The 71,483-nt window shown below is 43.6% G+C and overlaps 4 protein-coding genes across 7 annotated transcripts in view; 3 read left to right on the top strand and 1 right to left on the bottom strand.

Moving 5' to 3' along the window:
* LOC135528532 (differentially expressed in FDCP 6 homolog) overlaps positions 1 to 9,940 on the bottom strand; it is a 16,106-nt gene extending 6,166 nt beyond the window's left edge. Inside the window, exons 1-3 of the mRNA XM_064957683.1 lie at positions 9,775 to 9,940; positions 1,639 to 1,779; positions 1,280 to 1,465 (exon numbers count right to left, since the gene is read on the bottom strand). Coding sequence (XP_064813755.1) covers positions 1,280 to 1,465; positions 1,639 to 1,779; positions 9,775 to 9,870 — 423 coding nt within the window. The 5' untranslated portion in view covers positions 9,871 to 9,940. The remainder of the gene's footprint in view (positions 1 to 1,279; positions 1,466 to 1,638; positions 1,780 to 9,774) is intronic.
* Positions 9,941 to 12,014: 2,074 nt separating this feature from the next.
* On the top strand, positions 12,015 to 29,374 carry troap (trophinin associated protein). Its single transcript, XM_064957682.1, has 14 exons — positions 12,015 to 12,178; positions 12,514 to 12,621; positions 12,804 to 13,086; positions 13,365 to 14,013; positions 14,158 to 14,279; positions 22,639 to 22,690; positions 24,001 to 24,138; positions 24,350 to 24,498; positions 24,757 to 24,811; positions 27,521 to 27,588; positions 27,777 to 27,872; positions 27,993 to 28,473; positions 28,666 to 28,883; positions 29,144 to 29,374. Coding segments are annotated over exons 1-14 (2,496 nt in total). The 5' UTR covers positions 12,015 to 12,176; the 3' UTR covers positions 29,219 to 29,374.
* Positions 29,375 to 33,563: 4,189 nt separating this feature from the next.
* Positions 33,564 to 60,771, top strand: LOC135528530 (ATP-dependent 6-phosphofructokinase, muscle type-like). 3 transcript variants are annotated; one of them, XM_064957679.1, is made up of 21 exons: positions 33,564 to 33,735; positions 35,473 to 35,546; positions 39,748 to 39,825; positions 40,621 to 40,810; positions 44,233 to 44,398; positions 45,961 to 46,114; positions 51,882 to 51,974; positions 52,183 to 52,308; positions 52,521 to 52,585; positions 52,716 to 52,779; positions 52,898 to 53,044; positions 53,514 to 53,584; positions 53,767 to 53,854; positions 54,131 to 54,283; positions 56,950 to 57,114; positions 57,430 to 57,491; positions 57,653 to 57,764; positions 57,905 to 58,004; positions 58,529 to 58,634; positions 59,054 to 59,207; positions 60,171 to 60,771. In XM_064957679.1, exons 1-21 carry the CDS (start codon positions 33,654 to 33,656, stop codon positions 60,174 to 60,176), a joined length of 2,256 nt encoding a protein of 751 aa, XP_064813751.1. In that variant the 5' UTR covers positions 33,564 to 33,653; the 3' UTR covers positions 60,177 to 60,771. The 3 variants fall into 3 exon arrangements, with proteins under 3 accessions (XP_064813751.1, XP_064813752.1, XP_064813750.1); XM_064957680.1 differs by lacking the exon at positions 60,171 to 60,771 and adding an exon at positions 46,287 to 46,382 and having other exon boundaries at positions 59,054 to 59,882; XM_064957678.1 differs by lacking the exon at positions 60,171 to 60,771 and having other exon boundaries at positions 59,054 to 59,882.
* Positions 60,772 to 70,187: 9,416 nt separating this feature from the next.
* larp4aa (La ribonucleoprotein 4Aa) overlaps positions 70,188 to 71,483 on the top strand; it is a 20,942-nt gene continuing 19,646 nt past the window's right edge. The window contains exon 1 of one of the 2 annotated variants that reach the window (XM_064957676.1): positions 70,188 to 71,317. In XM_064957676.1, coding sequence (XP_064813748.1) covers positions 71,201 to 71,317 — 117 coding nt within the window. In that variant the 5' untranslated portion in view covers positions 70,188 to 71,200. The remainder of the gene's footprint in view (positions 71,318 to 71,483) is intronic. The other variant, XM_064957677.1, reaches the window with a different exon arrangement.

Below are 71,483 nucleotides of genomic sequence, written 5' to 3'. Positions count from 1 at the left end.
ATTGGTTTATAATCTGAGTCTCAATCTCGATCTTGTTTATTTTAATAGTCCGTCACGACTCAAGATAATATTTGGATGATAATGTAACCTATGCTTTTGTTTTCAGTGAAACCGCCCCGACTGCTGGTCTGAATACTCTGAGGCACTGTAGTGCCCTGCTCTGAAATCTGTGGCTTATCACAATCATACTGCCAACACCGGTTGTGAAAAACAGACTACAGGCTGAAACCAAAAGCCATGCTACAAGTGACATACAAGCCCATATTTAGGTATTGAAAGACACACAGCAATCAGTAGGAAGAAAAACATTCCTCACGGGTTTGCTATATTTAGCAACCCTCTCTCAGAGCATTCCGTATTATTCTATACGTAATTCTGACACTATTTAGTATGATACTGTATGTAACGTTTTGAATGTTATGTATTCATTTGTGGATATCCATCACCCATTACGCAAGTTGTTACAAATTACAATTCGTATTATATGTTACGAATTTCCAAAACATAATATGTTATAAATTCTAGCTGGATGGCTAGGTGGCTAACATTAGTAATCTGGCTAACATTAGCGAGACTAGGGGTTAGGGGTTAAGTTTAGGAGTTAGGTTAAAGGGTTAGAGGAAGGGTTAGCTAAAAGGGTTAAGGTTAGGGGAAGCGTTAGCTAACATGCTAAGTAGTTGCAAAGTAGCTCAGAAGTAATAAGTAGTTGAAAAGTTGCTAAAGTTGTCCATAATGAGATACGAATTCAAACTTTGGGTTGCTAGATGTTCGCGTTACATGCACGCCCAACCTCCCTACTTTTGTTTTTGCCTTAAGTAACCTTACCAAATGTAACATATCATACTGATTTACATTTACTATGTTACGTCTAGTCTATGAGAGCAGGCTGTATAGAGGTTTGGCAGATAAATACTACATTTTACATATAAGTAATTTAGCAGACGCTCTTATCCAGAGTGACTTACAGGATCAATTATGGTTAAATGCCTTGCTCAAGGGCACAGACAGATTTTTCACCGAACGTTAGTCTGCGATTTGAACCAGAGACCTTTCGGTTATTGGTCCAACGAGCTTAACCGCTAGGCTACCTGCTGCCCCTACAATTAAATACTACAATTAGAATGAGTGTTTGGATTTGGTTACAGCGGTTTTGAAAGTTAGTGATGGACCTTTTCCCTTTTTAAGTGACTAAATGTATTAGCATCCATCCACTGTATTCTAGGTGAATTTGTTGTATAATACGCTACAGAACCCAGCATGCTTTGTATACATAACTCACCTCATCAGGAACCATAACGAGAGGGTATTTATCCTCTGACAGAAAGTTAAACAGACTCCAGAGATGAAAGGCATCTTTCCCTGGCAACACGTTCTTATTGTCCTTCGCCGGTTTGTAGTTCTTCTTAGCAGTGAGAGTCCAGCACAGTTCATCAACCTGTTCTTTCACAAAACAGCCCTCTTCAACCTGTGAGGCATAATAAACAGCACTGAGTAAGGAAAATGTACCTAACATTTTTTTAGCTCTCTTTTCCTTCTGTATAAACCAAGTGGTGGCATCTGGGCACACAAACAAAATAAAAGAAACGACTGAGGCAAAAATGTAAGGTGACTTGGGTGTGTTTGTGTACATGACTTTACCTTGTCCAGTATGTATTTGTTGAGGTAAGGCATGTACCCCTGGCTGGAGACCGGTCCATCGTCATCATCCCTGAAATGTTCTTCCAGAGCCACCGGGTCGTGAGGGATGGACAGAACCGTACACAAGTTATGTGATAGGACCTAGAACACACAAACGACAGGGTTGTGAGGGCTGTTCACTCCCTTGTCGTCGGGCAAACAGTATCAAAGCATGAGGTCTGATACCCACAGGCACAGAGACAGACTGCTTCTCTGCACCTTAGCACACACACACACACACACACACACACACACACACACACACACACACACACACACACACACACACACACACACACACACACACACACACACACACACACACACACACACACACACACACACACATTCATGGTTCCTTCTATTAAGGCAAGTTGTCCAGGTCCTGAGGCAGCAAAGCATCACCATCACCATCGTACTACCACCACCATACTTGACTGTTGGTTAAAGGTTCTCACTGTGGAATGCAGTGTTTGGTTTTCGGCAGGCATAAAAGTTACGCTTTTGACTGATCTGTCTATAAAACATTCTTCAAAGAGTCTTGATGATCATCCAGGTGCTTTTTGGTCAACTTTTTGGATGAGATGGGTCCCACTATGGCAAAAACCAAACACTGCATTCCACAGTAAGAACTTCATACCAATCGTCAAGCATGGCGGTGGTACTGTAGTGTGATGGTTTGGGGAATGTCAGGCCATCCGTCTGTGAGCTGAAGTGGAAGCACAGCTGGGTCATGCAGCAAGACAATGCAAAACACACAATCATGAAACACACACTACATGAAAATGGTTAAAAATCAAAAAATGTGACGTTTTAGAATGGCGTAGTCAAAGTCCAGACAGTCCTGTGACAGGACTTGAAACGAGAAGTTCTCGCTTGAAAACCTACAGATGTTGCTGAGTTAAAGCAGTTCTGCATACAAGAGTGGGCAACAATTCCTCCACAGCGATGTGAGAAACTGATCAACTACAGTGAGGGAAAAAAGTATTGGATCCCCTACTGATCTTGTACGTTTGCCCACTGACAAAGAAATTATTAGTCTATAATTTTAATGGTAGGTTTATTTGAACAGTGAGAGACAGAATAACAAACAAAAAAATCTGAAAAATGCATATCAAAAATATTATAAATTGATTTGCATTTTAATGATGGAAATAAGTATTTGACCCCCTCTCAATCAGAAAGATTTCTGGCTCACAGGTGTCTTTTATATAGGTAACAAGCTGAGATTAGGAGCACACTCAAAGGGAGGGATCCTAATCTCAGTTTGTTACCTGTATAAAAGACACCTGTCCACAGAAGCAATCAATCAATCAGATTCCAAACTCTCCACCATGGCAAAGACCAAAGAGCTCTCCAAGGATGTCAGGCACAAGATTGTAGACCTACCCAAGGCTGGAATGGTCTACATGACCATCGCCAAGCAGCTTGGTGAGAAGGTGACAACAGTTGGTGCGATTATTCGCAAATGGAAGAAACACAAAAGAACTGTCAATCTCACACTTTTCCATGCAAGATCTTACCTCATGGAGTTGCAATGATCATGAGAACGGTGCGGAATCAGCCCAGAACTACAAGGGAGGATCTTGTCAATGATTTCAAGGCAGCTGGGACCATAGTCACCAAGAAAACAATTAGTAACACACTACTCCATGAAAGATTGAAATCCTGCAGCGCCTGCAAGGTCTCCCTGCTCAAGAAAGCACATAAACATGCCCGTCTGAAGTTTGCCAAGGACAACTGGGTGAAAGTGTTGTGGTCAGATGAGACCAAAATGGAGCTCTTTGGCATCAACTCAACTTGCCGTGTTTGGAGGAGGAGGAATGCTTGGAGGAGAAGGAACACCATCCCCACCGTCAAACATGGAGGTGGAAACATTATGCTTTGGGGGTGTTTTTCTGCAAAGGGGACAGGACAACTTCACCGCATCAAAGGGACGATGGACGGGGCCATGTACCGTCAAATCTTGGGTGAGAACCTCCTTTCTTTAGCCAGGGCATTGAAAATGGGTCGTGGATGGGTATTCCAGCATGACAATGATCCAAAACACACGGCCCAGGCAACAAAGGAGTGGCTCAAGAAGAAGCACATTAAGGTCCTGGAGTGGCCAAGCCAGTCTCCAGACCTTAATCCCATAGAAAATCTGTGGAGGAACCTGAATGTTTGAGTTGCCAAACATCAGCCTCAAAACCTTAATGACTTGGAGAAGATCTGCAAAGAGGAGTGGGACAAAATCCCTTCTGAGCTGTGTGCAAACCTGGTGGCCAACTACAAGAAACGTCTGGGTTTTGCCACCAAGCATTTCTTTGTCAGTGGGCAAACGTACAAAATCAGCAGGGGATCAAATAGTTTTCTCCCTCACTGTACAGGAAGCATTTGGTTGCAGTCATTGCAGCTACAGGTGGCACAACCCGTTATTGAGTGTAAGGGGGCAATTACTTTTAAACACTGGGAAATTGGGTGATGCATAACATTCATAATTAAATAAGTATCCTTTTTTTGTTATTTGTAAACTCAGGTTCCCTTTATCTAATATTAGGTTTTGGTTGAAGATCTGATAACAATCCGTATCAAGAGTTTTACGGCACTGTAGATGAGATACAGCAAAATGTATATTGAAAATAAGTTACATATCAAGTTTAAATCTTTGGTAGATCCTTTTAAAAACTGTGACTTGTCTCTGTCAGACAGATGTGGCGTACAGTAAAAAGAGAAATACTTTGCCGGTTTATGCAGGAACTGAAACATAAAATCTGAATCATGAAAGTATTTTGGTCTTCTATAAAAAGCAAAAAAGTTAGTTTACATATTCTAGGGAATTTGGGGGGTAGCCCCGACCAGAACTCAAACCCTGGTCCGGCGACTGGCAAGCCAACGCCTTAGCCGTTAGAACGAGATCTGAACCCTTTGACAAGATCGCTAAGTGTTGGGTTAGGGTTGCTACAATATCTATGATTTACCCATAAAAATGTAATTCAAGAGTGGTTCTCACACACACAACAATGTTTCAACTGCCATTTAGACCTCAGAGAAAATACAATGCTATTCCTGTGAAGTTTATAGTTTTTCAAGAGAGCATCATTAAATAACTGGAGGCTTATTGAAATAGAATTTGAGACAATCTTTTTTTTTTGAGAGGGGAGGGGGGTTAGAGTCAGTGCACCCAGCCCACATCTTTTGAAACATCACATCCTGTCTTCCTCTCCTTCTCCCTCCCTCCTCTTTTCACTATGAAACCAAGAGTATGTGACCTGTGTGGCCTGCTGGCTTCTAAGCCTCGATTATTCTTTCACAATATCATTCCAACCTGAACCATACTGTGCTGGCTGGCTCTTTTTTTTTTTCATTTTTCCAGCACGGTTCCATCACCTATGGTGGATGGTCGGTGTACAGTAGCCAACATGATACAGCTCAGCTCAGTTTGGCTAAGTAGATTTTAAAAAGGGTATATGACTCCCTGGTCTCTGGACTGACTGGGCCATACTCCAGACCAGAGTACTTAGCCTCGATAAACCTAACTGCATGGTTCTGGTCTGGACAATACTCTAGACTAGAGCCTGCCCCACCACCAGTATGACGGGATAGGCTTTGTCACGAGGTTCTAGTAGTTAAAGCCAGTAGCACATGGCTGAACGTAGGGCCGAATGGATAGATGGAGGGTAATGTAATGATTATATATCCAACTTTCTACAGCACTACTTTGTCAATAACAATAAGCACTGAAGATGTACATGACCATAGTATTGAAGACAATGTGTGACACATTCTATTCCATTCACCACCTCTTTGGTCATGTTCAGTGCCACAGTACCAATTGCACTGTATGTGGTGACATCATGGACCAGTCTGGGTACAACTTGGTGATAAGGGCTCTTATTCATAGAAACACTGAGAGCAAACTGTTACTTGTCAGCTCCACACTCGCATTGCCTCTAAAACACAAGCACACATTGTTCACTCTCACTATCATTACTGTTTTGCTCCCCATAGGAAACATCTTCATCACTGAGTCAGCCATCTACAGTACATTCCCAAAAGTATGTGGACACCTGCTTGTCGAGCATCTCAAACCACCCTTTACTGCTATAACAGCCTCCACTCGTCAGGGAAGGCTTTCCACTAGATGATGGAACATTTCTGCGGGGACTTGCTTCCATTCAGCCACAAGAGCATTTGTGAGGTTGGGCACGGATGTTGGGCGATTAGACCTGGCTCGCAGTTGGCGTTCCAATTCATCTCAAAAGGTGTTTGATGGGGTTGAGGACAGGACTCTATGCAGGCCAGTCAAGTTCTTCCACTCCGATCTCGACAAACCATTTCTATATGGACCTCGCTTTGTGCATGGGGGCAGTGGCAGATTTAGGTATAGGCGACATGGGCAGCCGCCCGGGGCTGCATCTTGCCTGGAACTTCACAGGGCGCCCGCACAAACAAAACATGTTTTTAATTTGCGTGATCGGTTTTCTATCGCTCATTTGCACGTCACGTCAATGATATCATGTCACGGTGTGGGACTGTGGGTCAATTAACCTTGTCGGAGTGAACGCCCTGATTCTAGTTTGTGAGCTAGGCAGGCTACTGCCTGGGAAGGTCATCCACTCAGAAGTACGAGATGGGGCGGGGGTAGGTTGACCTCAGGTCTCCCCACTGGAAGTCCGAGATAGGGGGAGCGGGGGAATCTATCAAATAGCACACCTCTAACTTTATACAGTACTAATGCAATTAGTAAAATCAGTCACACTATGAAATGCTACCAAATAAACCACAATTAATTTATAATTCTGTGAATATATAGTTTCACAGACATATTGTTGCATTTTTTTCTGGTTTGTGTGAAATCATTAAGAATAATATAAAACCAGTCTGCACACCAGCAGGGTGAATTGGTTTAGTCTTGACTTTTGGTTGACAGTGTTGGGGGATGGGTAATGTATTGATGCTCGAGTGCCAAATCAACACAAATTTGTTTCCATTTGTCTTTGTTACTTATTTTTGCATATATTTTTATATAGTTTTAAATGTTCTGATTATTTATTTGTGTTGTTCCAAATCTTAATAAAAATTACAGTTAATGCAGAATTGTGCTTTTTTTGTTGTTGGGGGGGGGGGTTCGCCTTGGGAGCCATACAAGCTAAAACTGCCACTGCACAGGGGCATTGTCATGCTGAAACAGGAAAGGGCCTTCTCCAAGCTGTTGCCACAAAGTTGGAAGCACATTATCGTCTAGAATGTCATTGTATGCTGTAGCGTTGAACCATGAAAAACAGCCCCAGACAATTATTACTCCTCCACCAAACTTTACAGTTGGCACTATGCATTCAGACAGGTAGTGTTTTTCTGGCATCCGCCAAACCCAAATTCGTCCATCGGATTACCAGATGGTGAAGCGTGATTCATTACTCCAGAGAACGCGTTTCCACTGCTCAAATGGCGCTGAGCTTTACACCACACCAGCTGACGCTTGGCATTGCTCATAGTGATTTTAGTTGTGTGAGGCTACTCGGCCATGGAAACCCATTTCATAATGCTCCCGACGAACAGTTCTTGTGTTGACATTGCTTCCAGAGGCACTTTGGAACTCGGTAGTGAGTGTTGCAACTGAGGACTGACAATTTTTACACACTTCAGCACTCGACAGTCCCGTTCTGTGAGCTTGTGTAGCCTACCACTTCGTGGTTGAGCCTAGATGTTTCCAATTCACAATAACAGCACTTACAGTTGACCACGGCAGAAATTTGATGAACTGACTTGTTGGAAAGGTGGCATCCTATGACGGTGCCACGTTGAATGTAACTGAGCTCTTCAATAAGGCCATTCTACTGCCTGTGTGCTTAATTTTATACACCTGTCAAAAATGGGTGATGCTGAAACAGCAGAATCAACTAATTTTAATGGGTGTTCACATTCTTTTATATACAGTGCCTTCGGAACTTATTCAGACCCCTTGACTTTTTCCACATTTGTTACGTTACAGCCTTATTCTTAAATTGATTAAATGTTTTTTTTCTATCAGCAATCTCCACACAATACCCCATAATGACAAAACGAAAACAGGTTTTTAGATATAAAGAATTACAAATAAAAACAGAAATACCTTATTTACATAAGTATTCAGACCCTTTGCTGTGAGACTCAAAATTTAGGTCAGGTGCATCCTGGTTTCCATTGATCATCCTTGAGATGTTTCTACACATTGATATGAGTCCGCCTGTGGTAAATTCAATTGACTGGATATGATTTGGAAAGGCACACACCTGTCTATATAAAGGTCCCACAGTTGACAGTGCATGTAAGAGCAAAAACCAAGCCATGAGGTCGAATGAATTGTCTGTAGAGCTCTGAGACAGGATTATGTCGAGGCACAAATCTGGAGAAGGGTACCAAAACATTTCTGCAGCATTGAAGGTCCCCAAGAACACAGTGGCCTCCATCATTCTTAAATGGAAGACGTTTGGAGCCACCAAGACTCTTCCTAGAGCTGTCCTCCCAGCCAAACTGAACAATCGAGGTAGAAGGGCCTTGGTCAGGGAGGTGACCAAGAAATTATGGTCACTTTGACAGAGCTCTAGAGTTCCTCTTTGGAGATTGGAGAACCTGCCAGAAGGACAACCATCTCCACCAATCAGGCCTTTATGGTAGTGGCCAGACGGAGCCACTCCTCAGTAGAAGGCACGTGACAGCCCACTTGGAATTAGCCAAAAGGCCCCTAAAGGACTCTCAGACCATGAGAAACAAGATTCTCTGGTCTGATAAATTAAGATTGACCTTTTTGGCCTGAATGCCAAGTGTCACGTCTGGAGGAAACCTGGCACCTTCCCTACAGTGAAGCATGGTGGTGACAGCATCATGCTGTGGGGATGTTTTTCAGCGGCAGGGACTGGGTGACTAGTCAGGATCGAGGGAAAGATGTAAAGGAGCCAAGTACAGAGAGATCCTTGATGAAAACCTGCTCCAGAGTGCTCAGGACCTCAGACTGGGGTGAAGGTTCACTTTCCAACAGGACAACGACCCTAAGCACAGAGCCAAGACAACACAGGCTTCCGGACTACTATCTGAATGTCCTTGAGTGACCCAGCCAGAGCCTGGATTTAACCTGATCGAACATCTCTGGAGAGACCTGAAAATAGCTGTGCAGCGACACTCCCCCTCCAACCTGACAGAGCTTGAGAGGATCTGCAGAGAAGAATAGAAGAAACTCCCCAAATACAGGTGTGCCAAGCTTCTAGCTGTCATACCCAAGAAGACTCAATGTTGTAATCGCTGCCAAAGGTGCATCAACAAAGTACTGCGTAAAGGGTCTGAATACTTATGGAAATGTGACATTTCCAGGGGGGGTTTATATATCCACATTTGCAAAAAATAATTGCTTTGTCATTATGGCGTATTATGTATAGATTGATGAGGTAAAAAAATATATATTTTAGAATAAGGCTGTAATATAACAAAATGTAGAAAACGTCAATGTTTCTGAATACTTTCTGAAGGCACTGAATATAGTATATAACAATGTGAGAACATGACTTTAAATAGAACCATGAGGAAAGATGTAGGAAACGCTATGCTGAAGCACTGAAATTCGCACAGAAGAACAATGTTTCTTAACACTCTCTGAACTAGTTGAGAATATTTCCAATGTCAAACCAGTTGGAGAATGTTCCGTGAAAATTAACTAAATTTAAATTAAATGTGACCATTTTAGGAAACGTTCTGTTAAATTAACGAAATAACAAGAAAATAACGCTTTTTTGTCAAGTTCCTTAAATGTGCTAACAATGTTCCAAAGCCAAGCAACTATCCAGCACCATTCCCAGAAAGTTGTGGGAAGGTAAACATATGGTTCCCAGAACGTTATGTGCTTGCTGGGTCAGGACCTGTTCTGCTCATCATCCAATGTCAATAAATTTATATTTCTGTGGATCCAGTTCACTTTATATATTGTTGGCTGACTCCAGCTACCTTAAGAAGAGAAGATTAATATGATGTTCCTGAGGTCGGACATTAGACAGCAAGGGTGCCTGGATAGATGAAAGAGCCCCAAAGCATTGGTCCAAAAAACCTCATAAAATCTACCTTTACCTAATGTAACCAGGTACTTACCTTAAGTTGAGACTTTGACACTTTCCCACTCTTCTCTAGATCCAAGGCTGTGAAACCATACCAAATGGACTTGAGGAGCTCTGAGCGTAGGTCCATGTCTACAGCAGCATAACTTTCTGTTTTTCTCCTTCTTTCACAGCTTTTTTTTCTCTCCTCTCCCCTCCTCTTGATACGTGGCCCTATGTATGACAGCCAACAGTCACTCGTGAGGACCTGTGCTGACAGCACTACAATCCAATCAGTCTCAGCTACCCCACCTGCTGGTGGGGCAGAACACTGCAGGTAAGGGTCCACTATCATATCAAATGAAATTGTATTTGTCACATGCGCCGAATACAACAGCTGTAGACCTTACAGTGAAATGCTTACTTACAAGCCCTTAACCAACAATGCAGTTCAAGAAATAGAGTTAATCGCACAGTTGCTTAGGAGCCTGTTAAACGGCAGCCTGCGCCATTATTATGCTTTGCAAAAAGTATTCAGACTCCTTGAATTTCTTCACGTTGTATTGTGTTACAAAGTGGGATTAAACACAAGTCATTGTACATTTTTTTGTCATCAAAATACTCTGGAGTGTCAAAGTGGAAGATTTTTTTTTTTGTAAGATAAATAAAGAATAACCAAAATATAATTGTTGCTTAAGTATTCCGCCCCTCTGTTTAGGCAAGCTTAAATTAGTTAATCTGTAAAATGTGGCTCAACAAATCGCATAATAAGATACATGGCCTCACTCTGTGTGAAAAAATAGGGGTTGACATTATTTTTGAATGACTAACCCTTCCTCTGTCCCCTATACATACAGCATCTGTAAGGTCCCTCAGTCAAGTATTGCACAGATTCAACTACAAAGACCAGGGAGCTTTTCAAAAGCCTCGTAAAAAAGGGTAGATTGGGTAACAATAACAAATCAGACATTGAACATCTCTTTAAGCATGTTCACGTTAATAATTATGCTGTGGATTATGTATTAAACCACCCAGACACATAAAACATATAGTTGTCCTTCTGATCTTAGCTGCAGGATAGGAATGCAACTGCTCAAGGAGGCCATTGGTAATGTTAAAACAGCTACAGAGTTCAATGGCTGTGATGGGAGAAAACTGAGGCGGGATCAACAACAAGACTAACTGTTATGGTCAAAACATATTGATGCAACAGTAGCTAAGATGGGGAGAGGTCTGTCCGTAATAAAGTGCCGCTTTGCCTTCTGAACAACAATATCAACAAGGCAGGTCCTACAGGCCCTAGTTTTGTCGCACCTGAACTATTGTCCAGTCGTGTGGTCAGGTGCCAAAAAGAGCAACTTGGGATCATTACAACTGGCCCAAAACAGGGCAGCATGGCTGGCTCTTTAATGTACACGTAGAGCTAACATTAATAATATGCATGTCAATCTCTCATGGCTCAAAGTAGAGGAGAGACTGACTTCATCACTACTTGTTTTTGTAAGTATTGACATGTTGAATGTACCAAGCTGTCTGTTTAAACTACTAGCACTCAGCTCGTACACTCATACCCCACACGACATGCCACCAGAGGTCCCTTCACAGTCCCCAAGTCCAGAACAGACTATGGGAGGCGCACAGTACTACATAGAGCCATGACTACATGGAGCTCTATTCCACATCAAGTAACTCACGCAAGTAATAAAATCAGATTTAAAAATCTTATAACAATATACCTTATGGAACAGCGAGGACTGTGAAGAGTCACACACACATGCACAAATACACACATACAACCATACATAACATGCACACTATACACACACGTACACAGTTATGTCCGGAGGGCACACACTTAGTGTATTGTGAAATCTGTTGTAAAATGAATTTTAATGTTTCAAATGTTTATTATAAGGTATTAAATGTATTAATTATAATGTATAAAAAAAATGTAATGCCTTAATTTTTGCTGAATAACAGGAAGAGTAGCTGCTGCCAAGGCATAATACATACAAATACAAATGACAGATTGAAAAGAAGAATACTAATATACAGAATACTAATATTTATATGTAACCAAGGGTGCTCCTTGAAGCTCAGAAGGGGGCACAGGGACAAAGACATTTCAGAGGGTGTGTGGAGAGGGACTCATTGGATCACATGGTGTAGCATCATGCGTCGTTTCCATGGAGTTGTTTTTGCACGCTTGATGCTGATTGGTCAAAGGAAAGACGGCTCTTGAAAACAACTAGCGCAACGATTGGCTTCTAACTTTTCTGTTTTAACCAATGCAAATACTTGCTTTTTACAAACTGGAGCATGTTCAGGAAGTTTTGAGCTTGTCTTCTTATCATGCCTCTTTTGTGTTGAAAACAGAGGAAAGTCTGGGATATATTCATTATTTTTTTCGTAAACATTTTGTGAAGCAAGTAAACAATTCTCTATTTTGAAGTGTGCATGTGAGTACAGTCAGATTTTCTCTCTTGTCACGGTCAGATACCCAGAGAGCAAGCTGCCCCTTCTCTCAGTAGCTCGCTTGAAGCTAGCAGCAACAGTACCGTTTAAATTGTTAAAAGTTTTGTGGTGTTTTCTAAGGGATTCGAATATTTCAGTGGGTTATTTGCTTTATACGACAGCTATAAAGCGAGTCATTAAACAATTCAACTAGCTAACTTGTAGCAAAGCAATTAAGCAATGTGACAATGTGGTTGCTGGTTTTTTTTCTAAAAAGTATATGCTCTTGCCAACTGTGTTAGCTAGCATGCTGAATTATGTTAACTAACATTTGGTTCAGGGTTTGTTATTTACAGAATTCTGTTGAACCTCTGACTGAGCCAATGATGGATTCCTCTCCGATTCTGCGTCAGCAAAGTCAGAACAAAATCCTGAAAAACCATTCAAGGTAAGCCTACAGAGTATGAACAACTAACGAGTCAATTGTGCTTTATTTTGGCGGTCGCCGCTCCCTAATGATGCATGGCCACTGTTTATCAAGTACTGTTGATAAGTTAACCTGAATTAAAAACACTGTATACACTGCCTGGAATGTATATATGCCTGTCTACATTGACTGTCAATCTCCAGTCCAAACAGAATGAAGATCAACAGGATGACAGCAGACCCCAAACCAGGTTCTAAACACCCGTCTGTACCCCACCCTTGCAAACACCCCTCTGTACCCCACGGACACCATTCCAAACGAGGGACTGAGAACAAGGTCCCAGCAGCAACCTCAGACAAAGACCCTAAGCCCCCTGTAAGACCACTGGGCATCAGCAGGCTGCCAGTGCTTGCTAAATCCCTGCCCCTTCAGACACCCTCTGACTTCAACCAGTCACACAGGAGATGGGAGGAGAACTCTCTAGCGGTAAGAACTATAGATAGATTCTAAATGCATAACCCAATTATATTTATATGGTAAACCCATTGCTTCAAATGAAATATATCACTGATTCTGGTCTGATATTAAGCCAAATTTCTGCATTAAAAAGTATGTGCGATGGGGAGTCTAGATTGAAAGTGTTTCTTAACCAGGAATAGCCCTAACTTTGTTGAGAAACCGGCCCTGAATGTGTATCTTACTAGCATTACTGTCAGTGCTAAGGGATGTCATTTATATTTTTGTCCTTATCTGTTTTCCTAAAGGGTAAAGCAAAGAGGAAGAAGCCAAACACCAAGCCTGTACCTTTCAACTTCACCCATCCTAGAGCCAACCGAATGGGGGCAACGAACCATAGGAGGCCGCTGGTTGCTCAAACCACCCAACCTGAAAATACTTTTAGCGCTGCTGCCAGCCAAAAAATAAGACTCGCAACGACAGTTAAACTACCCAGTTCCATCCCACAAACTCATAACAAGGCCCGAACAAATTCAACAGTAGATCTCGCTGCTCGACTCCTTACACCCGCACAACACTTGGCGGCCAGAAAAGAAGGTCCAGGGCGAGCAGGTATCTTGTCACATCACGATGGAGAAGAATGGAAGACTCATTGGCCCCAGGCTACCAGTGCTGCCACCTCCATGCCTTTGTCTCAACATCTGAAACCAAAGGCACAGTCTTCTTCAGACACTCCATTTCATGGATCTGGATCGGGACAGCTTGGTCTTTCCAGACCTCCCAGTTCATTTGGTCCTGGCTCAGGTCTTTCGTCCAATGCTTTCTCATTTAGCAGTGACTCCTCCACTACCTCAGCCAAGCCCACTGCCTTCAGTACGGAAGCCTGCAGGGGCCATTTGGACACGCTCAGCATCAAAGATCTTTCCGAGCCTGGCCAGTTATTAAGTAGCACCGCTGGTTAGTTCAGAGCTCATCATATAGCTGCAGTGTCATGGTGTTTGTTCTTTCTCTTGTCTCTAGATTTTCTATGTTTTTGTCATCTTTAGATTTATATTTAGTTTTTGAAATTGTGTTCCATTGTCCCTTGTGTGTGTGTTCCAGGGCGTGTGGAGGCCTTCTCTTCTGACCCCTTTGCCCTACGTAGTATCCTGCAGAATATCGGAGTCAATGGTGCTGGAGCTTCTATGTCTAGCCGTCCCTCTACAAAAGCCTATAACAACATGGTGAGTTGTCCTAGGGTTCCTTTACACAGCAGACCTGGTACTCTATTAGATTGAGAGACACAGGAGAGGAGTGCTTCTTTGGTTATATACTGAACAAAAATATAAACGCAACAAAATCAAACATTTTCTATATCCACAAAAACCTTGTCTCAAATTTTGTGCACAAATGTTTTACATCCCTGTTAGTGAACATTTCTCCCTTGCCATGATAGTTCATCCAACTGGCATTTCAAGAAGCTGATTAAACAGCATGATTATTACACAGGTGCACCTTGTGCTGGGGGACAATAAAAGGCAACTCTAAAAGGGAGAGTTTGGGCTACCATTACCTGTCTGTAATGTTTAGCATTAGGATACTTATCGTTCGCAGTCCTTATAGCGTAGGCATGTTCAGACAGCCTGTCCTTGAGTCTTCTCCGTACGTCCTATGTAAAAGCACCCACGTGGCCACTTCAGCTTGTACACCACATATGTAGTGTTGCAGTTGACAAATTATTGAACTTTATAGGTTCCAGGTCCACACGTGTCCCTGAATGTATTTGTTTTTTACAATGTGATTGCAGTTACCACATGGGAAGTTGCCTCTGGGCTTGGGGAGCCAACTTGGTTTAGTTACTGGGATGAGTTCGCTGTGCACCAACTTATCCTTGAGAGCCCGTCTGTAAGAGAATGCTGGGAGTTCAGTGAACACATGGCACAGAGTAGGATTACTTTCAGTGATGCTCCAATTGCGTTTAATGATGTCCTTAACCCTGGCTGCGTCGAGTCACAAAGTAGATTGGTTTGGGGTTTTGAGGCCTCTGTGTGTGTTTGAGAAGACTTTCTCTTTCCAGAGATTGAGCTTTGGTGAGAGACTGGTTTAACAGGCTAGGTTTGTATTCCAGGTGCTGAAACCTAAAATGCATTTCCACAGCCTTTTCCCCCAAAATCCTCCTCCCGATCACAAATATGGTGCAGCTTTTGAAATTGCTCGAACAGAATGTTCTTAATCAGACTAGCGGGGTGAAAATAGTCCACCCTGAGGATAGTATTGTGGTCCATACTTTTCCTGTAAATGGTGGTGTGGAGTGAGCCATCCTGAGTTAAGATTTTTAGAAGCAGAAATGTAAATTCCGTTTGCCTGTATTCTAAACTCAGTTTAAATTTCTCATTGCGGGAATTAACATAGTTGTGTAATTCTAACAATTCATTTTCTGATGCAGAGAACATTCAAGGGACATCATCAATGTATCTGTCATACCATACAATAAAAAAAGGGTTAGCAGACCAGACAATTAACTTCTCGTCCCCAAAAAACCTTCTGTTGTCTGAAGAGCTTGTCCTGGAAAAGAAACACCTTTTTCTTTATCTGGCCTAAGTTGGAGATAATGCTTTAAAACCTCCAGACCTTCATTGTGTACAATATTGGTGTAGGGATTCAACATCCATTGTTACCAAATAGGAAGATCCAACATCTTTAATCTTAGATAACACTCACACTCTTAACATGCTATCTTCAAGGAAAAGGGAGAGTTTGGACACAAGGTATATTGATTTCTACATGAATCCTTTTGTGTCCAAACTCTCCTCTTTCCTTTTAGTGTTCTCTGAATCAGAAAATGAATTGTAAGAAAACTATATAAGTGTCAAATTCTCATTGAGGGAATTGACAGAGTTTAGAATACAGTCAAACGGAAACTATCTTATAATCTCAATCCACACCACCATTTGCAGGAAAAGTATGGACCACAATACTATCCTTGGGGGGGTAAGTTTTCACCCCGCAAGTCAAATAACACTCCCTTTGGAACATTTCAAAGGCTCTCTGGAAAGAGAGTTTTCTCAAACACACTCACAGACCTCAACCCCAAACCAAACTACTTTGTGACCTGCCACAGCCAGGAGGCAGCCAGGGTTAAGGACATCATCAAACACAATTGGAGCATAACTGAAAGTGCGATGTGTTCACTGAACCCTCAGCATTCTCTTGCAGAAGGGCCCCTACCCTCAAGGATAAGTTGGTGTACAGCGACCTCACACCAGTAACTAAGCCAAGTTGGCTTCCCAAACCCAGAGGCAACTTCCCATGTGGTAACTACATTCACTGCCATCACATTGTAAAAACAAATACATTCAGGGACACTTGTGGACCTGGAACCTGTCAAGTTAAATCATTTGTCAACTGCAACACTACCTATGTAGTGTACAGGCTGGTGTGCCCACGTGAGAGCTTTTACATAGGACGTACTAAGAGAAGGCTCAAGGACAGGGTGTCTGAGCATGCCTATGCTATAAGGACTGCTAATGACAAGTATCCTATGGCTAAACATTACAGACAGGTTGGCCAAGGCAGCCCAAACTCTCTGAAAGCCACGGCTATTGAGGTAGTTCCCAGTTCAAATTAAATGTTATTTGTCACACCTTACAGTGAAATACTTACAAGCCCTTAACCAACAATACTTTTTAGGTATTTTCTTAAAACGGCAAGAAATATAAGTAACAAATAATTCATGAGCAGCAGTAAAATAACAATAGAGAGGCTATATACAGGGGGTGTCGGTACCGAGTCAATATGCGGGGGCACTGGTGTCGAAGTAATATGTACATGTCGGTAGAATTATTAAAGTGACTATGAAAAGATAATAACAGTAGGAGGTCGACCGATTTATGATTTTTCAATACCGATTATTGGAGGACCAAAAAAGCCGATACCGATTAATCGACTGATTTATTTAAAAAAAAATATATAAATATATCAAAACTGTATTTGTAATAATGACAATTACAACAATACTGAATTAACACTTATTTTAACTCAATATAATACATCAATAAAATCAAATAAGGTTTTAGGTTGTAGTTATTATAGGACTATTTCCCTCTATACCATTTGTATTTCATTAACCTTTGACTATTGGATGTTCTTATAGGCACTTTAATATTGCCAGTGTAACAGTATTGCTTCCGTCCCTCTCCTCGCTCCTCCCTGGGCTCGAACCAGCAACACAACGACCACAGCCACCACATCGAAGCAGCGTTACCCATGCAGAGCAAGGGAAACAACCACCCCAAGGCTCAGAGCGAGTGAAGTTTGAAACGCTATTAGCGCGCACTAACTAGCCAGCCATTTCACTTCGGTCACACCAGCCTCATCTCGGGAGTTGATAGGTTTGAAGTCATAAACAGCGCAATGCTTGACGCACAACGAAGAGCTGCTGGCAAAACGCACGAAAGTGCTGTTTGAATGAAAGTTTACGCGCCTGCTACCGCTCAGTCAGATACTTAGATGCTTGTATGCTCAGTCAGATTATATGCAACACAGGACACGCTAGATAATATCTAGTAATATCATCAACCATGTGTAGTTAACTAGTGATTATGATTGTTTTTTATAAGATAAGTTTAATGCTAGCTAGCAACTTACCTTGGCTTACTGCATTTGCGAGAGAGAGAGGCAGGTCGTTATTGCGTTGGACTAGTTAACTGTAAGGTTGCATGATTGGATCCCCCGACAAGGTGAAAATCTGTCTTTCTGCCCCTGAACGAGGCAGTTAACCCAACGTTCATATGTCGTCATTGAAAATAAAATTTGTTCTTAACTGACTTGCCTAGTTAAATAAAGATTAAATAAAGGTGTAAAAAAAAAAAACTGCGCCCAAAAATACCGATTTCCGATTGTTATGAAAACTTGAAATCGGCCCTAATTAATTGGCCATTCCGATTAATCGGTCGACCTCTAGTAGCAGCAGCGTAGAAGGGTCAGAGACCTGACCCTGTTGAAATGTAAATGGTCTGGGTAGGCATTTGATTAGATGTTCAGGAGTCTTATGGCTTTGGGGTAGAAGCTGTTTAGAAGCCTTTTGGACTTGGCGCTCCGGTACCGTTTGCTGTGCGGTAGCAGAGAGAACAGTCCATGACTCGGATGGCTGGAGGATTTGACCATTTTTAGGACCTTCTTCTGACACTGCCTGGTATAGAGGCAGGAAGCTTGGCCCCGGTGATGTTCTGGGCCGTACGCACTACCCTCTGTAGTGCCTTGTGGTTCGAGGTCGAGCAGGTGCCATATTAGGCATTGATGCAACCCGTCAGGATGCTCTCGAAGGTGCAGCTGTTAAACCTTTTGAGGATCGTACCCTCTTTACGACTGTCTTGGTGTGCTTGGACAATGTTAGTTTGTTGGTGATTTGGACACCAAGGAACTTTGAGCTCTCAACCTGCTCCACACAGCCCCGTCGATGAGAATGGGGGTGTGCTCGGTCCTCCTCCTTTTCATGTAGTCCACAATCAACTCCTTTGTCTTGATCATGTTGAGGGAGAGGTTGTTGTCCTTGTACCACACGGTCAGGTCTCTGACCTCAGGCTTTATCATGTTTGTCGTTGATCAGGCCTACCACTGTTGTGTCATCTGCAAACTTAATGATGGTGTTGGAGTCGTGCCTGGCCGTGGAGTTATGAGTGAACAGGGAGTACAGGAGGGGACTGAGCACGCAACCCTGATAGGCCCCCGTGTTGATGATCAGCGTGGCGGATATGTTGTTAACTAACTTTAACACCTGGGCGAGGCCGTCAGGAAGTCCAGGATCCAGTTGCAGAGGGAGGTGTTTGGTCCCAGGGTCCTTAGCTTAGTGATGAGCTTTGAGGTGGTGTTGAACGCTGAGCTGTAGTCAATGAATTGTCTCAAATATGAAATGTTCAGGATCTTTAAACTAAGGGCCACCGTATTGCCAGGTCTAAATGAGGAAATGTACAGTGCTTTGCAAAAGTATTCACCTCCTTGCCGTTTTTCCTATTTTGTTGCATTACAACCTGTAATTTAAATGGATTTTTATTTGGATTTTATGTAATGGACATATACAAAATAGTTCAAATTGCTGAAGTGAAATGAAAAAATGTACATGTTTCAAAAAATGCACAAACCACTTTTCAGTTTTTTTTTAATGTATTCACCCCCTTTGCTCTGAAGCCCCTAAATAGGATCTGGTGCAACCAATTACCTTCAGAAGTCATATAATTAGTTAGATTACACACAGGTGGACTTTTTTTTAAGTGTCACATGATCTGTCACATGATCTCAGTATATATACACTTGTTCTGGAAGGCCCCCGAGTCTGCAACACCACTAAGCAAGGGGCACCACCAAGCAAGCAGCACCATAAAGACCAATGAGCTCCCCAAAAAGGTCAGGGACAAAGTTGTGGAGAAGTACAGATCAGGGTTGGGTTATAAAAAAATAGCAGAAACTTTGAACATCCCACAGAGGACCATTTAAATCCATTATAAAAAATAAAAAAATGGAAAGAATATGGCACCACAACAAACCTGCCAAGAGTGGGCCGCACACAAAAACTCACAGACCAGGCATGGAGGGCATTAATCAGAGAGTCAACAAAGAGACCAAAGATAACCTTGAAGGAGAAGCAAAGCTTCACAGTGGAGATTGGAGTATCTGTCCATAGGACAACTTTAAGCCATACACTCCACAGAGCTGGGCTTTATGGAAGAGTGACCAGAAAAAAAGCCATTGCTTAAAGAAAGTAAAAAGCAAACATTTAGTGTTTGCCAAAAGGCATGTGGGAGACTCTCCAAAGATATAGAGGAAGGTATTCTGGTCAGATGAGACTAAAATATAGCTTTTTGCTCATCAAGGAGAACGCTATGTCTGGCACAAACCCAACACCTCTCATCACCCCGAGAATATCATCCCCACAGTGAAGCATGGTGGTGGCAGCATCATGGTGGTGGTGGCAGCATCATGCTGAGGAGATGTTTTTCATTGGCAGAGACTGGGAAACTGGTCAGGATTGATGGATGGTGCTAAATACAGGGAAATTCTTGAGGGAAACCTGTTTCAGTCTTTGAGATTTGAGACTGTGACGGTTCACCTTCCAGCAGGACAATGACCCTAAACATACTGCTAAAGCAACACTTGAGTGGTTTAAGGGGAAACATATATAAATGTCTTGGAATGGCCTAGACCTCAATCCAATTGAGAATATGTGGTATGACTTAAAGATTGCTGTGTACCAGCAGAAGCCATCCAACTTGAAGGAGCTGAAGCAGTTTTGCCTTAAAGAATGGCCAAAATCCCAGTGGCTAGATGTGCCAAGCTTATGGAGACATACCCCAAGAGACATGCAGCAGTAATTGCTGCAAAGGGTGGCTCTACAAAGTATTGCCAAGAAAATTATATTTTGCATTTTCAAAGCGGTAGGCATGTTGTGTAAATCAATTGATACAAAGTCCCCCAAAAAAGTCAATTTTGATTCCAGGTTGTAAGGCAGCAAAATAGGAAAATTGCCTAGGGGGTGAATACTTTCGCAAGCCACTATTATTCTCCCTTCCTGTAAGAGAGATGTGGTTTATACACTGCTCAAAAAATAAAGGGAACACTTAAACAACACAATGTAACTCCAAGTCAATCACACTTCTGTGAAATCAAACTGTCCATTTAGGAAGCAACACTGATTGACAATACATTTTGCATGCTGTTGTGCAAATGGAATAGACAACAGGTGGAAATTATAGGCAATTAGCAAGACACCCCCAATAAAGGAGTGGTTCTGCAGGTGGGAACAACAGACCACTTCTCAGTTCCTATGCTTCCTGGCTGATGTTTTGGTCACTTTTGAATGCTGGCGGTGCTTTCACTCTAGTGGTAGCATGAAACGGAGTCTACAACCCATACAAGTGGCTCAGGTAGTGCAGCTCATCCAGGATGGCACATCAATGCGAGCTGTGGCAAGAAGGTTTCCTGTGTCTGTCGGCGTAGTGTCCAGAGCATGGAGGCGCTACCAGGAGACAGGCCAGTACATCAGGAGGCCGTAGGAGGGCAACAACCCAGCAGCAGGACCGCTACCTTCGCCTTTGTGCAAGGAGGAGCAGGAGGAGCACTGCCAGAGCCCTGCAAAATGACCTCCAGCAGGCCACAAATGTGCATGTGTCTGCTCAAATGGTCAGAAACAGACTCCATGAGGGTGGTATGAGGGCCCGACGTCCACAGGTGGGGGTTGTGCTTACAGCCCAACACCGTGCAGGATGTTTGGCATTTGCCAGAGAACACCAAGATTGGCAAATTCACCACTGGCGCACTGTGCTCTTCACAGATGAAAGCAGGTTCACACTGAGAAGATGACAGACGTGACACAGTCTGGAGATGCCGTGGAGAACGTTCTGCGGCCTGCAACATCCTCCAGCATGATCAGTTTGGCGGTGGGTCAGTCATAGTGTGGGGTGGCATTTCTTTGGGGGGCCGCACAGCCCTCCATGTGCCCGCCAGAGGTAGCCTAACTGCAATTAGGTACCGAGATGAGATCCTCAGACCCCTTGTGAGACCATATGCTGGTGCGGTTGGCCCTGGGTTCCTCCTAATGCAAGACAATGCTAGACCTCATGTGGCTGGAGTGTGTCAGCAGTTCCTGCAAGAGGAAGGCATTGATGCTATGGACTGGCCCGCCCGTTCTCCAGACCTGAATCCAATTGAAGGATAGGGAGGTCATACAGGCACATGGAGGCCACACACACTACTGAGCCTCATTTTGACTTGTTTTAAGGACATTACATCAAAGTTGGATCAGCCTGTAGTGTGGTTTTCCACTGTCATTTTGAGTGTGACTCCAAATCCAGACCTCCATGGGTTGATAAATTTGATTTCCCTTGATAATTTTTGTGTGATTTTGTTGTCAGCACATTCAACTATGTAAAGAAAAAAGTATTTAGTAAGAATATTTCATTCATTGATCTAGGATGTGTTATTTTAGTGTTCCCTTTATTTTTTTGAGCAGTGTACATTTTTTTGTTCTCCAATCTTAAGTTTAGTAGCAAGAGCTCGTGTACATTATTATTATTTTTTTTTCCTTTTATGATATTGCATTTCTTTTGTGGTGTTCCATTCTCGTTATGCCATGTTTGTCTTTGTATCTTTAATGTTTTTTATCCTCAAGTCTTTTTTGCTTTATCAACTACATATGCTAATGAATTGAGTCACTTCCTGTGAGAGTTGGGTTATACAACAGTTTGTCCACCACTATTCTTTGTCACCCTGATGGAGGCTGCAAGGCATCGGTGGGTTTTATTCTTACCATACATGAGGCTTTTTTTATTTTTACACTACATGAGTTACTTGATTTTGTTTGCACAAAGGCTGTTCCGACATTGTTTACTATCCAGCATCAACTTATTTTTGTTCTATTAGATTGAGGTTGCCTGGTGCAATGGAACCAATAGAATAGTCAGTAATCAAACACTCAACGTATTTGAAAGAAAACAAATACCAATTGAAGTGAACCCAGGTCTGCAGGGTACTTACTGACTGATGATCTTTCTGAGTTTGTGTGTCCAAAATCAGTCTGTGAACTAACTTGAAGTGATCTTTCCTCTGCAGCCCCAGAGAGTGTCCATCATGAAGAGTCAAAAGAAGACTGCACCCTCTGCAGGTCAGTGGTAGTAGTACTGGACATTTCCAAGCTGCATATAACGGTTTATGTACTGCTGATATAAACTCAGCAAAAAAAAGAAATGTCCCCTTTTCAGGACCCTGTCTTTCAAAAGATAATTCGTAAAAATCCAAATAACTTCACAGATCTTCATTGTGAAGGGTTTAAACACTGTTTCCCATTCTTGTTCAATGAAACATAAACAATTAATTAACATGCACCTGTGGAACAGTTGTTAAGACACTAACAGCTTACAGACGGTGGGCAATTAAGGTCACAGTTATGATAACTTAGGACACTAATGAGGCCTTTCTACTGACTGAAAAACACCAAAAGAAACATGACCAGGGTTCCTGCTCATCTGCGTGAACGTGCATTAGGCATGCTGCAAAGAGGCATGAGGACTGCAGATGTGGCCAGGGCAATAAATTGCAATGTCCGTACTGTGAGACGCCTAAGACAGCGCTACAGGGAGACAGGATGGACAGCTGATCGTCCTCACAGTGGCAGGTCACGTGTAACAACACCTGCACAGGATCGGTACACCCGAACATCACACCTGCGGGACAAGTACAGGATGACAAAAACAGCTGCCCAAGTTACACCAGGAACGAATAATCCCTCCATCAGTGCCCAGACTGTCCACAATAGGCTGAGAGAGGCTGGGTTGAAGTGAAGGCTTTTGTAAGCCTGTTATAAATGCAGGTCCTCACCAGACATCAACCTCAACAGCGTTGCCTATGGGCACAAACCCATCGTTGCTGGACCAGACAGGACTGACAAAAATGTATCTTCACTGACGAGTCACGGTTTTGTCTTACCAGGAGCGATGGTCGGATTCGCGTTTATCGTCAAAGGAATGAGCGTTACACCGAGGCCTGTACTCTGGAGCGGGATCGAGGTGGAGGGTCCATCATGGTCTGGGGCGGTGTGTCACAGCATCATTGGATTTTGACCCCCCCTTTTTTCAGGGACACAATATTCCATTTCTGTTAGTCACATGTCTGTGGTACTTGTTCAGTTTGTCTCAATTGTAGAATCTTATGTTCTTACAAATATTTACACATGTTAAGTTTGCTGAAAATAAACACAGTTGACAGTGAGAGGATGTTTCTTTTTTTGCTGAGTTTAGCATTGACATTGAAGGCTATTTCCATGTAGAAATGTTGCATGTTGCACCCCTTTAAAAACACAATTTGCGCTGATCTGTTTAATTAGCCAGCCTATTCAAACTCCTACTCCAGCTCAATCTAAGGGCCTAGGATAGGCTACCAAGTCTGTACACTTGTATGTGCTTGAATTGTTTATAGGTCCTGTAAGATCTATTCAGTTCTCCCCTGAGCCTTCAGCCCTCAACAGCATCCTTCAGAATGAAGGGGTCACCTACCCACTGCAGCCCCAGAGAGTGTCTGTCATGAAGAGTCACCAGAAGATTACAGCCTCAGCAGGTCCGTGGTAGTACTACTTGGACATGTTCCATCTTTGAGCACGTTTTGAAGAGCAAAGTGTAGAAATGCCTGCAAACGAGCTTACTACTGCTTCATTATCATGATGCAAAAATATTCATTGTAAAGAAGCTTTCTAGCTTCAACCAGTGCTAAAAGAAAGAAAAAAAGTTAAACTAACAAGTCTGTAACCTTGTATGTGCTTGTGTTCCAGGTCCAGGACGGAGTGTCCCGTTCACCCCAGACCCCACGGCCCTGAGGAGCATCCTGCAGAATGAAGGGGTGACAGCTGGGGGAATGCTGGGGGCCACACCACAACGCACCTCTGTCTGCCCCTCTGGCAGGGGAACCTCCATCTACACTGTGAGTTAATATTTTGATCGATAAATGTATTTAAAATGTAGGATTTGATAATGCATATAAAGCCGCTCCAGCCAGGGTGAAAACAACTTTATATGCATAAGATTTAAAAGTCATTGCCATAGTACTGCCTCATGTCCTTATTTCTCATGTCATGTCTCCTTAGTGCTACATGAAACAGTCAGCCACAGTTTACTGATGAGTATAGAGAGGCTTTAGGAATATAAACGGAATTTTCACTGTGGTGCTTTACCTTTCCAGGCTCAGAGAGTACCTGTCACAAAGACTTGCACTGAAGCATCTGGAGGACTTCCGGGTAAGTTATACTGAACAAAAATATAAACGCAACATTTAACAATTTCAAAGATTTTACTCAGTTACAGTTCATAGACGGAAATCAGTCAATTGAGTAAAATTCAATCTATAGATTTCACATGACTGGGTCTGGGTGCAGCCATGGGTGGGCCTGGCATGGCATAGGCCCACCCACTTGATTGGATGTATCGCCAAATTCTTAAAAATGACGTCGGAGGCGGCTTTTGGTTAAGTTCTCTGGCAACAGCTCTGTTGGACATTCCTGAAGTCAGCATGCCAATTGCACGCTCCCTCAACTAGAGACATCTGTGGCATTGTCTTGTGTGACAAAACTGCACATTTTAGAGTGGCCTTTTATTGTCCCCAGGACAAGGTCCACCTGTGTAATGATCTTGCTGTTTAATCAGCTTCTTGATATGCCACACCTGTCAGGTGGATGGATTATCTTGGCAAATGAGAAATGCGAGAAATCCCAAGAACACATTGTCCTCCATCATTCTTAAATGGAAACATTTATGGTCACTCTGACAGAGCTCCCGATTTCCTCTGTGGAGATGGTTGTCCTTCTGGAAGGTTCTCCCATCTCAGCAGCGCTCTACCAATCAGGCCTTTATGGTAGAGTGGCCAGACGGAAGCCACTCCTCAGTAAAAGGCACATGACAGCACGCTTGGAGTTTGACAAAAGGCTCCTAAAGGACTCTGACCTTGAGAAAAAATATTATCTTTGGTCTGAATGCCAAGCGTTATGTTTGGAGGAAACCTGTCCCTATCCCCACGGTGAAGCATGGTGGTGGCAGCATCATGCTGTGGGAATGTTTTTCAGTGGAGTGGCAGGAACTGGGAGACTCGTCAGGATTGAGGGAAAGATGAACAGAGAAAAGTAGAGAGATCCTTGATGAAAACCTGCTCAGGACTTCAGACTGGGGCCAAGGTCCACCTTCCAACAGGACAACAACCCGAAGCACACAGCCAAGATAACGTAGGAGTGGCTTCAGGACAAGTCTCTGAATGTTCTAGAGTGGCCTGGACTTGAACCCGATCAAACATTTCTGGAGACTTGAAAATAGCTGTGCAGCATTACTCCCCATACAACCTAACAGAGTGTGAGATGATCTGCAGAGAAGAATTGGAGAAACTCTCCAAATACAGTTGTGCCAAGCCTGTTGCGGCATACACAAGAAGACTAATCGCTGGCAAAGGTGCTTCAACAAAGCACTGAGTAAATGGTCTAAATACTTTGTTTTCTACAAACTTGTTTCGCTTTGTCATTATGGGGAATTGTGTGTAGATTGATAAGGATTAAAAAATATATATATTTTAGAATAAGGCTGTAAAGTAATAAAACCTGGAAAAGGTGAAGGTCTGAATACTTCCCGAATGCACTGTATATGCTACCGTTTCTATCGCCAGATATTCACCGGTTTGTCCCTCTCCTCTTGGGTCTGTGTTATTCAGGGGCCTCGAGGGAAAAATGTATTTGCTACGACTAATATGGGGTTGTTTTACCCAGCTATCTTAAGAGGAATGCACCAAATTGTAAATCGCTCTGGATAAGAAGTTTTTTGCTAAATGACACAAATGTAAATGTTCAAATGTTATGTCTGTCTTTATAACTTGATCTTAGCCCAATACTACATACCTGGTTTGAGGAGTTAGCGAGGTATCTTTGGTCAACCGGTACCATCAAAGTGGCTCACCTTTTAGCCAGGTACATTTCTACGTCAACAAATCCTTCAGAACTAACTTGCTCCAGGGCAAGATAACTACATTTATCCTGAATGAAGTGTGAGCTGTGAGTTGAGGACCAATGAAATCCTATTCCCTCACTATCGCAAAGATTGCTTCATTATCCCCTTCATTTATGGTACACAACTTATTGAGTATTCTCTTTTTTTGTGTTAAATGTTAAAATTCCTATCACATTTAGTAATGACAGAATGCATTTGAATCTTCACGCACAGTAAAACTTTTATATGACAGTTAAGCCTGCTAGAGTTTGCGGTCCTCTGAGGAGTATCCTATGAAGCAAGCTGGATTTCCTGAGGGTTTTCTCAAGCTAACCAGCTTCAGTTAGTTTCACATTCCAGCTCAGGCTTCATCCTTACTACGATGAAGAATACTGCTTGAGAAGTAGGATTGTTCTTGTGCCATCTTCATTGTATTACTTATCGTTAATGCCGTCTTTGGCACCTCCCCCCTCCCACTTCTATCGATATTTGTATTGCGTGAAGTTTAAATTGGATTCTGTCATTAGTAAATGTGTAATGTGTAATATATTTTAACAACTTTTTTTCGCACAGGAAAAACATTTGAGTAATAAAATATTGAATAATTAATATTCCTCAAATGAAGGGGATGATGATGCAATCTTTGCAACAGGGAGTGAATCTGATTGGTCTTCAACTTGCGTTTGTCATTGTATTCAGGGTAAGTAGAGTTAGTTAGCCAGCCCCAGAGCAGGTTAGCTCTGAAGGATTAGTTTCCATAGACATGTACCTGGCTAAAACGTGAGCCACTTCCGCATGACCGTTTTTCTTTTAAATTGTATTTCTTTATTTAATCCTGATTTGAATTCTGAGTTGACCACAGTTACCTTGCTAACTCCTGAAACCTGCTTCGTAGGATACCCCTCTGCTCTGTCTCTGTGTTATGAAGTAGTCTGTTGTTGTCCGTCTGTCAATATGATCTATCTGTCCGTCCCTCCCATCAGTGATGCCAGTCGGCCAGAAGTGGACACCCCAGCGGGTCCCTGACACCAGGCATCAGCCCATGTCCATGGTAAGTATGTTACAGTACACTTTTCACTCGTATGTCCATGGTCTGTATGTAGAATTTTTTTTTATTTTGAACTGTCAACACTAAAGTGGCACCTTCTCAGCAAATGTTGCCCATGGTGGAATCAAACTGACAATCCTGATATTGCCAGCACCATAGATGCTCTAACTCACTGAGCCATCTTTTTTCAGGGGAGGCACCTGTCTGCCCACCGGACCCCCTATGCATGCTCTCCTAGACTCTGGGGCCTCCAGGGCCACAACCGAGATCTGGAGACACACAAGGAGGTGAGGACGAAGGCTTACTAATGGAATATATATATCCTACACCACATGACTGAATTAGGTTGCTAACGTCTATTTCATAATGTTGAGTCAGTTAAGTCATTGAGTGTGTGTTTGTGGCAGGAGGTTGTTCAGAGATTATTCAAGGAGACGGACCAAGAGGAAGATAGGATAGACAACAGGGAGCTGGACGAAGACCCTGCTGAGACCCGAGCTGACAAGGACCAAGAGGAGGAGGAGGAGGAAGAGCAAAATAACACGGGAAGAGGACTCCAAACCTTCTTTCAAGCCCCACACAGGGAATCTGTTATTTTCTTCTCAACGGGGAAGAAGCTGCTCAGAGCAGCTCCAGCACAAGAACAGGAAAGCCCTGTGGCTGGATTTCTGGAGCGAGGTGGGCCCCTGGAGCGAAGTGGGCCACTGGAGAAGTGTTGGCCTGGGGCCAGAGCTTCAGCACAGGGGACTGTCCTCGAGCTCCTGCTCCATCCAGTCAGACCCTCGTCTAGGCCAGAAGCTCTATCCACGGTTGCTACTGCAGCCGTAGCATCAGGCTTGACCAGGCTAGCCAACCCCTCAGCCTTTGTCCCCCTGAGTCATCCCAGAGGTAGGACTGCTGAGACAATTTACCTTTTGATACTCCTTGTAGCTGGGCTGACTCAGTAGAGTGGGCAGAATCCATTGATAGATAAACATTTGATGGTTCTTATCCCATTGATGCAAAAAGTGCTTAATAAATACATTTGATTGACTGACCTCGGTCCTCTGAATGTCTAACCAGAAGCCTGTGTCGTTGCAGGTAGTATCATCATCCCAAAGAGCGGCGCTCTGAGTTCTGCTGCAGCCTTGCTCCGCCGGCGCCTCCCCCCTCTGCAGGAGCTACGTCTGGATGAGGAGGTGGCTACCTACACCACCTCCCCAGCCCCTCCCTGCTCCTCCATTGCCACCTCCTCCGGGCCCATGCAGACCCGCTGTGGAAACCCTGTGGCAGCAGCCCTGTATCTGCAGGACTACACTGTGAGTTTGGTAGCATCTTTTAATTTACATATATTTGTCCTACAGGCATTTAGCCCATCTATAGCATCAGTTTCTAAGATTCCTCCAGTAGCCGAGTGATGAACAAGACTTGGAAGGGTGGCATCTTCAGACTTTCCTACCTATTGATGAGGATTCATGTTCATTGTCCAATAATCAGAAGAGCATCATTGATCATTTTGTGATAGTTCAAAGTAAATTGAAACTCTTTTCCTGTTATTCCCTTCCTTTCTCCCCTTCAGAGTTTTCGGTCAATCATCTTGGACCCCTCGTCTGCTCTTTCCTCTCCCTGCTCCTCTCCTCTACAGGAGAGATGATGGCTTTTGCACTGATAATGTTAATCTTATTTTTTTGTCTGGTCTTGTTTACTGATAATACACTGTAAAAATTACGGATTGTTAAGCAAAGACTTGAAGGAGTGTATGTATGTACAGGTAACTGCTAAAATAAAGGAAACACCAACATAATGTGTACATTGGCATACTGTAGATTCTACAAGTGTCTGGAACTCTGTTAGAAGATTGCAACACCATTCTTCCACGAGAAGTGATATCAATTTAGTATTTTGTTTTTGATGCTGGTGGAAAACGCAGTCTCAGATGCCACTCCAGAAGCTCCTATAAGTTTTCAGTTGTGCTGAGATCTGATGACTGAGATAGTGTATGGTTTTCAGGTTCAACAAATCATTCAGTCACCATTCATGCTCTGGATGGGGGCATAGCCATGGTAGCCAAATTGACCTGCCCAGAATTTTTTTTTAATGTGTATTCAGACCCCTTGACTTTTCCCACATTTTGTTACGTTACAGCCTTATTCTAAAATTGATTAAATCATTTTTTCCCTCACCAATCTACACACAATACCCCATAATGACAAAGCAAAAACTGTTTTTTGGAAAAATGTATTACAAATAAAAAATACACCTTTATTTACATAAGTATTCAGCCCCTATGCTATGAGACTTGAAATGAAGCTCAAGTGCATCCTGTTTCCATTGATCATCCATGGGATGTTTCTATAACAACGAGTCCACCTGGGGTAAATTCAATTGATTGGACATGATTTGGAAAGACACACAGGAATTGGCACACACAACTCTAAGGAATTGTCCTTAGAGCTCAGAGACAGCATTGTGTCCAGGCAGAGGTCTAAGGAAGGGTACTAAAAAAGTTATGCAGCATTGAAGGTCCCCAAGAACACAGTGGCCGCCATCATTCTTAAATGGAAGAAGTTTGGAACCACCAAGAGCTGGCTGCCCGGCCAAATTAAGCAGTCAGGTAGGTGACCAAGAACCCGGTGGTAACTCTGACAGTTCCTCTGTGGAGATGGGAAAAACTTCCAGAAGGACAACCATCTCTGCAGCACTCCACCAGTCAGGCTTTTATGGTACAGTGGCAAGATGGATGCCACCCCTCACTAAAAGGCTCTGACCATGAGAAACAAGATTCTCTGGTCTGATGAAACCAAGATTGAACTCTTTGGCCTGAATGCCAAGTGTCACGTCTGGAGGAAACATGGCACCATCCCTACAGTAGCATGGTTGTGAGACTTGTCCCGAAGCCACTCCTGTGTTGTCTGGGCTGTGTGCTTAGGGTCGTATTCCTGTTGGAGGGTGAACCTCTGCCCCAGTTTGGAGGCCTCCAACACAGGAGTGGCTTCGGGACAAGTCTTTGAATGGCCCAGCTAGAGCCCAGACTTGAACCCGGGGTAGCCTAGTGGTTAGAGTGTTGGACTAGTAACCGAAAGGTTGCAAGTTCAAATCCCCGAGCTGACAAGGTACAAATCTGTCGTTCTGCCCCTGAACAGGCAGTTAATCCACTGTTCCTAGGCCGTCATTGAAAATAATAATTTGTTCTTAACTGACTTGCCTAGTTAAATAAAGGTAAAATAAATAAAAAAAACATTTCTGGAAAGACCTGAAAATAGCTGTGCAGCAATGCTCCCCATCCAACCTGACAGAGTTTGAGAGGATCTGCAGATAATGGGAGAAACTCCCCAAATACAAGTGTGCCAACCTTGTGTTATACCCAAGAAGACTCAAGGCTGTAATCGCTGCCAAAGTTAAATAAATCCTTTTATTTTTGCCCGTATTTACAGTATCCAAGAATGTGACATTAGAAGTGTTTCATTCGAATCAAACAAAGAAAATGAATTGTCAAATCAATGTTGATATTTTCTAGACTACTGAACCCATTTGGACACTATTTGGAGTTTGTGGCTTGATCAATGTTACAAATATTTAAATTAAATGATCTTCTGGAAATGATGAGGGGAATATGTAGATTTGATTCGATTTTTGATTGTAATTGTTCATAAAACTGGGTCAATATCGATGTCAGCATTGTTTCGTGTTAAACACTGAAGAAATGTGGATGAAATCAGATTGTGTAGATTAACCAGTCTTATTTATTTATGACGACCAATGACGACCAAGAAGAGCCGCGTTAAAATGTAAAGGTAATTTCGGATTGAGCCGACGCTGCTTTTACCGTGAATGCAGTCCACGAAGGCGGGATCATTGCCTTTACATTTCAATCGAGCTATAACCTTAATTGAATTCAGCCCTGTGTGTCAACTGACACTAGCGCTGTGTATGAAATTGCCATCTGGAATCTGAATCCTTTAGCGGGGGAGTATGTATGACATTCCCTTTAACTGGGCTATACCGCATAACAGATGAATACCCTGGCCTGTGCTACCACTTCTGAAGAAGAGCAAGACTCGGGTCGCGTTCCAGACATCACACACCAGACATCTGTAAAGTTGTCACGCGACACACATTTACCAATTATTTAACGTTACGTCATCTACATTGCAGTCATATATTGATTCAGTTAATAGCATGTAAAACACAACAAACGTATTTGGGAGATTTAGTGTGCGACTGCGATGTAGAACGCGACCTGTAGCGCATACCATTGGTTTTGGCAACTGTTCCGCTTGGCATGTTAACTGCAAATTTATGAACCGAATGCAGGCTAGACTCAACTAAGGAAACAGACAATAGCTTAGTGTAAATATGTTTATTAAAAGCCTTACTCCCCATCCGTGGAGTGGGATAGTCTGGGATGTAGTTTACACTCCCCTCCACAGGCTTAAAAGATTTCGTGTGTCTTCATCTGAACTTTTCTGCCCCACAACCTCATAACAGATTACAATTTATAATGTGTCTACGGGTGATTGACAAATAACTTTAACATTCCCTGAATTTCTACTGGGTCATTACTAAAATTAAAGTATCTTGTCTAGTGAAAATCTCACTTTTAATAGTGTATATTATGTTAACTCATCCTCATAATGTTGTTGACTCGTCCCATACTTGTATTTGTGGCCAAAGCATAAATTGGAGAGAAAAAGGGTTCAAACAATTTAAAAAAACTTATGTCAAACTGGGCCCCGTTTCCCAAAAGCATCTTAAGGTTGCGTTCATTGTTAGAGGTATACTCTCATGAATATTTTTAATGGCTGGTATACCGCCCATACGTTATGTCGTTGGGGTACGCCCACACCATTCCAACACATAAAGGCTGCTTTTGAACATACTTAATTAAAACATTTTTGGAAGGAAAACAATTTCATGTATATTGTGATTAATTATAGGTCGTATTTAACAGAAATCTGGAAACCCTGGACAGTTACTTTAAAGACAGTGTTTTCAGGAAGCAAGACATCTCTTCCCACAGCCACTGTATCTCCGACACTGGGGGTGGTGGAGACCAGCAAGACTAGTATATGTAACACATACTGGATGAAGAACACATGATGATCACGTAAGCAATTCTCTACTGCTGGTTATCTGAAATGTACCCTGTCTGTTTCTGAAGCAGCAGGTTCATTAAAGGACACGTAGACAGGGGGTAGAGATTACCCACACACTGTCTGTGGCCCGTGTCTTTTGATTGCCACGTTCATGTAGGTGAGCTTGTCTATCCCGGGCCCTGATCTGTTTGTGTGTCTTGCGAACTCCTAGGCTATGGCCATTGTCGTCACTTTGATATGCATAAGCCTGGTCCCGATGTCAACTTTGACTTAATGGTAACTTACAGTTTCTATGTTATCATGGTTTTCTCATATCATCTGTGCTGGGTGTACCAAAACATAACAGACATGCAGTCTACTAGCAGTATACTGATGTGGGTAGAGTCGCATTTGTTATTTCTTTTTGAACACAGGGACCCTTCAAGGTCTCTGGTCTCAGAGATTAATGTATAATAATTTATTAGTTTTAAATGTTCACATTTTAATCCCTAGCATGTTTAAATGTAGCCTACATTCTATCATATGTTCTGTTACTGTGCCCTCTAGGAGGTGACAGTCACTGTGATGTATATTTAGTTCAGTCATGAGGTGTGTGTGTGTGTGTGGATGTGTTTAACTATACTTGTAGGGACCAGAATAGTAAACAAACAAAATTTGACCAACTGGAGACATTTTTCAGTCCTCGCAAGGTCAAATGTTATTTATAGAGGGTAAAAGGTTAGGGTTATAGGAGCTAGGGTTAGGAATAGGTTAGGTGTGAGGGAAAGTAGGATTTTGAATGGGACTGAATTGTGTGGTCAGTTATACAAGGCTGTGTGTGTGTGCGTGTTTGAGAGAGATTCGGGGGCAGGGCTATGGGGCAGTATCCTTATAAAGCCAGTGACCTTACCATTCTCTCTTGAGAAACAGGGTAGCCGCCATAGCAGCCAATCTATCCTTTTCCTTTCCTTCCTTAGTGCCATCACCTAGTTGGTGTGGAGCCCTGTGGACACCATGTCACATACAAGCATGGATCCAACCAAGATGGGCATCGGCCGGTCTATAGCTGTGCTGACGTCTGGTGGTGATGCCCAAGGTAAAAAGTGTGTGTGACGTCAGAGAGGCAGTGTGTGTGTGTGTGCCTGTAACTGTTTTGTGTGCCTGTAACTGTGTGTGGAGGTTTTTGTGTGTGTCAGTGTTAGTACTGCAATAGTGTGGGTTTGACTGTGAGGACCTCCAGCTCTGTAGGTGAAATCAAATCATCACCGTTTATATTAACTCAACACCCCGAGATTAATTATTGAGTTAGGGCTGGAGTTATCTCTGAAGAACATCCAAAGCAAGCTAAAAGCAGCCAAAGAAGATTTGGGCAACTGAGCGATCATGTGTCTTCATGGTCACTCAGTCCCAGAGGCCAGGCGTCAGGAGTTGATGAATGTCTTAAACCTAAAAGCTCATCTTTACTGTGGTTGGCAGGGCAGTGAGGACGACGTGATGAGTACAGCGTGATAGCTTTCCTGTACCCTTAGAGCCACGGGACTTTTTAGGCTGACACCCAATACAGATAACTTAACTTCCCAACTTGACCAGGATCTCAAATTGGCAATATCCACACAAACATTGTTGGCCTGCATCTTTCCCTAGCAGAGTACACTTCTTATCTTCAAGTTGCATAACTTATGCTTCAAATTTGTGTACTACTCCATGATTGTTGAGAGACAAATAAAAGTAGAGTAAAATGAGACTGTAGGTTACTGGCAATGTCATATAACTACATTTCAGTAGTGCTGACTGTGTTTATACTTTAAATTCACATAATACCTTAGCTGGCCCACCAGTAAATACCATTACATTATATTTATTTGGAGATATCTCTACTAAGTTGTTGCAAGAGACATTGCCAGTGCGGCTAGGTATAGGGTGTAGTGGCTATTAAACATTATTATTATGACTGATGTTTGTCTAGCTGTTGTTTCATCATTGTAAATAATAATTTGTTCTTTAACTGACTTGCCTAGTTAAATAAAGGTTAAATAAAAAATAAAAAAATGAAAACCATTTCTAGATATATGATTCCAAATGTGTCCCATAACCTTTTCTCTAAGCCACTTATCTCCCGCCTATTCCCCGTCCACCTCCCCCTCTAATTTGGTGTTAATTTTAGACCCTCTGACCTTTTTTTGTGGAACGTCACGGTATGGAGGATATGGCCACGCTCTTCTCTCAGCTGCTCTACTGTAACAAGAGATGGTCCCGTACCATGCTTGTCTATCAACCAACCAATCACAACACGCACCCACACATCTTGGCCTTTAGTGTTCTGAACATGGAGAGAAGATAGAGTACAGTCTACAGATCTGTTTACAGACATGACACCTCTCTATTCTAATTCTGAAAATAAGTTTACGAGCCATTTTGGATGTGTCAGCCGGATGTTGTAGCCAAAATACTCTTGAGCACAAAACACAAATGTCTAGTGACTTGATACCCATATGTCAATGCTTGATACACATTAAATATGTGTGTAAAGTGTCGATATATGGGTATCAAGCCACTTAGGGGCTATAAAAGTCATATTAATGTGTTTGATGATGACGATGCTGAAATCCAAATGTAAACTTGACTTAGTCTTAATGTTAGCATTTGTTAAACGGGTTGTTTTACGCCATAACTACTGTACTGCCACTGTGAGATGTGGCCCCGTGTATGTCACAGTTTGGCTTTGCCAAGCTGCTCGTTATTGTGCATTACACTTTATAACTTGTTATAAGCATGTATAAGCCTTCAGTCAATCCTGTAAACCCATGTTTGTCTGTCTATCTGTGACTATCAGGTATGAACGCGGCCGTGAGGGCCACAGTCAGAGTTGGTATCTACACCGGAGCCAAGGTCTACTTTGTTCATGAGGTAAAGTCATACAGTAGAATCACAGTTCTGTTATCCAAGTTTATTCACTCGATAATGTGTTGCCTATCATTGCTGATCACCCATAGAGGCCTCTACTATCCATTTGATCCTGATTACCATTGTGATTTATCTGACTGAAGTTTTAAGAAATACCCCCCCCAAATGGATTCTATCACAACCCACATTGAGAGAGAAGTTGTGTGGCTGCAGTAGCTGTCTCCCATTTACATTTACATTTACATTTAAGTCATTTAGCAGACGCTCTTATCCAGAGCGACTTACAAATTGGTGAATTCACCTTCTGACATCAGTGGAACAGCCACTTTACAATAGTGCATCTAAATCATTTAAGGGGGGGTGAGAAGGATTGCTTTATCCTATCCTAGGTATTCCTTGAAGAGGTGGGGTTTCAGGTGTCTCCGGAAGGTGGTGATTGACTCCGCTGTCCTGGCGTCGTGAGGGAGTTTGTTCCACCATTGGGGGGCCAGAGCAGCGAACAGTTTTGACTGGGCTGAGCGGGAACTGTACTTCCTCAGTGGTAGGGAGGCGAGCAGGCCAGAGGTGGATGAACGCAGTGCCCTTGTTTGGGTGTAGGGCCTGATCAGAGCCTGGAGGTACTGCGGTGCCGTTCCCCTCACAGCTCCGTAGGCAAGCACCATGGTCTTGTAGCGGATGCGAGCTTCAACTGGAAGCCAGTGGAGAGAGCGGAGGAGCGGGGTGACGTGAGAGAACTTGGGAAGGTTGAACACCAGACGGGCTGCGGCGTTCTGGATGAGTTGTAGGGGTTTAATGGCACAGGCAGGGAGCCCAGCCAACAGCGAGTTGCAGTAATCCAGACGGGAGATGACAAGTGCCTGGATTAGGACCTGCGCCGCTTCCTGTGTGAGGCAGGGGCGTACTCTGCGGATGTTGTAGAGCATGAACCTACAGGAACGGGCCACCGCCTTGATGTTAGTTGAGAACGACAGGGTGTTGTCCAGGATCACGCCAAGGTTCTTAGCGCTCTGGGAGGAGGAAACAATGGAGTTGTCAACCGTGATGGCGAGATCATGGAACGGGCAGTCCTTCCCCGGGAGGAAGAGCAGCTCCGTCTTGCCGAGGTTCAGCTTGAGGTGGTGATCCGTCATCCACACTGATATGTCTGCCAGACATGCAGAGATGCGATTCGCCACCTGGTCATCAGAAGGGGAAAGGAGAAGATTAATTGTGTGTCGTCTGCATAGCAATGATAGGAGAGACCATGTGAGGTTATGACAGAGCCAAGTGACTTGGTGTATAGCGAGAATAGGAGAGGCCCTAGAACAGAGCCCTGGGGGACACCAGTGGTGAGAGCGCGTGGCGAGGAGACAGATTCTCGCCACGCCACCTGGTAGGAGCGACCTGTCAGGTAGGACGCAATCCAAGCGTGGGCCGCACCGGAGATGCCCAACTCGGAGAGGGTGGAGAGGAGGATCTGATGGTTCACAGTGTCGAAGGCAGCCGATAGGTCTAGAAGGATGAGAGCAGAGGAGAGAGAGTTAGCTTTAGCAGTGCGGAGCGCCTCCGTGATACAGAGAAGAGCAGTCTCAGTTGAATGACTAGTCTTGAAACCTGACTGATTTGGATCAAGAAGGTCATTCTGAGAGAGATAGCGGGAGAGCTGGCCAAGGACGGCACGTTCAAGAGTTTTGGAGAGAAAAGAAAGAAGGGATACTGGTCTGTAGTTGTTGACATCGGAGGGATCGAGTGTAGGTTTTTTCAGAAGGGGTGCAACTCTCGCTCTCTTGAAGACGGAAGGGACGTAGCCAGCGGTCAGGGATGAGTTGATGAGCGAGGTGAGGTAAGGGAGAAGGTCTCCGGAAATGGTCTGGAGAAGAGAGGAGGGGATAGGGTCAAGCGGGCAGGTTGTTGGGCGGCCGGCCGTCACAAGAAGCGAGATTTCATCTGGAGAGAGAGGGGAGAAAGAGGTCAGAGCACAGGGTAGGGCAGTGTGAGCAGAACCAGCGGTGTCGTTTGACTTAGGAAACGAGGATCGGATATCGTCGACCTTCTTTTCAAAATGGTTGACGAAGTCATCTGCAGAGAGGGAGGAGGGGGGAGGAGGGATTCAGGAGGGAGGAGAAGGTGGCAAAGAGCTTCCTAGGGTTAGAGGCAGATGCTTGGAATTTAGAGTGGAAGAAAGTGGCTTTAGCAGCAGAGACAGAGGAGGAAAATGTAGAGAGGAGGGAGTGAAAGGATGCCAGGTCCGCAGGGAGGCGAGTTTTCCTCCATTTCCGCTCGGCTGCCCGGAGCACTGTTCTGTGAGCTCGCAATGAGTCGTCGAGCCACGGAGGACCGAGCCGGCCTGGAGGATAGGGGACATAGAGAGTCAAAGGATGCAGAAAGGGAAGAGAGGAGGGTTGAGGAGGCAGAATCAGGAGATAGGTTGGAGAAGGTATGAGCAGAGGGAAGAGATGATAGGATGGAAGAGGAGAGAGTAGCGGGGGAGAGAGAGCGAAGGTTGGGACGGCGCGATACCATCCGAGTAGGGGCAGTGTGGGAAGTGTTGGATGAGAGCGAGAGGGAAAAGGATACAAGGTAGTGGTCGGAGACTTGGAGGGGAGTTGCAATGAGGTTAGTGGAAGAACAGCATCTAGTAAAGATGAGGTCGAGCGTATTGCCTGACTTGTGAGTAGGGGGGGAAGGTGAGAGGGTGAGGTCAAAAGAGGAGAGGAGTGGAAAGAAGGAGGCAGAGAGGAATGAGTCAAAGGTAGACGTGGGGAGGTTAAAGTCGCCCAGGACTGTGAGAGGTGAGCCGTCCTCAGGAAAGGAGCTTATCAAGGCATCAAGCTCATTGATGAACTCTCCGAGGGAACCTGGAGGGCGATAAATGATAAGGATGTTAAGCTTGAAAGAGCTAGTAACTGTGACAGCATGGAATTCAAAGGAGGCGATAGACAGATGGGTAAGGGGAGAAAGAGAGAATGACCACTTGGGAGAGATGAGGATCCCGGTGCCACCACCCCGCTGACCAGAAGCTCTCGGGGTGTGCGAGAACACGTGGGCGGACGAAGAGAGAGCAGTAGGAGTAGCAGTGTTGTCTGTGGTGATCCATGTTTCCGTCAGTGCCAAGAAGTCGAGGGACTGGAGGGAGGCATAGGCTGAGATGAACTCTGCCTTGTTGGCCGCAGATCGGCAGTTCCAGAGGCTACCGGAGACCTGGAACTCCACGTGGGTCGTGCGCGCTGGGACCACCAGATTAGGGTGGCCGCGGCCACGCGGTGTGGAGCTTTTGTATGGTCTGTGCAGAGAGGAGAGAACAGGGATAGATAGACACATAGTTGACAGGCTACAGAAGAGGCTACGCTAATGCAAAGGAGATTGGAATGACAAGTGGACTACACTTATCGAATGTTCAGAACGTTAAGCTTACGTAGCAAGAATCTTATTGACTAAAATGATTGAAATGATACAGTACTGCTGGAGTAGGCTAGCTGGCAGTGGCTACGTTGTTGACACTACACTAATCAAGTCGTTCCGTCGAGTGTAATAGTTTCTACAGTGCTGCTATTCGGGGGCTAGCTGGCTAGCTAGCAGTGTTGATTACGTAACGTTACGTTAAAAGAACGACAATAGCTGGCTAGCTAACCTAGAAAATCGCTCCAGACTACACAATTGTCTTAGATACAAAGACGGCTATGTAGCTAGCTAGCTACGATCAAACAAATCAAACCGTTGTACTGTAATGAAGTGAAATGAAAATGTGATACTACCTGTGGAGCGAGGCGGAATGTTGACCGGGTTGTTGAAGTTCAATTCGGAAGACGTTGGCTAGCTGTTGGCTAGCTAGCTAGCAGTGACTCCTACGTTAAGGACGACAAATAGCTGGCTAGCTAACCTCGGTAAATTAAGATAATCACTCTAAGTCTACACACTCTAAACTACACAATTACCTTGGATACGAAGACAGCAAAGACAACTATGTAGCTAGCTAACACTACACTAATCGAGTCGTTGAGTGTAATAGTTTCTACAGTGCTAGTGGACGTTAGCTAGCTGCTGTGCTAGTGGACGTTAGCTAGCTGCTGGGCAGAAAGCAGAAAGCAGTGTAGACTACGTTAGGACGATGAAATACGATAATTACGCAATTATCTTTGATACAAAGACGGCTATGTAGCTAGCTAAGAAGAAATAATATTTCAGAAGATAATGGAGTTTGTATTTGTGTTGATGATGTGTGCAGGGTTACCAGGGTCTGGTGGATGGAGGAGACAACATCAAACTGGCCACCTGGGAGAGTGTGTCCATGATGCTGCAACTGGTGAGTCCTGTTATCACACACTCACAAGCACTGATGCCAATACAGTACACAACTGTCATTGTCTAGAGAGGGTATTACAGTAAATGAATGACAAGAAACCAAGAGTACTGGTTTATTTTAATATTAGAGACGGATACAAACACACAACCAAATGTGTTCATAGATGGATAAACAATGCCTACTGCAACTAAGGGAGAGCAGGGGTCGGCTCCAGTAATACAAGCTGACCTCTACGTACACAGGGTGTTTAAGTTGAGTTTGGATTTTAATTATTTAAATTTTACCTTTATTTTACTAGGCAAGTCAGTTAAGAACAAATCCTTATTTTCAATGACGGCCTAGGAACAGTTAAGAACAAATTCTTATTTTCAATGACGGCCTAGGAACAGTGGGTTAACTGCCTGTTTAGGGGCAGAACAACAGATTTGTACCTTGTCAGCTCGGGGATTCGAACTTGCAACCTTTCGGTTACTAGTCCAACGCTCTAACCACTAGGCTACCCTGCCACCCCACACATGGCCAGACACCATGGAAAGATCCCAGCAGGGTGTGATTACAGAGCTGCCTCTCTTTCATGATGGCCTGACATTCTCAGTGCTCAAACCGACCTAGAGTTGAGCTGCAGACAAGATGCAAGATTCACATGCATCACTAAAGATCACGTTTAGAAAAGTTTAAAAACACTGTTGTTTCGGCCATCTGGGTCTTCAATGATTTTTAACAGGCTCCACCAAATTGCAGTCCACAACTTTGTCCATTATTTCTTCTAATTATATGAGTCTCTCTCTCTACCAGGGTGGCACAGTCATCGGCAGTGCCCGCTGCATGGACTTCAGAGCCAGGGAGGGCCGCATGAAGGCTGCCCTGAATCTGGTCAAGCTGGGCATCACCAACCTGTGTGTGATTGGGGGTGACGGTAGCTTGACTGGAGCTAACCAGTTCAGGAAGGAGTGGGCAACTCTGCTGGTCGACCTGGTCAAAGCCGGTAAGACTGAGCCCGGGAACCATAGGAAAGCCCTAAGAACTTTGAGTGTATTCCAGACATGGGTTCAAATAGTATTTGTTTTCTTCCAAAATTCTTTGAGCGTTTCATTGAGTCTGCCTGGAGTGCCAAATTGGCAAGTTTGCACTTTTTAGGCTATTCCATTGGTTCCATGGTGCCAGGAAAACTCAATCAAGCACAATGAAAGTATTTGAAAGAAAACATAGAGTTGAAGTCGGAAGTTTACATACACTTAGGTTGGAGTCATTAAAACTCGTTTTTCAACCACTCCACAAATTTTTGTTAACAAACTATAGCTTTGGCAAGTCGGTTAGGACATCTACTTTGTGCATGACACAAGTTAATTTTACAGCAATTGTTTACAGACAGATTATTTAACTTAGAATTCACTGTATCACAATTCCAGTGGGTCAAAAGTTTGCAGTGCCTTGCGAAAGTATTCGGCCCCCTGAACTTTGCGACCTTTTGCCACATTTCAGGCTTCAAACATAAAGATATAAAACTGTATTTTTTTGTGAAGAATCAACAACAAGAGGGACACAATCATGAAGTGGAACGACATTTATTGGATATTTCAAACTTTTTTAACAAATCAAAAACTGAAAAATTGGGCGTGCAAAATTATTCAGCCCCCTTAAGTTAATACTTTGTAGCGCCACCTTTTGCTGCGATTACAGCTGTAAGTCGCTTGGGGTATGTCTCTATCAGTTTTGCACATCAAGAGACTGACATTTTTTCCCATTCCTCCTTGCAAAACAGCTCGAGCTCAGTGAGGTTGGATGGAGAGCATTTGTGAACAGCAGTTTTCAGTTCTTTCCACAGATTCTCAATTGGATTCAGGTCTGGACTTTGACTTGGCCATTCTAACACCTGGATATGTTTATTTTTGAACCATTCCATTGTAGATTTTGCTTTATGTTTTGGATCATTGTCTTGTTGGAAGACAAAATTCCGTCCCAGTCTCAGGTCTTTTGTAGACTCCATCAGGTTTTCTTCCAGAATGGTCCTGTATTTGGCTCCATCCATCTTCCCATCAATTTTAACCATCTTCCCTGTCCCTGCTGAAGAAAAGCAGGCCCAAACCATGATGCTGCCACCACCATGTTTGACAGTGGGGATGGTTGGTCAGGGTGATGAGCTGTGTTGCTTTTACGCCAAACATAACGTTTTGCATTGTTGCTTAAAAGTTCAATTTTGGTTTCATCTGACCAAAACACCTTCTTCCACATGTTTGGTGTGTCTCCCAGGTGGCTTGTGGCAAACTTTAAACGACACTTTTTATGGATATCTTTAAGAAATGGCTTTCGTCTTGCCACTCTTCCATAAAGGTCAGATTTGTGCAATATACGACTGATTGTTGTCCTATGGACAGAGTCTCCCAAATCAGCTGTAGATCTCTGCAGTTCATCCAGAGTGATCATGGGCCTCTTGGCTGCATCTCTGATCAGTCTTCTCCTTGTATGAGCTGAAAGTTTAGAGGGACGGCCAGGTCTTAGTAGATTTGCAGTGGTCTGGTACTCCTTCCATTTCAATATTATCGCTTACACAGTGCTCCTTGGGATGTTTAAAGCTTGGGAAATCTTTTTGTATCCAAATCCGGCTTTAAACTTCTTCACAACAGTATCTCGGACCTGCCTGGTGTGTTCCTTGTTCTTCATGATGCTCTCTGCGCTTTTAACGGACCTCTGAGACTATCACAGTGCAGGTGCATTTATACGGAGACTTGATTACACACAGGTGGATTGTATTTATCATCATTAGTCATTTAGGTCAACATTGGATCATTCAAAGATCCTCACTGAACTTCTGGAGAGAGTTTTCTGCACTGAAAGTAAAGGGGCTGAATAATTTTGCACGGCCAATTTTTCAGTTTTTGATTTGTTAAAAAAGTTTGAAATATCCAATAAATGTCGTTCCACTTCATGATTGTGTCCCACTTGTTGTTGATTCGTCACTATGCTTTTAAACAGTTTGGAAAATTCCAGAAAATTATGTCATGGCTTTAGAAGCTTCTGATAGGCTAATTGACATAATTTGAGTCAATTGAAGGTGTACCTGTGGATGTATTTCAAGGCCTACCTTCAAAATCATCTTTGCTTGACATCATGGGAAAATCAAAAGAAATCAGCCAAGACCTCAGAAAAAAAAATTGTAGACCTCCATAAGTCTGGTTCATCCTTGGGAGCAATTTCCAAACACCTGAAGGTACCACGTTCATATGTACAAACAATAGTACACAAGTATGAACACCACGCAGCCGTCATACCGCTCAGGAAGGGAACGCATTCTGTCTCCTAGAGATTAACGTACTTTGGTGCGAAAAATTAAAATCAATCCCAGAACAACAGCAAAATACCTTGTGAAGATGCTGGAGGAAACAGGTACAAAAGTATCTATATCCACAGTAAAACCAGTCCTATATTGTCATAACCTGAAAGGCCGCTCAGCAAGGAAGAAGCCACTGCTCTAAAACCGCCATAAAAAATCCAGACTACGGTTTGCAACTACACATGGGGACAAAGATCGTACTTTTTGGAGAAATGTCCTCTGGTCTGATTAAACAAAAATAGAACTGTTTGGCCATAATGACCATTGTTATGTTTGGAGGAAAAAGGGCACAAAAAAAAGAGCAAGCCAAAAAACACCATCCCAACCGTGAGGCACGGGGGTGGCAGCATCATGTTGTGGTGGTGCTTTGCTGCAGGAGGGACTGGTGCACTTCACAAAATAGATGGCATCATGAGGTAGGAAAATGATGTGGATATATTGAAGCAACATCTCAAGACATCAGTCAAGCATACTTCCAAAGTTGTGGCAAAATGGCTTAAGGACAACAAAGTCAAGGTATTGGAGTGGCCATCACAAAGCCCCGACCTCAAACCTGTAGAAAATATGTGGGCAGAACTGAAAAAGCATGTGCGAACAAGGAGGCCTATAAACCTGACTCAGTTACACCAGCTCTGTCAGGAGGAAAGGCCAAAATTCACCCAACTTATTGTGGGAAGCTTGTGGAAGGGTACCCAAAACGTTTGACCCAAGTTAAACAATTTAAAGGCAATGCTACCAAATACTAATTGAGTGCATGTAAACTTCTGACCCACTGGGAATGTGATGAAAGACATAAAAGCTGAAATAAATCATTCTCTCTACTATTATTCTGACATTTCACATTCTCAAAATAAAGTGGTGATCCTAACTGACTTTAGACAGGGAATTTTTACTTGGATTAAATGTCAGGAATTGTGAAAAACTGAGTTTAAATGTATTTGGTGTGGTGTATGTGGTAAACTTCTGACTTCAACTGTATACTATTTAAGCCCAGGTCTGGTTACATTGGTGAAACGACTGCTGTGTTTGACTGACAGTGTATGACTGACTACTTTGTTACCATGCTTGCTCTCCAGGTAAAATTACAGATGACGAGGCCCGGAAATCGTGCCACCTGAACATCGTAGGCATGGTGGGTTCTATCGACAATGACTTCTGTGGGACAGACATGACCATCGGGACTGACTCTGCTCTGCACCGCATCATAGAGGTGGTGGATGCCATCACCACTACCGCACAGAGGTGAGGAGAGGTCATCACTGTCACGCAAATTTGCAACTGTGCGCACACAACACAAGCAGACACACACACAGTTGATAGGCTTAATTACTGTAAGTAACAACTTGGACACACTCCATAAACGGCAGCCTGACACACACGCATGCACAATCTAGTGCTGAGCGATTAGTGCTTTTTAAAGGTTGGTTCGGTTTAAGTTGGATTATTTAAAAAATAATCATGGTTTTCGATTTCCGTTGCAATAATTTTTTCAAACACTAAATGCATTATGAAATAATGACAAAATGATTTTAGATCTTTTTCAATTGCTAAAACATAGAAAATATTCCATTGTCTCTGTCAGGTGCATTGGGTATAAATCAACAGAAAAAGAGGAAATTACTTTGAAATAATGAAATATTTCAGTTGTGTATATTACTTTTTTTATTTGATGACTTAATTTTTTGTATTCCTTATAGTCATCATCTCATCTCTGATAAGGCAGTAGCAGCCAGCCAGCCAGACTTCCATCTAACGTTATCTCTGTACTGTTAGTCATCCTATTTATGCTGCAGAGCTGTCTGACTAAATCGTTTTAACTGTTATTCAAAGTAGATAAGCCATGACAAATGTCCATTGCTCGTGTTTATTGGCCCAAGCAAGTCTCTTCTTATTATTGGTGTCCTTTAGTAGTGGTTTCTTTGCAGGAATTTGACATTGAAGGCCTGTTTCACACAGTCACCTCTGAACAGTTGATGTGGAGATGTGTGTCTGTTACTTGAACTCTGTGAAACATTTATTTGGGCTGCAATTTCTGAGGCTTGCAACTGTAATGAACTTATTATCTGCAGCAGAGCTAACTCTGGGTCTTCCATTCCTGTGGCGGTCCTCTTGAGAGACAGTTTGATCATAGCTCTTGATGGTTTATGCGACTGCAATTGAAAAAACTTTCAAAGTTCTTGAAGTTTTCCGTATTGACTGACGTTCATGTCTTAAAGTTATGATGGACTGTCATTTGTCTTTGCTTATTTGAGCTGTTCTTGCCATAATATGGACTTGGTCTTTTATCACATAGGGCTATCTTCTGTATAAGCCCCCTTCCTTGTAACAACACAACTGATTGGCTCAAACGCATTAAGGAAAGAAATTCCACAAATGAACTTTTAACCAGGCACATCTGTTAATTGAAATGAATTCCAGGTGACTACCTCATGAAGCTGGTTGAGAGAATGCCAAGTGTGTAAAGCTGTCATCAAGGAAAAGGGTGGCTATTTGAAGAATCTCAAATATAAAATATATTTTTATTTGTTTAACACTTTTTTAATTACTACATGATTCAATATATATTATTTCTTAGTTTTGATATCTTCACTATTATTCTCCAATGTAGAAAATAATAAAAAATTAAGAAAAACCTTTTGAATGAGTAGGTGTTCAAAAACGTTTCTTTTTATGTCTTTGTTTAATAACAAAAAAATAAATACATTTTGGTTAATCACTCAGCACTGTCGCTCACACACCCTGTTTCAGTTTTCTCCTCTGAACCTGGTTTATAACAAAGATGGTTATTCTGTTGTTCTCCTCAGTCACCAGAGGACCTTCATCCTGGAGGTGATGGGTAGACACTGTGGCTACCTGGCCCTGGTGACTGCTCTGGCCTGCGGTGCTGACTGGGTGTTCATCCCAGAGATGCCCCCAGATGAGGGATGGGAGGGGCATCTGTGCAGAAGACTGGCTGATGTAGGTTTACATGCACAGACAGACTGACTTCTGAACTGAAAGATTCCTTTATCCATATTGAATTACTTTTTAAACACACCACATTACAACAGAATTTTTAATCCCACTCATCGGTTTCCATCGTTGGTACCTAATCATCAGGCTGACATCTTGTGTCTTTGGTCTCTGACAGCAACGAGCCAGAGGATCTCGTCTGAATGTGATTATTGTGGCTGAGGGAGCTATGGACAGAGCTGGAAACCCCATTAGCTCTGAAGACATCAAGAAGGCAAGCTCTCCCTCATATTACTGTATCTCGCAGTTGAAATGAGTTTGTTTGCTTGTTATTTTAGGACCTCTTTTAGCGTTGCTCCATCCACCAACCGGCTCACTCTCTGGGGACGAGGTTACTTCAAATCAAAGTTAATTGGTCATGTACACAGATTTTCAGGTGTTTTTAACAGCTGCAGAGAAATGCTTATGTTACTAGCTCCAAAAGTGCAGTAGAATGTCTCGCAAATACAATACAATTCCCGCAAAAATTATTTAGTCAGCCAACAATTGTGCAAGTTCTCCCACTTAAAAAGATGAGAGGCCTGTAATTTTCATCATAGGCACACTTCAACCATGACAGACAAAATGAAAAACAAATCCAGAAAATCACATTGTAAGATTTTTAATGAATTAATTTGCAAATTATGGTGGAAAATAAGTATTTGGTCAATAACAAAAGTTTTTCTCAATACTTTGTTATATACCCTTTGTTGGCAATGACAGAGGTCAAACGTTTTCTGTAAGTCTTCACAAGGTTTTCACACACTGTTGCTGGTATTTTGGCCCATTCCTCCATGCAGATCTCCTCTAGAGCAGTGATGTTTTGGGGCTGTTGCTGGGCAACATGGACTTTCAACTCCCTCCAAAGATTTTCTATGGGGTTGAGATCTGGAGACTGGCTAGGCCACTCCAGGGCCTTGAAATGCTTCTTACGAAGCCACTCCTTTGTTGCCCGGGCGGTGTGTTTGGGATCATTGTCATGCTGAAAGACCCAGCCACGTTTCATCTTCAATACCCTTGCTGATGGAAGGAGGTTTTCACTCAAAATCTCACAATACATGGCCCCATTCATTCTTTCCCTTACACGGATCAGTCGTCCTGGTCCCTTTGCAGAAAAACAGCCCCAAAGCATGATGTTTCCACCCCCATAGTTCACAGTAGGTATGGTGTTCTTTGGATGCAACTCAGCATTCTTTGTCCTCCAAACACGACGAGTTGAGTTTTTACCAAAAAGTTATATTTTGGTTTCATCTGACCATATGACATTCTCCCAATCTTCTTCTGGATCATCCAAATGCTCTCTAGCAAACTTCAGATGGGCCTGGACATATACTGGCTTTAAGCAGGGGGACACGTCTGGCACTGCAGTATTTGAGTCCCTGGGGGCGTAGTGTGTTACTGATGGTAGGCTTTGTTACTTTGGTCCCAGCTCTCTGCAGGTCGTTCACTAGGTCCCCCCATGTGGTTCTGGGATTTTTGCTCACCGTTCTTGTGATCATTTCGAACCCACGGGGTGAGATCTTGCGTGGAGCCCCAGATCAAGGGAGATTATCAGTGGTCTTGTATATCTTCCATTTCTTAATAATTGCTCCCACAGTTGATTTCTTCAAACCAAGCTGCTTACCTATTGCAGATTCAGTCTTCCCAGCCTGGTGCAGGTCTACAATTTTGTTTCTGGTGTCCTTTGACAGCTCTTTGGTCTTGGCCATAGTGGAGTTTGGAGTGTGACTGTTTGAGGTTGTGGACAGGTGTCTTTTATACTGATAACAAGTTCAAACAGGTGCCATAAATACAGGTAACGAGTGGAGGACAGAGGAGCCTCTTAAAGAAGAAGTTACAGGTCTGTGAGAGCCAGAAATCGTGTTTGTTTGTAGGTGACCAAATACTTATTTTCCACCATAATTTGCTAATTAATTAAAAATCCTACAATGTGATTTTTTTTCCTCATTTTGTCTGTCATAGTTGAAGTGTACCTATGATGAAAATTACAGGCCTCATCTTTTTAAGTGGGAGAACTTGCACAATTGGTGGCTGACTAAATACTTTTTTGCCCCACTGTAACAATCCACTGAGATATATTAGAGTGAGCATGTGTGAGAATCCAGAATATAAATACGTGATGTGTATAGACAGTATATAATTTGGAAAAGGAAATGGTACGTACAGTAATAGTATTAGGATGAGAACAGTTGCTGCTGCTCCAGTTTCAACTGTTCTGCCTGCGGCTATGGAACCCTGACCAGTTCACCGGACGTGCTACCTGTCCCAGACCTGCTGTTCTCAACTCTCTAGAGACAGAAGGAGCGGTAGAGATACTCTGAATGATCGGCTATGAAAAGCCAACTGACATTTACTCCTGAGGTGCTGACCTGTTGCACCCTCGACAATTATTTGACCCTGCTGGTCATCTATGAACATTTGAACATCTTGGCCATGTTCTATTATAATCTCCACCCGGCACAGCCAGAAGAAGATTGGCCACCTAGCCTGGTTCCACTCAAGGCTTCTTCCTAGGTTCTGGCCTTTCTAGGGAGTTTTTCCTAACCACCGTGCTTCTACACCTGCATTGCTTGCTGTTTGGGGTTTTAGGCTGGGTTTCTGTACAGCACTTTGAGATATCAGCTGATGTACGAAGGGCTATATAAATACATTTGATTTGATTTGCCTTTGGAAAGTATTCAGACCCCTTCACTTTTTCCACATTTTGTTACGTTACAAAATCTTCTCTCTAACAAAGTAATTCCAATCTTGCTACTAGAAAGCCAGAACTATAACTATAACTTGATTCACTACAGGGTGTGAAAGTGTTATAAAACTGGCCAAGCCCCCCCGTCTCTCTGTCGTTCATTTGCCAAGCTGATCTGAGGCCTTGGATCCTCGACCAGGAGAGTCATGACACTCCAGAGATGTTCGATCAGGTTCAAGTCTGGCTGCGCCACTCAATGACATTCAGAGACTTGTCCCAAAGCCATTCCTGTGTTATTTTTGCTGTGTGCTTAAGGTTGTTGTCCTGTTGGAAGATTAACCTTCTCCCCAGTCTGAGGTCCTGAGCACTCTGGAGCAGGTTTTTATCAGGGATCTCTCTGTAGATTGCTCCGTTAATCTTTCCCTCGATCCTGACTAGTCTCCCAGTCCCTGCCGCTTAAAAATATCCCCACAGCATAAAGCTGCCACCACCATGCTTCACCGTAGGGATGGTGCCAGGTTTCCTCCAGATGTGACGCTTGGCATTCAGGCCAAAGAGTTCAATCTTGGTTTCATTAGACCAGAGAATCTTGTTTATCATGGTCTGAGAGTCCTTTAGGTGCATTTTGGCAAACTCCAAGCAGGCTGTCATGTGCCTTTTACTGAGGAGTGGCTTCCGTCTGTCCACTGTACCATAAAGGCCTGATTGGTGGAGTGCTGCAGAGATGGTTGTCCTTCGGGAAGGTTCTCCCATCTCCACAGAGGAACTCTGGAGCTCTGACATAGTGACCGAGTTCTTGGTTACCTCCCTGACCTATGCTCTTCTCCCTCGATTGCTCAGTTTGGCCAGGCGACCAGTCTTGGGGATTCCAAACCTCTTCCATTTAAGAATGATGAAGGCCACTGTGTTCTTGGGATCTTTCAATGCTACAGAAATGTTTTGGTACCCTTCCTCAGATCTGTGCCACGACACAATCCTGTCTCGGAGCTCTACAGGCAATTAATTTGACCTCGTGGCTTGGTTTTTGCTCTGACATGTTCTGTCAGCTATGGGACCTTTTATAAACAGGTGTGCCTTTCCAAATCATGTCCAATCAACTGAATTTACCACACGTGGACTCCAATCAAATAGAAACATCTCAAGGATGATCAATGGAAACTGGATGCACATGAGCTAAATTTCGAGTCTCATAGCAAAGGGTCTGAAAACTCATCTAAATAAGGTATTTCTGTTTTTTATTTTTAATAAATTTAGCTAAAATATCAAATCTGTTGATCTGTTGATTGTTGTGTGTAGATTGATTAGGATTTTTATTTTATTTAATCCATTTTAGAGTAAGGCTGTAACGTAACAAAATGTGGAAAAAGTTAAGGGGTTTGAATATTTTCCGAATGCACTGTACATACACAGTGAGTAAACAACAGTATATAAACTGAATATGAGGTGACCAGCGTTCACTGACTCTATACATGAGGCATTAGTCTCACGGTGCAGGGCTGAGTGTCTGGCAGGTAGCCAGTTAGTAATGGCTGTTCAACAGTCTGATGGCCTGGTATAGAAGCAGTTTCTTGGTCTCTCGTCTCGGCTCTGATGCACCTGTACCGTCTCTGTCTGCTAGGTGGTAGCAGGGTGAACATACCGTGGCTTGAGTGGCTGAGGTCCTTAATGGGCAGGCAGCATGCCCCCGGTGATGTATTAGGCTGACTGCACCACCCTCTAGAGAGCCATGCGGTTGAAGGTGGTGCAGTTGCCGTAACAGGGCGGTGTTGCAGCCCGGCAGAATGCTGTCAATGGTGCATCTGTCAAAGTTTGTGAAGGGCTAGGTGTGTGACTGTTAAAACGTTTGATTGAAATTGGGAGCCTTAACGTTAAGAAACATTCCTAACCGTAAAACAATATTTTTTTATTACAATTTTTACATAGATGCAGAAAATAAACAGCATAGTGGGTCAATTTCTGCAACAACTAAAAGTGTTCAGGTCCTAAGTGATGTGCACACCAAGGAACTTGAAGCTTTTGACCCTCTCCACTGCTCCCTGTCGATATGGATGGCTTTTCCTGGTACCACTCTGCCAGGGCTCTAACCTCCTCCCCTGTAGGCTGTCTCATTGTTGTTGGTAATCAGGCCTACCACTAATGTCGTCAGCATATTTGATGATTGAGTTAGAGTCGTGCGAAGCCATGCAGTCATGGGTGAACAGGGAGTATAGGAGGGGTCTGAGCACACACCTCTGTTGGGCCACTGTGTTGAGGATCAGCGTGGCATAGGTGTTGTTGCCTAACCTCACCACCAGGGGTCGGTACGTCAGGAAGTCAAGGACCCTGTTGCACAGGGCGGAGTTCAGACCCAGGGCCCTGAGCATAGTGATGAGCTTGGAGGGCACTATGGTGTTGAAGGCAGCGCTGTAGTCAATGAACAGCATTCTCACATAGGTATCCCTTTTGTCTAGGTGGGATAGGGCTGTGTGCTGTGCAATGGCGATTGCGTCGTCCGCGGATCTGTTGGGGCGGTATGCAAATTGTAGTGGGTCTAGGGTGTTGGGTAAGGTGGAGGTGATATGATCCTTGACTAGCCTTTTAAAGCACTTCATGATGACAGAAGTGAGTGCTACAGGGCGATAGTTATTTAGTTCAATTACCCGAGCTTGCTTGGGTACAGGAACAATGGTGGATATCTTGAAGCAAGTGGGGACAAAAGCCTGGGATAGGGAGAGGTTGAATATGTCCGTAAACACTCCAGCATCAAGAAGGCAACACACAAAAAGATGGCTTTGAAAACAACTGGAAGACACACAAGATGCTAGCCCACAACAACCCTCCAGATACCAAGGGGGGACAACGGCTACACAATTAACACATTAAATATTACTTAAAAGACTATAAAACTGACAGAACAATGTGTCAGCATATATTTGGCCCACAATAGGGCCGATTTCCCAAATAATACCTCAGAGTTAAAGTGCTAAGATTCTACTGCATTGTCATGGTTGAATACGGTTAAACTGACGGTTGTTAACAGCTCTTTGTGTGTGCTTCTTACATTTGTAGCTGGTGGAGAAGAATTTGGGCTTTGACACCCGTACCACTGTCCTGGGACACGTGCAGAGAGGCGGCACTCCCTCAGCCTTCGACAGAATCCTGGTAGGTCTCTCTCTCTGTCTATGTGCGTATGAGCATGTCTAAATGTGTGATGTGTGTGTGTGTTCTCCCTCCTTCCCACTGCAGCAGGATGGGTGTGGAGGTGGTCCTGGCTCTGTTGGTGTGTCTTTGTGTGTATCTCACTACGGTGTGTCGTGATTGTGTTTGACCTTGATGTGTGTTTCTAACCCTGGTGTGTGTTCTCCCCTAGGGCAGCAGGATGGGTGTGGAGGCTGTGATGGCCCTGTTGGAGGCCACTCCAGAGACCCCGGCCTGTGTGGTCAGTCTGTCCGGTAACCAGGCCGTCAGGCTGCCCCTCATGGAGTGTGTCCAAGTGGTCAGTATCAGTCACTAAGCCACATCAACTGTTGTATGTGTGCCATTCAAATGGGTTCATCATAGATCTGAGCACTTTTGCTGTCATTTTAACAAGAATTTAATTGACTACTAAAGTGTTTTGATGATTATATGGCAGAGAAAAACAATGACATGGACTGAGATGGCAGATGATTCAACTTCTATGTAAATTTGCATCAATGATCCCCCCAGACTAAGGATGTGACTACTGCCATGGCTGAGAAGAGATGGGAGGATGCTATCAAGCTCAGAGGAAAGTAAGAACACTAGCCTACTTTTACCACTCTTACAATGGCTTCACTATTACTGAAACTACTCCGAGCGGATGTCACATATGAACTTTATCGCAGTCTACTAACACATCACTGTTTTGTTGGCCGTGTCCAGGAGCTTTGAAAACAACTGGAACACATACAAGATGCTGGCCCACATCAACCCTCCAGATACCAAGGTGGGGAACAACAGCTACATAATGAACACATGACTTTAGTTAAATTAGTTACAACTCTAGCACTGACAGAAATGTGTCACCATTCTCTTCTTGTCACCTCTCCTCTCCTCCTCTTCAGAGCAACATTAACGTGGCTATAGTAAACATTGGTGCTCCATGTGCTGGTATGAATGCTGCTGTGCGTTCTGCAGTGAGGATCGGCATCATTCAGGGACACAACATGTTGGCCGTTCATGACGGGTTCGAGGGTCTCGCTCAAGGAAAGGTATGTACACCCTACGCACTACACATTGCGTACTAGGCAGAGCCCATTTCTCTCAACCAAAACTCCTCTTTTTATCAGGGCCCATATTCATAAAGCATCTCAGAGTAGGAGTGCTGATCTAGGATCAGGTCCCTTTTGTCCATGCAACATCTAAAAGGCTCAACTGATCCTAGATCAACACTCTTGGATGCTTTGTGTGTACAGATCCAGGTCATCTCTAATCTAAATATAGAATAAGTGTGTCCTGGTACCAGAAGAGGCTGGTAGGAGGAGCTATAGGAGGACAGTATCAAACATATGGAAACCACATGTTTGACTAACGTTACATGTAATAGCATTCTAGTCATTACAATGAGCCCGTCCTCCTATATCTCCTCCCAGCAGCCTCCTCTGCCTGGTACAGTAACTATTGTCCAGTGAATCTGGAAACCTCACTCCCTTGACCCCTTGACTTTGTTGTCTTCCACAGATTGAGCCTATCACCTGGACTGGAGTGTCAGGCTGGACTGGAAAGGGGGGATCTGAGTTGGGCACCAAGAGGTACTACTCAGAAGGATTATTAGGATGCAGGATGAATACAGTGCAATAGTTTGTGTTGTCAGCTGGAGTGGAACTGAGGGGCACACAAAACTAATTTTGACATGTAAAAATCATTTTTGGGGCAGTGATACGGTAAATCGCTGATATTTCACACTACTAACTAAATCGTCCTTTATTTGAAGAGTCCTTCCTTCTGAGTACATTGAGGAAATCAGCTTGACTATTGCTAAGTTCAATATCCACTCTCTGGTGATTATTGGAGGGTTCGAGGTAAGAGTCAGAAGATTATCTCATCACATGCATGTCTTCTTTAATGTGTGGCTGTCTTATGTCAATGTTCTAAAAGTAGGTAAGTCATCATGGATAAGAGAATTTGATGAATGACTAAAATGTAAATGTAATGTCTATGTGGGATCTCACATGTAACTACAAAAGACACATAAGCCCAGTACCTCAGTAGTATAACCCCTGCTGCTCTTCTCCCTCTTCTTGCATCTCCTTACCTCCCCTTTTTCCTCTCCTCTCTCCTCCTGTCCCCTCTCCCAGGCGTATATGGGTGGTCTGGAGCTGGTGCAGGGCAGAGATAAGTATGAAGAGCTGTGCATTCCGATGGTGGTCATCCCCGCCACTGTCTCCAACAACGTCCCCGGCTCAGACTTCAGTATCGGAGCTGACACAGCCCTCAACACCATCACCTCGGTCAGTACTGTAATACATCAACATCATCGCCTCGGTCAGTACCGTAATACATTAACACCATCGCCTCGGTCAGTACCGTAATACATTAACACCATCGCCTCGGTCAGTACCGTAATACATCAACACCATCGCCTCGGTCAGTACTGTAATACATCAACATCATCGCCTCGGTCAGTACCGTAATACATTAACACCACCGCCTCGGTCGGTACCGTAATACATCATCACCGTGATCAGAAATGTAACATATCAACATCATAACTGTGGTCAGTACCGTAATACATAAACACACCATCACCATAAGTAACACCAACATCCGGGTCATGTTCAGTAGGTTGAAAACGTTTTAAACTGGAACAGGGAGGTGCTGCTGTCCCTGAAATTGTCCCATAAAAACAAAGATGTTAATGGCCTAGCTCAATAACAGTTAGGGCACATGGTCTACTCGAAACCATAACCTCCATATTCTGAATGTGAGCATTGAGTAGTTGGAAATCCCGCTCATCAGCTCCTGCGCTGCATTTCAAATAGGCTACATGTCATATTAACCGCATATAAACAGTCTAAATAGGTCAGGAGCCAGACAGGGAGCCTAAGAAGGAACGAAAATTAATTATTTAGGCTATAGTATTTCAATTATTTCAAGGCTCTAGCCTACAAAGAAAAACATTGTGAAGCATTTGCGAGTGCAACTGTAGGCTGGTAGGGACATAAAGTGCACAGCATTTAAACAACATTTCGCTGTATTAAATCATCAGTAGCGTGCTGTGGTTCTGGGGCCTGGGCCTTCAGTGAAGTCCTACACAGTCCCACCCAAATTAATCCACCTCTTATTACCATCATTATGATGCCATGGCTCTAGACACTATACATTTAGACAGAAACGCAGTATAACCAGGCGTTGCGTCACCTTGAAATTGACATTTTTATTCAGAGAATTGCAGGGGAAGAGTACGATACCTTTTCATTGTGCAGCTTCGTTGCCCTGCGCGCTTGTTCGTTGAGCTGTAGATCCACTCGGGTGTCCCCAAAAGTTTTCAAAAGCTCCTCTCGGAGCCTGTGAGTCATTGATAGCGCCCATAATTGAAAGTGGCGAACGAACCCCTTTCCCACCTGTGACAGGCTTTGTAGTGTCGGCGTCTACCTCTCCTGAAAATGTCTAACTTTTCTTGAAAAGTTTGTCTTGAGAATGGCGTTATAATTATATTCTCGACCAAATCGATATCTTCTCCTTCCGCCATTGTGGGTTGAAAAAACAGCTTAGTAGTACGCAAATTAATTTGTTGATCAATTTCAGTTTCCTAGTTCTGAGACCTGCCCATATAGGACCTGCCTCTCAATATTGGTAATCCAATCAAAAGACGTGCACGCACTACGCCTGTTTGCTGGCTCCTGTGTAACACTGGAGCCAGCCAGCAGGCGTACAATAGAGCTGATAAAGCTGATTGGTTGACACTAAATTTTCATTTCCATTCACTTTAAGCTACAAGCGCCGCACTGTTGATTCTGAAGACCTGAGGGCAGATTTTAGACCCCTGGCAACACATGATGGCTGAATATGATTGGATAAAATATCTCAACCTGGGGCTGGAAGCAGTGCAACCAAGAGGAACGCTATGAAATGAAGAGTGTAACTCCTACTCTGGGGAATAATTTAATACATATTTGTGGGAAAATATATTTAAAAAAAATTATATTCTGATAATGTTTAGGCCAGCAGAGAAGGCCTTGCTGGCCCTGACGGCCCACCACTGTAAATCATTATAGTCTATAAATTACGCATATAGGCTGTGACTTAATCAGAATTAAATACAAATGAAATGAAAAATGACTTATTATTGCCTTTTGAATTAATTTTTAGTCTGTGACTTCAGTCACATGCGATGGTGCCTGGAGAGTATCCTCTCAACACTTGCAGAGCCACTGGGGATGATAAACACCCTCTTAAACACCCTCTTGGCCACTCTTGCCAGACTAGGCAGAGATGCAGAGTTATTTTTCTATAGGTAAGCCTAAAAGTTTTTAGGCAAAATAACCTGATCAAAATGGAAAGCTCATTGAACGTGTGAATATGCCAGGCCTATTGGGACAAAATCTATTATGGCCTATTGTATAGAACATTTGTATAGAAAATAGAAACGTTTAAGAGATCTGATTTTTCGTTTAGAAATACTTTGCTACAATGACCACCTCTATCGGCCTCGTTCCTTTCTTTTAGCATGTGCACGTAGTAAGTTCAGCATCATGTTTTCAGTATACATGTCTTTTCAGATTCCACTATGATTCTTTAGTTGTGGACTCTACATCACCACACTCCCTCTCTTGCTCTTGGTCCTCATCTTTGTAAGTCACCTTGATTTAGCACCTGTGTTTTATCAGTTTCTTTATGAAAAAATTTAGCGAACTCCGTGACAGTAGATAAAGCAAGGGGCTATAACAGCACACAAGTAGACTACGAATTAATGCTGGCACGGGCCTACCCTGAGCTCGTGAAGTGAGCGCTACTTAGAGCGAAATTGGAGCGGGCGAGAAGGCTCCACGCTCCAGTGACAAATTGGGCATGCTCCACTCCTCGCTCCGCTCAGCTCACATACTCTGATGCTGTAAAACTGTCTCCCCCTCTTAACCCTCTTAACCCGACTCCTCTCTATTCCCTGTCCCCTCAGACCTGTGACAGGATCAAGCAGTCAGCAGCAGGCACCAAGCGTCGCGTGTTCATCATTGAGACCGCAGGAGGGTACTGTGGTTACCTGGCTACCATGGCAGGTCTGGCTGCTGGGGCTGATGCTGCATACATCTATGAGGACAAATTTGGTATTAGAGACCTGGAGGTGAGCTGAAGCAGGATACACACTTTCTTGCAGTCTCTCTCTTTCTCTCTCTCTCTCTATCATGACATGGAGAGCTTTAGACACATACATAGACTACACCAAAATCTTTGGGCCAGTTTCCCGGACACAGATTAAGCTTAGTCATGAACACTATTCCTGGAGGCGCTGTCCTTGGAAAATCTTCATTGAACATACTTTCTAGTCCAGGACTAGGCTTAAGTTTCTCCTCTACATAAAAGTATACATGGTACAAACTGGCCTCTATATAGTTTACATGGTACAAAGGTGTGCTGACCGACGGGCTCTGGTTTACAGATGAACGTAGAGCATCTTGTGCAGAAGATGAAGACAGACGTGAAGAGAGGTTTGATTCTCAGGTGGGGTTCATTCAAGCATTCCTTCATTCATTTCATTATCTACCATGCTTGTACCTTTTCCAAAACCCCAAACTGCCATGCCACTTCAACAGTGTATATACACATTACATTTATGTTTAGAATGCATCTGTACACCTTTTGATTATTCCTCTGTGTGTCAGGAATGAGAACTGCAATGCCAACTACACCACAGACTTCATCTTTGCCCTCTACTCTGAGGAGGGCAAGGGCATCTTTGACTGCCGCAAGAACGTTCTGGGACACATGCAACAGGTCTGTTAACAGTGACAAGGCCGCATCCCCAAATGGCACCCTATTAGAAGTAGTAGAAGAGTGTCCCTAATATTATAGCTTTTCCAGAACATACAGCACGTCGACTTCAGATGAGGTAATACAACCTTCCCTCTCCCCAGGGCGGCACCCCAACACCTTTCGACAGGAACTTTGGCACCAAGATGGGTTCCAAGGCTGTTTTGTGGATAACAGAGAAACTCAAGGAGGTCTATAGACACGGTAAGACAGACAGGCTGTGGGATGTCTCCAATTAGCCCATGTGTCTTAGTGGCAATTGTAATGTACACATGCGTAGAAGATAGGATGTAAAAAATAAATGGAGAATAAACACATTTTGTGTCCGTTGTGTCCCTTGGTTTAATCTTGGAAACCCAGAACTAAAATCTTGCATAATTGCGTCAGATGCTTGATTAAGTTCTGGGGGCAGACATCTTAGAAAATATACTAGAATGAGGAGATGGAGCACGATGGTAGCTCCACCCCCCTCTCGCTGCATATTTCGGGACAAGTCTATGGGCCAAATGTCCCCTCTTCCAAAGTTCGAAAGCCTGTGAAATCGTAATTTGTCCAAATGATCAGTGATGTAGAAATCTGACAGACAGACAGACAGAAGTTATGATTACCATCCTCTGTTACGTGTGTTTGTCCACGTGAGATAACCCCTGCTTTTACCTCACAAATTCACATACCTGGTTTTAAATCTCTGTCTCTGTGACAGTTAATCTTCTTCTCCTGTTCTCCAGGTCGTATCTTCGCTAACACCCCAGACTCTGCCTGTGTGCTGGGCATGAAGAAGAGAGCACTGACGTTCCAGCCTCTTGCTGAGCTGAAGGAACAGACAGACTTTGTGTAAGATCCTTTAAATCATACATATTTTCAAAAATAAAATCTATGACGCTTAACTTGAAAGTGGCAGTTGCAGATTATTCTATAATAATATAATATTTGCCATTTAGCAGACACTTTTATCCTAAATGACTTAGTCATGTGTGCATCCATTTTACATATGGGTGGTCCTGGGAATTGAAACCACTACTGTGTCATTACAAGCGCCATATCGTACCAACTGAGCTTACAAAGGACCACTTTTTATATTAGCCTTGTCCAGAAATGAACCCTAGCACCTGTTATCACCATATTGCTATCCAATCCTCTCAGATCTCCACAAGTGTCTAGAGGTAAGGGCTCGTGGTTGTTCCTGGACAGGGCCAAAATATCCCTAACATCCCTATTAAGGCTTCTCTACCCCCCTCTGCTGTCCTGTCCAGGCACCGCATCCCCAAAACATCGTGGTGGCTGAAACTGAGGCCAATCATGAAGATCCTTGCTAAATACAACATCAGCCTGGACACATCTGAGCATGCCCACATGGAGCATGTTATCAAGAAGAGGGTGTCGATGCCAGCGCCACTGATGAAGAAGGCATGTCCTCCCACAAAACATGAGGAGGAAGAGTAATTGTTCTGTGTTACATGTATGTCAGTGGAGGGCTGGTGGGAGGAACTATAGGAGGATGGGCTTATTGTAATGGCTGGAATGGAATAAATGGAACAATATCAAACACAAATATATGGAAACCACATGTTTGACTCCATTCCCTTTTTTCAATTCCAGCCACTACAATGAGGAATCCTCCTATAGCTCCTCCCACCAGCTGCCTCTGATGTATGTCTAGTTCTCCAACAGGCCAATTGGAGCAGACCACCAAATAGTTATGAAAAATACATGCACTTCCCAAATTGTTTAAAGTCAGTCTTGTGGGTTCATTTCATCACTGTTTTGTTTGTGACTGCCCTATTGCGCTCTTTTTGCGACAAGTGTGGGGGGACTCCTCTTGCTAAATCAATGTCAGTTTGGATATCCAAATATTTTGGATATTTGGTAACAATTAGACTGGGAAAATGTTAGTTAAATTGAGGTGAGTGCTCGTGATAATCTTTATTCTAGTTTGCTCATATTCGCTCATTAGAACATTTTGCAAGCATGTTATGTCGCCTAACAAGTGTATTTTGCTCTTCACTCGGTAGTAGCCTGTGATACACCCGACCTAATGCCTGTGACTTGACTGATAAATCAATATGGTTTTGTTTCACTGAATTTATGTCTGTATGTTGCTTAATTGATCTCTGGCTGGGAAAGTGGAGGTGGTGGTTCATTTATTTGTTAGCTCATCCATCACTGATCAGAAACATTTAGCAAGCAATAGCCTAAATAATGTATTATTTTTGCTCGACCCACCTCGTAGTATCCATCAGGCTGTGAGCGCACGTTATGTCTTAATTTAGCCTACTAAAATATAATCAATCAATAATTCATGCCATTAGACAGCAAACGAGTCATTAAATGCCTTTAAATACAATCAAGCGTTGTATTTTTTTTATGTAGGACTAAAAGACTGGGCCGATCGCGGTTGGATTCGGGCTGAGAATGAGAACTCTTGCAGACTGTCAAGTATCACACACACCAAGCTCCCGGCTACTATCAAATCCACATTGACATTACCCCTAGTTAGTCACAACTGGCTTAAAACCCCAACGTAACAATATCTGTCAATACATTTCCCGCAATATTGCACCTGTATGTTTGTGTGGTGTGCGTGTTTGCCTATCATTCACTTCGTATACCAGTTAGCGGAAATAACAATTGTCTTCTCGGTAGACAGACTTAACCCCAAACCTAATCATTTTAATGTCAACTGAAAACCAGGTTTACCTGGCAGAATTATATCATGATTATTTGTATTAATTGGGTGGGCTTTTGTTTTACAAACTGGTATGACATATGCAGTTGCTAAACCAGCACGTTTCTCTCTCGCAAAATGTGCATTTAAAGTGGTATTACACTCAAATCAGAATAGTTTTTTTTCCAGGCCGAAAGATGGTATTTTGGTGTGATTTAAGCATTGAACATAAAATTAAACATAAAATTGCATTGTTTCTCTATGAATAATTGTAATTCTGAGTTAAATAAAAATGAATCCCAAACCACAGAGAAAACAGAACTTGCATATCCTCTTCTTTTTGATCTTCTCAAACATTTTTTATGCACTTTTTTATTTCTCAATCAGTGAACCCTGTGTGTGCTGCCCTGATCCGGAAACCCGTTTTACTGCTTCAAGAATTAAACACGTTACGATTTTGGCTCTTCTGATTTATTTTGTGCATGATTTACAGCTCACTAATTGTCATGTATTTCCTCTAAAATACAAATAAATGCATTGTCAAGACGTAAGAATAATAACCTCATCTTAAAAAAAAGGTTAAATGCTTATTGCTTCAGTGAAGTACAGTTGCAGTCACCTCGCGAAAGTGGTAACTCTTTCGGGCATTCGTAAGCTAAATGTTGTGAAAAATGTAATGTTATGCATTGGAAAGACACCCAAAGTTGCTAATGTTCTCACTTCTCTTGCAAACTTGTCAAAGCTTGACCTCCCTCCAATACACAGACAAAATGTCTGGACTTTCTTCATGACCCCTGACTACTGTCACATTGGTATCTTCCATAGGGCTACATTCATAACCATCACCTTTCCTACGATGTTGACTCAATGCTCAAGACTACTAATACTGGGATCCTCAGGAGGAAACCAGGACAAAGAAGGTAATGTGTTTTGGCCACCTTTACAGTAAATGTCAATAAGCAAATAACTTGCATGGGCTCACCTAAATAAGTTCAGGAGTAAAAATTGCATAGACTCATTCTGTGTGCAATAATATTTTTAAACGTGATAATTGAATGACTAACTCATCTCTGTACTCCACACATACAATTGTCTGTAAGGCCCCTCAGTAGAACAGTGAATTTCAACCACTGATTCAACCACAAAGAACAGGAAGGTTTTCCAATGCATCGCAAAGAAGGACACCTATTGGTAGATGGCTTTAAAAAAACGAACATTGAATATCCATTTGGGCATGGTGAAGTTATTAATACACTTTGGATGGTGTATCAATACACCATACAACTACAAAGATACATGTCCTTCCTCACTGCTGGAGAGGAAGGAAACCGCTCAGGGATTTTACCATGAGGCCGATGTTGACTTTAAAACAGTTAGAGTTTAATGGCTGTGGTAGGAGAAAACTGAGGATGGATCAACAACATTGTAGTCACTCCATAATACGACCCTAAATGATAGAATGAGAAGGAATCATGTACAGAATAGACATATTCCAAAATATGAATCCTGTTTGCAATAAGGCACTAAAGCAAAACTGCAAAAAATGTGTGGCTGGTGTCTGACAATTTTTAGGGCCTTCCTCTGACACGGGCTGGTATAGAGGTCCTGGGTGGCAGAGAGTTTGGCCCCAGTGATGTACTGGGCTGTACGCCCTACCCTCTTTAGCACGGATACCAAGAAGTTGCCATACCAAGCCGTGATGCAGCCAGTCAAGATCCTATCAATGGTGCAGTTGTGGACCATGATAGATCCTTAGTTTTGTGGACACCCAGGAACTTTAAACTCTCAACCTGCTCCAATAGTGCCCCATCAATGTGAATAGGGGTGTGCTCAGCCCTCCGTTTCCTGTAGTCCATGATCAGCTCCTTTGTCTTGCTGACGTTGGGGGAGAGGTAGTTGTCCTGGCAGGTCTCTGACCTCCTCCATATAGGCTGTCTCATCGTCGTCAGGGATCAGGCCTACCACAATCATGTCATCAGCAAACTTAATGATGGTGTTGGGAGTTGTGCGCGGCCACGCAGTCGTGGGTGAACAGGTAGTACAGGAGGGGACTAAACACGTACCCCTGAGAGGCTTCCCCGTGTTGAGGGTCAGCGTGGCGGATGTGTTGTTGACTACCCTCACTACCTGGGGGCGGCCCGACAGGAAGTCCAGGATGCAGTTGCAGAGGGAGGTTTTCAGTCCCAGGGTCCTTCGCTTAATTAATGAGCTTGAAGGACACTGGTGTTGAACGCTGAGCTGTAGTCAATGAACAGCATTCTCACGTAGGTGTTCGTCTTGCCCAGGTGGGAGAGGGCAGTGTGAAGTGCAATATAGATTGCCTCATCTGTGGATCTGTTGGGGTGGTATGCGAATTGGAGTGGGTCCAAGGTGTCTGAGATTATGGTGTTGATGTGAGCCATGCTCAGACTTTCAAAGCATTTCATGGATGCAGATAGCCATTGCCAAATATGGATCTGTGCCATTCACTTTGAACTGGACCATGTTTAGGACACAGTATGTGCGGTCCTTGTTTTGAGATCAAAGCGAGAACTGCATGGAGCCACCTGTGCACATTTGTTCCTATTCTTTGCTAGTTAGTGTGTTATGAGCCCAGTTATAGCTACTTTCTAGTCAACAATGGGGGAGTGGTTGCTTCTTACAAGAGCACAAAATTCAAATAAATCTGTTAAAGAGCTTTTTTTTTATGTCTTAAAGGGCCAGTGTTGTATTTTGAGAAGGTCTTAAATAAGCTAAGTAGCCAATAGTCAGAGCGTAATAGAATTTGTCTGATTCTCTGTAATAATGGTATGAGAATATATATTTTATTTTGTAAAGTGGTTTCTTGCATCAAACAATGCCAAAATAACATGCTAAACAGGCAATTGTTCATTATTTTTATGAAAAAATGTGGGCCTCAAAATGACGGATCGCCACTGACTACACAGATAATCCAAGTCTGTTTTATATTGTTTTACTGTAAATGTATAAAATATAATAGAATCAAATAACTTCATTGTTTCCCCATTATGGGGAATTTACATTTATTATGTTAGACAAACCTGGTTAGTGAAATCCTAACCAACGTTCCTTGGTAATGATTTGTATTTTTTTGTCTCTGGTCTTCTGATATCTTCCTCAATCCCTGAAAGGGGGGATTGACACATGGATTATAAATGTTGTGATTGCAGTGGGAGGTATCGTTTTACTTGGTGTCATGATGATAATCTACCGGCTGAAGGTAGAAGTATTGTACCAGAGGGAGTATAGAAGGTTCCTGAAGGAAAATATCCAGTGGGAAGATATGAGCCGAAGAAAAGAGGCGATAATTATAATATGCTCTAGTCTAGGCCTGTCTAAAAATAGACATTTTCTGAACCTTTTGCTGAACCAAAAAAGTATGTTGATGGCTTGAACAGTGTTTTCTTCCTCGACTTTGACCCACACATGCTGTGTTTTATTACAGACTCGTGATAATCTTGATGAAACTATGGCGGAGAGTGAATAAACAACCTCTACCCTCTGTTCTATTAGCGAATGTACACTGGAGAACAAACTAGACAAGCTCCATTCCAGACTATCCTATCAACAGGACCTGAAAAACTAATATCCTATGCTTCAGGGAGTCATGGCTGAACAAGGACATGTTTAATATGAATCAAGCTGTTTTTTCTATACATCAGCAGGACAGAACCCCATTGTCTCTTAAACTCAAGGGCGGGAGTGTGTCTCTGCACACCAGCTATTGTTAACAATCTCTAATATTAAGGAAGTCTGGAGGTTCATGATAAGCTGTAGACCATACTATTTACCAAAAGAGTTGTCATCTATATTTTTCGTAGCTGTCTATTTAACACCACAAACCGATGCTGGCACTAAGACCACACTCAACAAGCTATATAGGGCCATAAGCCAACAAGAAAATGCTTATTCATTGATATATACAGAGAAAAGAGTCGCCCTAGAATTGAACCCTGTGGCACACCCATAGAGACTGCCAGAGGACCGGACAACATACCCTCCGATTTGACACACTGAACTCTGTGTGCAAAGTAGTTGGTGAACCAGGCAAGGCAGTCATTAGAAAAGCCGAGGCTACTGCGTCTGCCAATAAGAATATGATGATTGACAGGGTCGAAAGCTTTGGCCAGGTCGATGAAGACGGCTGCACAGTACTGTCTTTTATCGATGGCGGTTATGATATCGTTTAGTACCTTGAGCGTGCCTGAGGTGCACCCGTGACCGGCTCGGAAACCAAATTGCACAGCGAAGAAGGTACGGTGGGATTCGAGATGGTCAGTGATCTGTTTGTTGACTTGGCTTTCAAAGACCTTAGGGGGCAGGATGGATATAGGGGCAGGATGGATATAGGTCTGTAACAGTTTGGGTCCAGGGTGTCTCCCTCTTTGAAGAGGGGGATGACTGCGGCAGCTTTCCAATCCTTGGGGATCTCAGACGATACGAAAGAGAGGTTGAACAGGCTGGTAATAGGGGTTGCGACAATGGCGGCGGATAGTTTCAGAAATAGAGGGTCCAGATTGTCACGCCCAGCTGATTTGTATGGGTCCAGGTTTTGCAGCTCTTTCAGAACATCTGCTGTCTGGACTTGGGTAAAGGAGAAGAGGGGAGGCTTGGGTGAGGGGGGGGGGGGCCGAGGTTGGTGTAGCCAGGAGGAAGGCATGGCCAGCCATTGAGAAATGCTTGTTGAAGTTTTCGATTATCATGGATTTATCGGTGGTGACCGTGTTACCTAGCCTCAGTGCAGTGGGCAGCTGGGAGGAGGTGCTCTTATTCTCCATGGACTTTACAGTGTCCCAGAACTTTTTGTAGTTAGGGCTACAGGATGCAAATTTCTGCTTGAAAAAGCTGGCCTTTGCTTTCCTGACTGACTGCGTATATTGGTTCCTGACTTCCCTGAACAGTTGCATATCGCGGGGACTATTCGATGCTATTGCAGTCCACCACAGGATGTTTTTGTGCTGGTCGAGGGCAGTCAGGTCTGGAGTGAACCAAGGGCTATATCTGTTCTTAGTTCTGCATTTTTTGAACGGAGCATGCTTATCTAAGATGGTGAGGAAGTTACTTTTAAAGAATGACCAGGCATCCTCAACTGACGGGATGAGGTCAATATCCTTCCAGGATACCCGGGCCAGGTCGATTAGAAAGGCCTGCTCGCAGAAGTGTTTTCGGGAGCGTTTGACAGTGATTAGAGGTGGTCGTTTGACCGCGGATACAGGCAATGAGGCAGTGATCGCTGAGATCCTGATTGAAGACAGCGGAGGTGTATTTGGAGGGCCAGTTGGTCAGGATAATGTCTATGAGGGTGCCCATGTTTACAGATTTAGGGTTGTACCTGGTGAGTTCCTTGATGATTTGTGTGAGATTGAGGGCATCTAGCTTAGATTGTAGGACTTCCGGGGTGTTAAGCATATCCCAGTTTAGGTCACCTAACAGAACAAACTATGAAGCTAGATGGGGGACGATCAATTCACAAATGGTGTCCAGGGCACAGCTGGGAGCTGATGGGTGTCGGTAGCAGGCGGCAACAGTGAGAGACTTATTTCTGGAGAGATTCATTTTTAAAATTAGAAGTTCGAACTGTTTGGGTATGGACCTGGAAAGTATGACATTACTTTGCAGGCTATCTCTGCAGTAGACTGCAACTCCTCCCCCTTTGGCAGTTCTATCTTGACGGAAAATGTTATAGTTGGGTATGGAAATCTCTGAATTTTTGGTGGCCTTCCTAAGCCAGGATTCAGACACGGCAAGGACATCAGGGTTGGCAGAGTGTGCTAAAGCAGTGAGTAAAACAAACTTAGGGAGGAGGCTTCTGATGTTACATGCATGAAACCAAGGCTTTTTCGATCACGGACGTCAACAAATGAGGGTGCCTGGGGGACATGCAGGGCCTGGGTTTACCTCCACATCACCCGCGGAACAGAGGAGTAGGATGAGGGTGCGGTCGCCTAGCGTGTTGGGGACAAAGAATGAAAGGAGCAGATTTCTGGGCGTGGTAGAATATATTCCGGGCATAATGCGCAGACAGGGGTATGGTGGGGTGCAGGTACAGCGGAGGTAAGCCCAGGCACTGGGTGATGAGAAGAGAGGTTGTATCTCTGGACATGCTGGTAGAAATGGGTGAGGTCCCCACATGTGTGGGAGGTGGGACAAAGGAGCTATCAGAGGTATGAAGAGTGGAACTAGGGGCTCCTACTAAAACAATGATAACTAACCTGAATTACAGTATACAAGGCATATTGACATTTGAGAGAGACATACAGTGAGGCATAAAGTAATCGCAGGTGTTGATTGGGAGAGCTAGCTAAAACAACAGGTGAGACAACAACAGCTAATCAGCTAACACAACAACAGTAGGTAAAATGGCGATGACTAGGCAGAGAGGGTCGGATTAACTACACACAGAGCCTGAGTTCGCGGCTGGGCCAACAGATAAAAAATAAATAAACAGAATGGAGTACTGTGATTAATGGACAGTCTAGCAGGCATCAGCTATGTAGCCAAGTGATCGTAGTGTCCATGGGGCAACAGTAGATGGAACAGGGAAGCCGCCACTACGCTAGTACGCGGGCAACACAGAGTTTAAAGTTAGTAGCACGGGGCTAGTAGGAGTGTCTGCTCCGATGGAGGCCGGTTGAAGGTACAGTGGATGGAGTATTTGTCGGCAGACCAGTCGTGGTGGTGCGGCGGGGCGCCGTGTCGACAGAGATACCAAGCCAGATGGCGAAAGAGGTATTGTAGAATTTAGTTTGCTCGCCGGGAGATGCGCCTGCCTCACGGCTAACTGGTGCTAGCTTCGTGGCAGTGGCGTTAGCCACTATAGCCAATCGGTAGCAGCGGTGATCAGGTGCCAAGGTCCAAAGTTAATAGCAAGGATCCAGTGGAGTATTGGGCTCTAGCCGTGTATGAGTGGGGTTCGGGTGAACAGCTGAGTAGGCCGGGAGGTGGGCCTCAGGGATAGCTTTGGTACTGGGTGCCACGGTGAGTGCAAGCTAGCTGTGAGCTAGCTAGCTGCAACTTGCAGAAAATTGTCCAGTATTCATATCATCTCGAATAAACAGGACTGCAAAAATGTTTACTTCCAGAGTGCATCAAACATGATGAAGACATTGTTTATGGAAAAGTGTTTATTTCTGTATTTCAATGTTGCAACTTGCCTTATTTTATTTATTCGAACTCTCTTGCACTGACTCTGTACACACATACTGGACTATAACCATACACTCATGCATACCTGCACTAACACCCCAGCACACACACACCCACATAACATGCATACTAATGCCACACACTACATACACTGCTATTAGTCGTTTTACCCCTACCTAAACTCAGCAAAAAAAGAAACGTCCTCTCACTGTCAACTGCGTTTATTTTCAGCAAACTTAACATGGGTAAATATTTGTATGAACATAACAAGATTCAACAACTTGAGACATAAACGGAACAAGTTCCACAGACATGTGACTAACATAAATGGAATAATGTGTCCCTGAACAAAGTGGGGGCCAAAATTAACAGTCAGTATCTGGTGTGGCCACCAGCTGCATTAAAGTACTGCAGTGCGTCTCCTCCTCATGGACTGCACCAGATTTGCCAGTTCTTGCTGTGAGATGTTACACCACTTTTCCACCAAGACACCTGCAAGTTCCCAGACATTTCTGGGGGAATGGCCCTAGCCCTCACCCTCCGATCCAACAGGTCAGTATGGCTGGTGGCATTGTCATGCTGGAGGGTCATGTCAGGATGAGCCTGCAGGAAGGATGCCACATGAGGGAGGAGGATGTCTTTCCTGTAAAGCACAGCGTTGAGATTGCCTGTAATGACGACAAGCTCAGTCCTATGATGCTGTGACACACTGCCCCAGACCATGACGGACCCTCCACCTCCAAATCGATCCCGCTCTAGAGTATAGGCCTCGGTGTAAAGCTCATTCCTTCGACGATAAACGCGAATCTGACCATCACCCCTGATGAGACAAAACCGCGACTCATCAGTAAAGAGCACTTTTTGCCTGTCCTGTCTGGTCCAACAACGGTGGGTTTGTGCCTATAGGCGACGTTGTTGCCGGGGACGTCTGGTGAGGACCTGCCACCTTACAACAGGCCTACAAGCCCTCATTCCAGCCTATCTCCGCCAATTGCGCACAGTCTGAGCACTGATGGAGGGATTGTGCTTTCCTGGTGTAACTCAAGGCAGTTGTTGTTGCCATCCTGCACCTGTCCCGCAGGTGTGATGTTCAAATTTACCAATCCTGTGCAGGTGTTACACGTGGTCTGCCACTGTGAGGACGATAAGCTGTCCGTCCTATCTCCCTGTACCGCTGTCTTAGGCGTCTCACAGTACGGATATTGCATTTTATTGCCCTGGCCACATGCCTCCTTGCAGCATGCCTAAGGCACGTTCACGCAGATGAGCAGGGACGCTGGGCGTCTTTCTTTTGGTGTTTTTCAGAGTCAGTAGAAAGGCCTCCTTTAGTGTCCTAAGTTTTCATAACTGTGACCTTAATTGCCTGACTTCTGTAAGCTGTTAGTGTCTTAACAACATTTCCACATCGCTGCATGATTTACAACTGCCCCATTGACGGGATGCCTATCCCTTAGAAACAGTGTTTAAACCCTTTACAATGAATATCTGTGAAGTTACTTGGATTTTTAAGAATTATCTTTGAAAGACAGGGTCCTGAAAAGGGGACATTCCTATGTACAGCACATAGACTCGGCACCGGTACTACCTGTATATAGCCATGTTGTTTTCTACTCCCTATATATAGCCATAATATTTTTATTTGTTATTCACTGTTTCATTTTTTCAATGTTTTATTTTATTTGTCTTATCCTTAACTATGCATTGTTGAAAATGGACCTGTAATGAACCATTTCACTGTTAGTCAACACCTGTTGTCTACGAAGCATGTGATAAATAATATTTGAAATAGAGTGCCTCATCTGTTTCACCACGCTTGACACCAGGAATTTTCCACTGCTCCATCTTCACCTCTACCCCAGTAATCATTCCTTTCATTGGTGCCCTATTCTTGGGAGCAAAGCAAGTAACATCTCTTTTCCCCATTTGTGTGGTGTGGAGCGTCCGCCCCCTCTTGGTCACAAGACAACTTCAGGTTACCTTCACCGATTCAACTGCACCCAACTCCTTTCCCCACCCACCCTGAAATCACATATGGGTCTGACAAAAACTTTCCCCAAAAATGTCACTCCCACTGGACCAAATTCATCTTTATCCATTTGAGCGAAGCTTAGGCTCCAATATCTTCCCCACACCTACCACCTCTGGTAATTCTCCCTCATTCTCTTCCATTTCACCTCCAGAACTCGGTCTGGAGTACAGCTCACTCTGTACTTAACACCAATCTTCCTCAACACACCATATCCCTTGTTATTGCTCGCTTCATCGGATTCAAACTCAACATCTGCTTTCTTTATCATCTTTTTCCACTGTACCTCCAAGTTCCCCGGCGGCATGACCCAGCCATAACCCAATATAAAGTGCATTCTTCAAGGATCTGACTCACTCTCATCCGTCATCTTCGACCACATGCCGTTTGGCTCGACTAAAAGTTCTGTCCACTGAAGTTGAACTTCATCAGAGTGACTTCCTTTCACTCACACGATATAAAGGCGATAATCCTGATTCTATTGTTGATTATGGGTCATCTCGAGGTCTCTTCATTGCCTTGCCACCCATGTAAACACCTGCTGACTTCTGTTAATATGCATTGCGTGCATGTACTTCTATCTTGTGCTCGTGCCATTCGGTCATTAGCAAACTTGTGTAGGCCAACACAAGCATGCATACTAACAGTAGTCAGAAGGTATTTTACATGGTTTTGCACAAGTGCCAGGTGATAGACATTTCAACTTCAGTTCAAGCACCCTAAAAAGACAGGTAAACAATATTTTCCTCTGGATATTTGGTCTCAAAATTCACCCAACTATAAGACCAACACACTAGACTAATTATTAGAACCAGATGCGCTAGATTACCGTTGGGGCGAACGTGTAACGTTAGCTCTCCATGGCCAATGTTGGAGCCCTGGTTAAGAAACGCTATTCTTAGCAAATAATTATCAAAAACTGCACCCCAGTTGCATTGGTAAGTAATTGCCCTTCTTGGATCAAACGTACGAAATTATTGTACAATAAAGGGACAGCTTTTTTTTTTTTATTTTTTTTTTAAGACATCCCTGTCTGACCAAGCTGTTTGTTTTTAAGTTTGTCAACCGGAAACGGAAAGTACCACGAAAGTTCCTAAGGTCATTTCTAACTCGCAATGTGAGTTGGGACGGTGGCGGACTTCACTAATGTCTGCTTCTGCCTGCTCTTAGAAAGGTGCGTGCAGGGTGCGTGTCCCTAGTGTCCGCTTCGGTTGCCCGGGTAAGAATTCGCCTTTGACGCATGTAAAAATGTGTGGGAAGAAACAGTAGTGACAAAGGTGGTAAAAGTAGGTTCATGATCTGGCATAGTTTTCGTCTGTAGTATATTGTCGTGCGAGTTTGGTTCATACACGTTGATTCAACCCGGCTAGCTAGCTAAGTAGGATAGCTTACTTGCTAACCCTGCCTATTTAGTTAGCTTTAGGTGTTGGCAAAAAAATTCTAGCACGAGATAAGCAGACTGATTGTAGACAGTAAAACCAGTATTTTGAGAGACTAGGGGTGGCAAGCAGACCGGGGGGTTGGGAGGAAAACGACGGGGGAGACGTGAGCCAGGAGCGGCCGATGAGTTCGGACCAGGGCGGAGAGCCGCGGCTGCTGCAGGAGGAGGGTGATCCGGGACCGAAGACCTGTGTGGTGGACGACACACCACTTGGGATCGGGGGAGGGTCAGGCGGCATGGTGAGTAGCGGCCTCTACTCTTCCCAACTAGCTAAGCTAACGTCGCCTAGCCTACACACAACACACCATCCCCATCTCCTCCTAAGTCCCATTCCTACCACCATGATTTGTTGCCTGCCACTGCCTTTCCAAATAGGGTCATCATGCCTCAGTCATAGGCTCTTGA

The sequence above is a fragment of the Oncorhynchus masou genome, chromosome 33, assembly GCF_036934945.1.
Source record: "Oncorhynchus masou masou isolate Uvic2021 chromosome 33, UVic_Omas_1.1, whole genome shotgun sequence".
In the NCBI taxonomy this organism is placed as follows: domain Eukaryota; kingdom Metazoa; phylum Chordata; class Actinopteri; order Salmoniformes; family Salmonidae; genus Oncorhynchus; species Oncorhynchus masou.
Note: the sequence above shows the minus strand (reverse complement) of the source record. Positions and strands in the feature narration are given on the sequence as shown.

Bases quoted from the DNA above. Each gene is read 5' to 3' on its own strand.
- troap (XM_064957682.1), top strand. The intron at 24,139-24,349 runs GTCCGTGGTAGT...CTTGTGTTCCAG, and splicing joins GAAGATTACAGCCTCAGCAG to GTCCAGGACGGAGTGTCCCG. The intron at 28,884-29,143 runs GTGAGTTTGGTA...TCTCCCCTTCAG, and splicing joins TGTATCTGCAGGACTACACT to AGTTTTCGGTCAATCATCTT.
- LOC135528530 (XM_064957680.1), top strand. From the start codon at position 33,654: ATGTCACATACAAGCATGGATCCAACCAAGATGGGCATCGGCCGGTCT. The intron at 33,736-35,472 runs GTAAAAAGTGTG...TGTGACTATCAG, and splicing joins GTCTGGTGGTGATGCCCAAG to GTATGAACGCGGCCGTGAGG. The intron at 58,005-58,528 runs GTAAGACAGACA...CCTGTTCTCCAG, and splicing joins CAAGGAGGTCTATAGACACG to GTCGTATCTTCGCTAACACC.